Source organism: Coptis chinensis, chromosome 6 (genome assembly GCF_015680905.1).
Source record: "Coptis chinensis isolate HL-2020 chromosome 6, ASM1568090v1, whole genome shotgun sequence".
In the NCBI taxonomy this organism is placed as follows: Eukaryota; Viridiplantae; Streptophyta; class Magnoliopsida; order Ranunculales; family Ranunculaceae; genus Coptis; species Coptis chinensis.
Window position 1 is genome coordinate 84210429 of NC_141461.1, and position 72089 is coordinate 84282517.

Consider the following 72089-nt stretch of genomic DNA (forward strand, 5'->3'; position numbering starts at 1 on the left):
AGAAGAGTTTGGTCTGAGGGCATTCGATCTGTCTCTGATGAAGGCCGAAGAACTTCCAGATGCTCTCAAAGAGAAGGGAGAACTACCTAGGATGGACCTATCCAAAAGGGGAGAAATCCTTTCTTGAAGAGAGGCAGCAGGGGTTGCTAGAAGAGTCCCCATATGTGGGGTTGCTAAGGCAATACTCGAAGTTACAGCGGGAGTAGAAGAGGTCTGTACCAACAAAGTTGCACTAGTAGAAGCATCAGAAGAAATAACTCGTGAGTCGGGCCACGCCGCATTGCTGCGATTCGTGCGCTACATTACTAAACTCTTGGGACCCAAACAGCCCGGTGCAGAGATTATGTACCAAGACATTATAAGCTCTTGGGACCCTAACGACAGCTGCAGGATTCTGTACAGCAACATTACTAGATCTTGGAACCCAAACAGGAGCTGGAGAACTTGGACATTTGGCAGTATAATGGCCAAAGCAGCAACATTTAGTGCATGAAGGGGGTTTCCAAGGATATTCCACATCAACATATACATGTCTATCTCGAATTTTAAGTTTAATAGAGCTTGGGAAATCAAATTCCAATGGAATGGTGACACATATCTTAGCAAAGTCCAGTCTTTGCTTCATAAAAGTAGCACCATCCATACAGAGAGGCCTTCCAATAAGACTTGCAAGGAATGATAATCTATTTTTAGTACAAAGCTCTTTGGGAACTTTGGATAGCATTGCCCAAATTAGAACAGTTGTGGCTTTGTTTCTATGGTTTTCAGCCTCCGGAGACCAAAGTCTTATATCAAAGATCTTACCTGCAATAAAGATAGGGCTTTCTTCAAGGACCATCTGCTTGTCTTCCAGCGTAGACATCCTTATAAAAAATACATCCCTATCAGTTGTGATATCCATAGTGCCTTTGATTTTCCATGTTTTTTCCAGGATGCTCTTGACATAAGGGAAGCTCAACCTTTTATCGAGAAAGTAGCTGATAAGAACATCTTGCCATTCAGAGATACCTTCTTCAATCAGATCTAGAGGAACTATCGCAGCCCCATCGTCAAAATTGGGAGAGCAACTACTTAAAACTGTATTGGTCAAAGGAGAAGAGGCTGTTGAAAACTGAAATAGAGAGCTCCATAAGAAAGGTTGGGGAGGAGAGGGCTGTAGAGGAGGAGGTGATGATATTTAAGCCATAACTAGAGGTAGTTAAGATCGATTGGGCTGTTCGGTTTCCTGAAAAGGAAGGAAAGGGAGGGAAAAATAGAGATAAGATTGTTGTTCCTAGATTTAAATGCTAAAAAGGGTAATACTAAGGTGCACTCGATCATGGAGATAGAGTAAGATTAAGTTACTACAATTCTCCTACTCAAGGTCCCCCCAACACCAGCTCATATTTACATAACAAAGACTTTGTTTAAGTCAGAAATTAGTAAACCCTTGGTTGTAATTAAGTCGAGGGACTTGGTTGTAATAATCCTATTACATGCTAGTAATAATGATTATAGAGATGTAAGTTGTTGCTAGGGATGATAAAGTTTGAGGCTTTAGGTTGGATCATTGTGTGAAAACCTAAAGATGATCTCTTTTCAATGAATAATTTTATTCTTGCTTAAAACTAATTATTAGGTGGATTGATTACTCTTATCTATAACTTTCTCTTCAATCAAAACTCTATTTCTATTAGTTTAGTTAATTTAGATTTATTTGAATCTGTAGTATAATCGTAGAATAGAAATCTCTCAACATAATATTACTCTCACCATTGTTTCTTTGTGATTTAAATTAGTTGAATTTCTTTTATGTCTTGGTTGTTTAGGAGTAGAATGAATCCGTACTCTTTATATTACTTCATTATTATTTAAGAGTAGGAATATTAATCTAAGCACTTGCCTAGTTGATTGATTATTTGTATTTACGCATAGATAGTTAGTTTACATAAACTTGTAAATTATCAATGACAGGTCAAAAAAATCCAGTTCTTGACAGTAATGTTGAGTTCGGGTAAAAAAATCCAGTTCTTGGCAGCAATGTCGAGTTCGGGTAAAAAAATTCAGTTCTTGACAGCAATGTTGAGTTCAGGTAAAAAATCCAGTTCTTGGCAGCAATATCGAGTTCGGGTAAAAAAAATCCAATTTTTGGCAGCAATGTCGAGTTCGGGTAAAAAAAATCCAGTTCTTGGCAGCAATGTCGAAGTTCGGGTAAAAAAATCTAGTTCTTGGTAGCAGTGTCGAGTTCGAGTAAAAAAATCTAGTTCTTGACAACAACATTGAGTTCGGGTAAAACAATATTTGTATTGGCAGAAGTGTCAATATGAGGTCAAGATCGTGATGGAAATCCTGATATGGCGGAAATAATGATATCAGGTCAAAAGCATTCTGACATATGTTCGATACCAATAAGCTCAAAGAAAATCCTGGCATCGATGGTGACATATTTTTGATACCAGGTCAAAGAACAAAGGGGAAAACACTAAAGGTATGTAGCACAAGGGACACTATCTTGGAAGGGAATAGTGTCGAAATTGTATTTTATTTCCAAAATTATTATAAGTTGCCATTTAATAATATTTGTAAATAGAATATCATTGGATTTTTAGTTTTTGGTTATTGCAATGAAGAAAAGTAATATGATAATATTTCATGTAAAAATAGAGCTGTTTTATTATTCAACTTTTCAAAAAGTAAACAGAACATTAGGAAAATAAAATAACATAATGAGATAATTAATCTTCATCCTCATTGTAGGGGATTTTTTGAGTATCCCCTGATCTTTCTCTGTGCCTTGTGATCTAGAATTTGTTACTTGGTAGAGAAGGGATGAAATGATTTTGAGTTCAGGGTTGAACCGCCTGGTGGCTGCCTATGTATCTCCTTGTTTATTTAAGAGAATCAAACCCTATTTTGCGTAGTTCCTAAGAGCGAATTCCTATGATTTATATAGGAAGAGCTTTGAGAGTCCTAGGGTTAAGGTTGTCGTCACCGTTTGTGAGTTCCCTTCCATCTTTGGACACTATCTTCCTATTAGGAATCCTCTCATTATGGAAGTTTGAATCTAGACCATATCTTATTAGATGTAGGTTTCCTTGTTGATCATAATGTCTCATCATAGATGGGAAGATTATATTCAAAAGGTAACTCTTAAAGATATGTCATCACGATTCCTTCCTTATCATCAAAGATTGCCCTCTTCAGTTTCCTTCTGTTCAGGAACTGTCCATTTCAGTTCCTAACGACTTGGAGAACTATTATGCTTAGAGGCGGTCAGTCACATGTCTGGCACATGCCTACTAAACACGAGATTACTTATTCACAAAACTGATCCAATGGTCCTCGTCTCATTCTGGACATCTATAGTCCTGGGTTATTTCCCATATACGTGTCATCCATCCAATGACAGGAAATCCCCCTTACAGATACCCCCTCTCGTGCAATCTAGCACGTGGGCGCTTGAAGCGACACTACTTTTGGTGCGAGAATCATTTTGCTAAACAGTTGTTATAACTGATTACATACTTAAGTAATTAAGGCTCTAAAAAGATGGCTCGAATAGACACACCATTTCCCAAAAAAGGTAATGATGGCAATTCCATCTCGAAAAGGTGCAATGCTTGGGCTAATCGTAACCGTCCATCTTATCTGTATAAAAAGGATCTGGTGAGAGAACCCTCATTATCTATTCCGCTACCTTTTCCCTGTATACTGAACCCTTTCATATCTCGTTTAGGGTTTAGCCAAAACTTCAGAGATCTTTCCTCCCTAGAACTGATCCGAGAGAAATTCCACATCCCTGATAATATTGGCCTGGAGTGGAGAAGATTGTCTGATGAGTTGGCCTACAAGGAAGTAGCGCTCATCACAATCAGCCAACTCAGGGCTAGACTCACCCTTCCTCTCCACCCATTGTTAAGATAATGTCTGATTCACTTTAATCTTGGTATTGGTCAAGTAGCACCCCTGTTCTATAGAACCGTCATGTACTCTGCCATACTGGCCAAGAAACATGGGTTCGTTCTGAATCGTTGGGTGTTTGGATATTTCTATGAGTTCTTCCACATTCGAGACCGATCTTGCTACTACCTCATGACCAGAGACAAGAACTCTTCAATTGTCTTTTTCGAGGGGAAGTAGAGTGACGAGGGTTGGGCTGATCACCACCTTCGTGTGTTGGGTGATGCGTGGGACGTTCGTCCTTCTAATGCTGATGGTGAGCCTGTGGGAATTCCTATTCCCAGAAAACACACTCATGCTCCAACCAGTAAGTCTTTTTTTCTCACCAATTTTGTAATCATTTTAAGATTCTTTCGACTGAGTTTCTTTGCTATTATTCCTTAGATGACTCTTCCCCCTGGAATCAACTAACTGCAATTGATGCTGCTACGGTGGACTTCATCAAGAAGATCCCCAAGGAACAAATGATGCCTTAAGTGATAGTTCCTGATCCCACCCATCTTTTTGAATATTTCAACATGCCTGCTGAAGAATTGCTACAACTTGCCCCCGACTTTTCCCCTTTTGGGATAAACGCTGTAAATTTTGGGCACACATTACTCCCTCCTCCTGTGGATCAGGATGATGAACTTCTTCCTCCTCCAATTCAGGATGAATCCTCTTTGAATATTAGAAGAAGAGGAAACCGTAAGGAGAAGAGTTCTGTGGCAACCTTCAATGATGCTGTGACATCGGGCATAGTTCAGGAGCCTGCTGTCAGTGATGATTGTGTGATCACTGGCGGGAGAGGCCTTGAACTGCCTCATGAACTACTGGCAGCTAGTAACTTTAAAAATGAAGTGCGTGCTCCAACCGTTAAGGACTAAAGAGAGCTGACCCTGCTCTTGCTTCTAATATTGCCCCATCTGGTAAGAAAATGAAATTTTGCCCTCTCACTGTGAATGAAGAAACACTTTTCAAGGTTCCTGCGAGTATTCCCCATTCTGGTAAGTCTTCTGAGAAAGTAGTTGTGTCCCTACCAGTTCCAGATCCTCCTATAGGTTCTAAACAAGCTGGTGACAATGTACCTCTGAATGTTGACCCTTCCCTCCCTGATAACCGTAAGGGGAAGGGCATTGTCGAGACAACTGCTGTAATTGTTACTCTCCCTTCTCCTCGATTTGGTGAAAGGAGGAGGGTGAGTGATGACATTCCCTTCTCTCCACAATCTCCAGATTCCCTTAAAAGGGAGATGATCGTGGAAATAAGGCATTGGGGCCGAACTGATGAACTTCTTGTTACCAACAAACACTTTGTTAATTATGTTGATATCGTGCTTGGAGTTCTGGAAGCTACACGACTTCCTGTTGACAAAGATGAAGCCAATATGGCTTGGAGTATGGATTTGTCCTTTTACCGATCTACCGTTTATCTTGCCAAGGTAAGATTTTCTTCTTTGTTCAATGTTATGTTTCTCTCATTATATTACTTACACATGCTATACCCTTTTCCAGTTAGTGAATAACTTTTTGGCCATGAAAGAACCCATCTTTGCGGCCTCAGCCGATATAGCCACTGATGACATAGCTATTAGTGAGCTGATCTGGGTGAAACAGGCTGTTGAGAAAAGAGCTGAGGAGCTGCAGATCTAGGTGAACCAGCTTTTGGCAAAAGAGAATAAATCTAATATTGGCTTCAAGAACATGAGAGATACTATCTCCAACCTCTACAACTCTTTAGACAAAGCCCAAAAAGGAGATGCTGATGCTGCCTCCTAGAAAGTGAAATTCTTGGAACTACGCTCCCACTTCACCACCGTATAAGCAAAGCATGACCAAGTTTAAGGAGAACTTCGCCGTAGGAATACCGAGATAAGAACTCTTGGCCAAGCCATTACCCATGCAAATAAAGCCATGTCAGGTTATGAGAGGGCTCTCAAAGAGAATCGTCTACTTTCTGATAAGAATGTTGGTGATCTCTTGGCGGAGACCTCTAAGTTCTACTCCAAAGTGGTGGAGGAAGTGAAGAAGAGGTCAGCTAAAAATGTTATTCGTTTTGTTTTGAGAGTACTTGATATTTCTGAAGAGTCCTTCAATACAACCAAACAAGTTAAGTTTGAGGAGGCTATTAAGGCTACTGGGTATGTTTCTCAGTTGGATGATTAGGGGCGGGTGACCAACCCTTTCATCTTATTTTCTGATTTGAACACCAATGATGACATGCCTCCCATTTATCTTCCTTTTTTTGTCAGTGCCACTTTCAGGTGAGTGTTCTGTACAGCCTTCAACCATTCTAGCTAGTCCTACCACACTGTCAGTTCTTGAGAGTGGTCCAAGAGTTCTTGATGATGGTGCAGTAGCAAGTACTGATGCTAAACCGAAGTTTGATTCTACCCCTGGTCATCAGGCTAAGTAAAGACTTAGCTATTCAGTTCATGATTTAGAAAACAATTATTTTGAAATAATTATTCTATGGGTCTGTAATATTGAGCTATGTAGCTCACATACTATTTACTTACTGAGCTCTGCAGCTCTTCTATTTTATGCATGCACTTAAAGCATTTTATGTTATATAACATATAATGACATGTACTACTATGCATATTCTACCCCTGATGTCCCCAAAGTTCATTTGAAACAATAATAGGTGATCATAGTAGGCTAAATAGGTTAAAATGAGGCATAACCAGAATTTGATCAGGATATCATGGGAGCCGTTCAAGTTAACTGTAATTGAAAGTTCGATCGTAATAGAGACATAGTGCCTAGAGGAGCCATGTGTCTTTACGAAAGTAACTTGGTGCCTTGAGCATAACACTATGTTTAGTAACGATAGGTCCTATTTATTTAAAAAATAAATAGGTTATCGCCAGAACAATAGTGGGGGAGTCTTCCTTAGTGTCATCATGCTGATATGATTCTAGGCCAATGATTGCGTGCTAGGATCTGGTTCCAACCCAGATCTTCCCAACAACCCCCATGTTTGATGTTATGATAGCTCCCAGAACTGGCATACAGTTCGGGCTCCCAAGAACACTATCTCTTGTTCCAAGTTAAACTAGCATACAGTTTACTAAATAGTTAGTATGGTTAGATTCCCTAAAGGCTTAACCATCGAGGATAATCACAGTCTGAAAGAACTGGCGTACAGTTTAGGCTACATGGGGATGAAAAAGGAACTGGCATGCAGTTAAACTTCCCCAAACTCAGTATCACTAGTTCTAAAGCAAATTGGTATACAATATTCTTAAACAGATAGTGAGAAGATAATTCTCTAAAGGCTTAGTCCATTGTGGATAATCAATAAAGAATTGATGCCAAGAATAAATTCTATTGCAAGGTGAGGAACTTTATGATGACTGGAAAGAAGAAACAATACATAAAGGAGCATGAAATAACAATTTACTGGTAGTACTTGCGAAGGTGTTGGGCATTCCATGGTTTGACAAGAACGCCCTCTTTAACAGTATGTAGGTAGTAAAAACTAGTTCGACCAACCTTGTCCGAATTCTGAGTGGGAGCTACCAGTTCAGGAGGTATGACATCTTTAGTTTTGTAGGTCAGTGAAAATGGGGACTCACCAATCAATTGTCTGGGCGTAGTTCGGTATGCCCATAGAACCTTAGGTAGTTCCTCGACCTGTAAACCCCTTGCTTCATCTAATTTGCGCTTCATGTTATCCAAAATAACCTTATTGGAAGCTTCAGCTTGGCCATTGTCTTGTAGATATCTTGGAGTTGAGAACAGGTGGGTAATGTGAAACTCTTCACAAAGTTTAGCGACCAATCCGCCAACGAACTGTGGCCCATTATCTGATATGATAACTTTGGGTATGCCAAACTTGTAAACAATATTATTTCAAATGAACTTTCTGACGTCATGTTCCCGAATGAAGACAAGGGGAACTGCTTCTATCTACTTGGTGAAGTAATCTGTCATGACTAGTAAGAATCTGACATTGTCGGGAGAGGGTGGCAAGGGTCCCATAATGTCAGTTTCCTACTGTGCAAATGGCCATGGGATAACCAACGGGTGTAGCTCTGTTGTTGGAGCATAGATAAGTAGAGAATGTCGTTGACACTTTTCACATTTGCGGGCAAAAACTTGTGCATTCTTTTATATATAAGGCCAAAAGTACCATTTCTTTATGATCTTGAGGGCGAGTGTTGTGCCCCCAGTATGGTTGCCATAAATTCCTTCGTGAACCTCTCGCATGACCTGTTCAGCAAGATCTGGGGGGAGACATCGGAGATGAGGTCCCAAAAAGGACTTCTTGTAGAGATCATCTTCAATGAGGGTGAATCTTGGTACCTTTGCAAGCAGACGCCTTGCTGTGTTCTTATCCTCTGGGAGTGTTCCATCTTTGAGGTAAGACTTGTATAGATCCATCCAGTTGGGTGTAGTGGTTAGAATAACACAAACTGTCGTAACATTAAGTGTTTGGATGCTAGGTTTGCCTTGGAACTTTATAGGGATAGAACGAGACTCACTGTTGCCCAGCATTGAGGGTAACATATGCCAAAGCATCTACGTGTCGATTTGCTGATCGAGGCAGCTGATAAAACTGAATATTCTCAAACTTGTTGTAAAGACCCCTTACCAGTTCCAGGTATTTGGCCATTTATTCATCCCCATCCTCGTATCCTCCATCAACTTGAAACACAACCAACTTTGAGTCACTAAAAACTGTGAGGTATGTTAGGCCCAGGTTAAGAGCCATTGTGAGGCCAGCAAGTGTCACCTCATATTTTGCCTCATTGTTAGAGGCATTCCAACCTAACTCGATCGATTTCTCCAGCCGCATGTTGTCAGGAGTGACTAACACAGTTCCAACTCTTACACCTTTGTCATTAGAAGATCCAACCACAAACAATCGTCATTCGAAGCTCAGCTCCCAAGGGTCTAGTCGGGTGTTTTGGGATTCAGGTAGGATGTCATCATCTGAACTGGGGTTGTTGAGTCGCACTTGGTGTAGGTCATTGGGGAATCTCCCAAGAATTCTGCTAGTGCCTGGCCCTTCTCTGAGATTCTTAGGACGTAAATAATATCATATTTTGACAGTTGTACGGACCATTTAGCTAACCTTCCTGATCTGTTTGGCCTTTCTAGAACTGATCGTAACTGGTACTTTGTGATTACTCTGATAGTGTGGGACTGGAAGTATGGTCGTAATTTCTCTGCTTCGAAAACAAGGGCTAAAGCAACTCTTTCGAGTTTAGGGTACTTTGTTCTTACTGGTAGGAGCGTTCGGCTCAAGAAATAGACAGGTTTTTCAACCTTCTTTTCATCCACACATATCAGTATATAACTGATATTGTAGTCAGATGGACAGAGATAAAGACCCAAAACTTCTCCCTCAACTGGTTCGGAAAGGATTGGTGGTGCCCCCAGGTATGTTTTGAGTTGATCGAATGCTTTTTGGCATTCATCCGTCCATGCAAATGAGGTATTCTTTTGCAGTAACTGAAACAGAGGTTTGCACTTATCTGAACTCTTGGAGATGAACCTGTTTAGAGCTGTTAACCTACCTATAACTTTTTGAACCTCTTTCATGTTTTTAGGTGAAGGTATTTCTATGAGTGCCCGGATCTAATCTGGGTTTGCCTTGATTCCGCTCTTAGTAACTAGATACCCTAAAAACTTCCCTGATGAGACAGCGAAAGCATATTTTGAAGGGTTGAGCTTCATACGATACTCTCGGAGAATGTCAAATGCACGTTTCAGGTAGGAGAGATGATATCCTCGTCTTAGTCTTTTGATCAAGAGATCGTCTTACATACACCTCCACAATGTTGCCTATCAATCCTTCAAACATTTTGTTTACCAAATGTTGGTACATGGCTTCCGTATTTTTCAGTCCGAATGGCATGACATGATAACAGTACAGGCCATCCTCGGTTGTGAAACTAGCATGCTTGTGGTCTTCCTAATGCAATGGGACCTGGTTGTAGCCAGACGACCCATCCGTGAAAGATAACAGTTCATGTCCAGCCGTTGTATCTCCCAATTTGTCAATACGTGGCAGAAGGTAACTGTCTTTTGGACACGCACAGTTCAGATTTGTGAAGTCGATACAAATTCTCCATGACCCATTCTTCTTACATATTAGATCAATATTAGAAATCTAGGTGGGGAAATTGATTTCCCTGACAAAATTAGTTGCTTTTAGCTTTTCAACTTTGGCTTTTACCGCTTTGGATCTGTCAACACCTATTTTTCTCGGTTTCTGCTTGATTACTACTGCATCACTGCGGACATTGAGCCGGTGGCATGCCACATAGGGGTCAATTCTTGACATTTCTTCGAATGACCAAGCAAATACGTCTTTGTGTTCTCAGAGGAAGTGTATTAGAGCCTGACACTCTTCAGAACTCGATAAGGTGCCGATAAAAGTGGTTTTTAGCGAGTTGCCTCCCATAATTCTCACTTCCTCTAATTGCTCCAGTGAGGGGGGATCCTCTTTCTCTCTTAGGACCTGGTCCAGGAGAGGGGGATCCAACTGTAATTGTTATTTGGTGGGTTGCCCCACCTCTATTGGTTCAAAAAGGAGTGGGGACTGCTTTGTCTCCATAGCGTAGCATGTTTTGGTAGCCACTTGATGTCCTCTGATTGTCTCAATTTTCCCTTTATGTGGGAACTTTAGACATTAGTGATAGGTGCTGGGAACAGCGTAGAGTCTGTGCAGCTAGTTCCTGCCCAAGATCATGTGATAAGGTGTGTTAGCTTTTACCACAACAAAATTTATGATGAGAGTTACCGGACCCGTAGCTATAAATAGCTGGATATCCTCAACTGTTAGAGTTTTGTCCCTGCTGAATCCATACAGGTTGCAGTTGGTAGTGACCATCTCCGAATCAGGAATCTGTAGTTTTTTTATTACGTCATAGTATAACATATTTACTGAACTTCCTGGGTCAACCAATATGCGATGCAAATCATAATCTCCAAAAGGGAGTGTAAGAACCATTGCATCCTCATGTAGACTCTAGATGCTGAGATAGTCTGCCTCTGTGAAAAGAATGAGTGGATCTTTATGGGGTGATGTGTCGACTTGAGCACTCATGGTCAGTTCATTGTTCATGATCCTCATTTGCTTGGCGACACACATTTGGTATCGCGCCCCTTTTTCTGTAACCTGGCCTCTATTTGCTTGCCTTTTCTTAATTCATGTTTATCTGGAGCCGGCCATTGAGTGGTCTTCAGGTTGTACAGCGTTCGCCTGTTCATGTGCTACGAACTGCTTCAAATACCCCCTTTCAATCAGATCCTGTATTTCATTTTTTAGGGTCATGCAGGCTCTGGTACTGTGACCCTTACTTTTATGGAACTTGCAGTAGGTCCTCTGGTCTCTAGTACCCAAGGAGCCTGGCTTGAGCGGAGCTAGCCATTTGAGGTAACTCTGGTTCTTGATCGAGTCCAGGACCTCATCTGGCATTTTGTTCAAAGGGGCGAAGTTTCTATCCATCGAGGGTAGAGCTTCTTTATCTCCTTCCATGCGTGGCTTCTTTTGTGGTTTTCCATCTGCACTACTGCCTACATTTTGGTACTGCCCTCTGGGCATTTGTCCCTTTGATGGGGATTCAACCCTTTGGCGACCATGACGACGATCTCTTTTTGGCTTTTGAGGGGAAAAGTTCATGTTCCCCTCTCGAAGGGCCACATGAGCTATCCAATTTGTCTTCTTTGCTTCCTGACGTCAGTTCAGGACATCCTCCTCCCACCCCGCATGAGTTTCAACCATGTCTAGGAGTTCCTCCAAATCACGAGGTGGTCTCCTAGAGAAAGATATAAATAAGGCGTTGTTTTCATCCAACCTTTGTTTTAAAGCTATTATAGCCGTCTGTTCGTCACAAGACTCTATCTGGATGGAAATTTCCATGAAATGTTGCATGTAGGACCTAAATGCCTCTCCATCCTTTTTCTTGATATTGAACAGTGCATTGATCCATTTTGGTTGGTGCTTGTTGTACGAGTACCTGTTTATGAAGGTCCTGAACATTTCTTCTGAGGACCTGATCTGCTGCTCAGGCAACCTGTGGTACTACTGGAATGTAGATCCAACAGGGAAGCTTTGAACTCTTGCACATGACATGGTTATAACTTTCATATTGTCCCATAGTGGCATAATATCTGAACACATGATCCATTAGATCTGACTTGCCACTGAAGACACTAAACTTTGGTTGTCTGTAACCGTGGGGATATAGCTTTCTCATTACTCGTGATGCAAAAAAAGATCTGCCTGCCCCCATTATGGCGGATTAAACAAGGGAGTCTTGCATTTTTCTTCTCTTGCCTGTCATCCGATGCATCTGATGGATCCGGTCGTTCTTCTCAGTTTCCCATGCACTTTCTTTGGTAGAAAGTTTCTTGTTCTAGGTTCTTTTTCGGTGTCGGGGGTCGACATCATGATCATGGTCAATTGACTGTGGGTATGATGTTGTATCATGATATCTACACTTCTTCAGTCTAAAGATACATAATCTTTATTTCCGTTCGGAGTAGACTCTAGTCCTTACTCACGTCTTCTTGCGTCTAATTCGAGAAATGATTCGAACCAACCTAAATACTAGGACAACCTACAACTTGTATTTGCTCTTAGGGAACTAGTGAGTAAGTTTTGTTTTAGATTACTAAGTGTAATTATGTTATTTAAATCCTAACGAACGTTTAAAAATGCAAAATACAAAAGACGGTAAAACTACAATGTTTCCTAAGTTATTCAAGGAGAAAGAAGTGTGGAGAATCATGTTGCTAATGCAAGGTCATATTATCCTATCTTAGTATCAGATTACCACCATCTCTAAGCTATTTTGGGTTCATTATTAAACCTGAACTGGCTTGAGCATCGATCCCTAGCGAAATGGACTCATCTCTAAGTCCAATTCCCTAGCTTAAGAAGTTGAACTAGGGTTTCATCTCTAAAATCCCATCTCAACCCCTGGATTTATAAAACTGAATCCTGTCAAATTTGGAAACAAGAAGCTAAATTTGACCAACACGCGCGGCTAGCCCAGGCATAGAATGGGAGGCACACGCGAGTCTTACTTCACTTCCAGGCCTCAAGTTTGGCCGGACACTACCATTTTGGGGTAGTGTGTTAGATGCGTCCTTAAGTCTAGGCAATGAATCCTACTACTAAGAAATTTATATGAACCCTCACATGAGCGTCATTAACCCTCCACCTTGGAGGGTTTTAGCTCATGATTCTAGGATTTGATTAAAACTACAAGGTGGATAAGTAAAATTGAGAGAGAGAGAGAGAGAGAGAGAGAGAGAGAGAGAGAGAGAGAGAGAGAGAGAGAGAGAGAGAGAGAGAGAGAGAGAGAGAGAGAGAAGATGCAACAACCTGCTTTTTAACTAAGGAAGAAAGAAATTTTATTTCAAGACTAAGAAAATATTCTCCACCATTAACATGTTACAAGCTTTTTCTTAAAACCCAAAAACATAAAAACAAAATATCAAGTCTAGTAATTGAAACGGAACCATATTCAAGGGAGTTAATGTAGTGCATCCCCCCTTGTTTTGTTTCTTTCTCCATTTTAGAGAAATCTCATTTTCTCCTACGTGAAACACAAAATCACATTACCCACACAATCCAAAAACTTGACACCTTGCTTTCTTTTGATTATTAGCACCTAATCTCATTAATTACATGCAAGGTGTCACTTTTGCACCAATTATTTGCACCAATTATTTTGTATTGCATGATAACTTATCAAATCTTGTGGGCTCGCATGGTGGGTCCATATGCTGTGTCCAGTGGCAGTCCAGTCTTTTGGCATTTTTGCAACTTCCTGCCAATACGTAGAGTTCGTCGCACTGATTGTCTCACTTGTCGCAATCAGAGTCCTGATTCAAGAGATATGAGCTTCGGCAGTTGGATGTTTCTGTGTGCGTAATCCCGTTTCTGACTGGATTTTGTACTGTTTGAGTCTTTGGGCTTTAGTCTGGATTTGTTGGGCTTCACATGGGCTTGATCGGAAGGCATATGTATACTCCCTGTTCCGTGCTTATATGCTGGCTTTATCATCATTTGTACGTTAGTTTCTCAAACCTGCAAAAGCACGAAAATGCGATTATTTCATGATTATTAAGCACAAAATTAATCGAAATGTTATGTCTCTACGGGGTTTTATAGTACAGTATTGGGTGCTTATCATATCCGAATCCCCATCTGAGTTACTGTATTCCGACTTTGATGGTTCACGTCAAACTGGCTCCCCACGCCTTAGGTTCCTAGCACGATCGCCTTCTGAAAGGTCGTCATCATCGAGATCGATGAGTGGCTCCCTCCCTATGTTAGATTGATACAAATGCCTTAGTAGCTGTAACTCTCGCTTAAGGTTGCTTCTTTTCTGTTCCAGAGCCTGTACTGCCTGACTCGCCTGAACAGACTATGGGTTGGTGATAACAACATTCTTACCATTTTGACGTTCCTCTTGAGCATTATTCCTAGCGATTGCACCAGGAGCAACTGGTCTGTTGGTGCTGGTCACTGGTCTTTGGAGGGAATTATTCGCATCATGGTGACCGACATTCTCCCCCCCCCCCCCCCTTCAGGCATCTCATGCTCTTCTTCTCTGACAGCGACGTTGCGTGTGGTAGTGCCACCCTTTATTTTCTTTGCTCCTGCCATCACAATGGTAAGAGTTTTTAAACTAAATTAATCGTTTGAACGAATGTTTACTTGCTTTCGTCCCCACAGATGAACCGCCTGGCAGCTGCCTACGTATCTCCTTGTTTATTTAGGAGAATCAAACCCTATTTTGTATAATTCCTAAGAGCGAATTCCTATGGTTTATATAGGAAGAGATTTGAGAGTCCTAGGTTGGACTCTACCTTCCTATTAGGAATCCTCTCCTTATGGAAGTCTGAATCTAGACCATATCTTATTAGAGGTAGGTCTCTTTGTTGATCATAGTGTCACATCGTAGATGGGAAGATTATATCTAAAAGGTAACTCTTAAAGATATGCCATCACGATTCCTTCCTTATCATCAAACATCGCCCTTTTCAATTTCCTTCTGTTCAGGAACTGTCCATTCCAGTTCCTAACGACTTGGAGAATTGTTATGCGTAGAGGCGATCAGTCACGTGCTTGACACATACCTACTAAACACGAGATCACTTATTCGCAGAACTGATCTGATGGTCCTCGTTTCATTCTAGACATCTATAGTCCTGGATTATTTTCCATATACATGTCATCCATCCAATGATGGGAAATCCCCTTTACACTAATCATCTTCATCTTCATCTTCATCATCTTCATCTTCATCATCTGCATCTTCATCTTCATCTTCATCATAATTTTCATCCTTACCTGCCTCGTCAATATTTTTTCATAACAATATGGGTCTCGAAGCCATTCATCTTCATATTCATCTTCGTCTTTGTCTTATTCTTCTTCTTCTTTTTCTTCTTCTTCTTGCACTTCTTCATCATTTGAATACTCAGTGGTAGGACAGTCTAACCAATGAGGCCAGTCTGGGAGAACCATGAAAACAATAAGAATAGTAAGGAAGATTGAGATGAGAGACATTTTTTTTTAAGAATTGGGTGGTTTCAGTAAGAGGATTACAAAGATGGTTTAGAATCAGGTAGATGAAGGTCTTTTTATAGTAGTAAAAAATTATAAAAACGAGAAAAATTAATGGTGATTAATTAGCAAGAAAACGAGGAAATTTAATGGTAATTAGCAAGAAAACAAGGGAATTTAATGGTGATTACTAAGAAAATGAGAAAAATTAATGAAAAGTTAATTCTTGGTTATCTATGCGCGGGACAGTTTTAGGTTTAAATGATAATTCAATAAAGTTAAAATGCATGTCGGGTTTTGAGCTAGTTGGTTGAATATATTTATTATTGCTAGAAATAAATATTTACATTGAGTAAATGTTACAAGGTTCATTACCAAAGTTATATTCAACCAAGGTGGCGAGTTTGAATCCTGGTAGCGGTACCAAGTCAAAGAAATAATCCTGGTGATGATCTGTAGATGCTCATCTCGATACCAGGTGAAAAATTAAGATTTAAAGACAAGGGTATCTATAGAGATATGTCGATCTCGAAGATATGATATCAATCAATACTGCTTTTAATTAGAGTGGTATCGGGAGTCGAATTTTCTTTTCAAATGGCAGCTTGTGGGTTGACTACTTGGGTAAACAGTGGGAGCATTCAATTCTCTTTAAACAGTGGGATCACTTTACAAACGATTTGAAAATTAGAAAATATGAAACCGCTTTAAAAGTGATGTTAAATGTAGAAAAAAGCAAGTCACTGAATAAGTGATGTCCTGTGGTTCCAGTTTTTTTATTTTTTCACCAAAATTAGCTTATTACCTCTTACTTGTGTTCGGTCTTGGATGAAAAACTTGAAAACCCAGTTTATTGGTCAAGATTATCTTCAGGTTCAAAGTAACAATATTGATAGCATAATGGCATTTGGATTTGGAGATCTAACAATATTCATTACCGAAAAACAACTTGTAACTTTACTTGTATGTTGGATAGTTATCTTACATAGTTACATGTTCAAGTAGTATGTTAGTACATATTGTAGATATCAATAGACTCACTTTATATTTTGGAATAGCATGCACAGGATTTGTTATTTAATATGTCAAATGTCGGGTATGTCTTTCTGCCAATATATAGGTATATGGCCAGAGTCAAGGAGCTTCAACGACGAAGGATTAGGGCATGTGCCAAAGTCATGGAAAGGAATTTGTCAAGCTGGAGATTCTTTCAACTCCACACATTGTAATAGGTAATTTCTTTTTCGCAAAGAAACCCCTAATTACTTCATTACAATGAAAAATAATCTGTTTACTTAAAAAATTGGTATGAAGAAAAAATTGGTTATCATGTATTATCTCTGGAGCATATAAGTAGTCCTATATCTAGAGTTTAAACCATGCCTGATAAAATATGTACATAATTGAGTTGATTACCATGTCACCGTCACTATGAATTTTTTTTAACAGGAAAATTGTTGGAGCACGATACTATCTCAAAGCCTACGAATACTTTCACGACAAACTGAATAATAGTTTTGACTTCCAATCACCTCGTGACAGCAATGGCCATGGAACCCACACCTCGTCTATTGCTGCAGGCCGAAAGGTTGAAAATGTATCAGATGTTGGTCGATTTGCAAATGGCACAGCATCAGGTGGAGCTCCACTTGCTCGTCTTGCTGTGTACAAAGTATGTTGGCCACTATTAGATCGTATTAAGAATAGGAGAACTGGTACCGATTGTGTCCAAGCTGACATACTTGCAGCAATCGATGATGCTATCGGTGATGGGGTTGATGTTTTAAGTATATCACTTGGATTAGACGACCCTGTTAATCACACAAGGGATGGAATTGCAATAGGGGCTCTACATGCAATCAAAAAGAATATTATAGTTTCATGTTCTGGTGGAAATAGTGGGCATGCTGGTGGTTCTGCGGAAAATGTTGCTCCATGGGTCATCAGTGTTGCTGCTAGTACGATTGACAGAATCATTAGTTCACCTGTTGTGTTGGGGAATGGCATTAAGATCGAGGTACTATCTGTGATCATATTAATATCTTTCAAATAGAGATACTTTTGGTCCAATTTATACTTGATTTGTCCGAGTTAACTTGAGTTCGGGGTTAAACGGTACTTTCAGCAAATAAGCAGACTTGGGTCTTTTATTTTAGGCTGTAAAAATTATTAAAGTCGAATGAATTTATCAATTTTGTTTGTATTAATTTTAGGGCCAATCAGGATCTCCCTACAAACTGGAGAAGAAAATGTACCCTCTAGTTTATGCTGGTGATGTGGTTGAACCCCATCTATCCAAGAATTCTAGTGCCGGGTAATGATTCATCTTGCTTGATTTTCAATTGGCATTTAACTCGTAAGTCATAAGTCAAACTGATAACAAATTTTCTTTTAGGCTATGCGTTCCGGGTTTCTTGTCGCCGGAGAAAACGAAAGGCAAGATTGTAGTTTGCATGACAAACTTACATGATGCGATTAGGCCTTTTAACAAGTCACAGGAGGTGAAAAGAGCTGGTGGTGTTGGTATGATAATAGCAAACAGTCTTGATCTTGGAGAAACTAATTTTTATACTAACAGTTATGACCTTCCATCAACGTCAGTTGGAGCTAATGGTGCAACCACAATTCTTAATTACATTAAATCTTCCAACAATTCAGTAGCCCAAATTGAGCCAGCCATGACAGTTTTAGGTATTAAACCAGCACCTTCCATGCCAAACTTTTCCTCAGTTGGTCCAAATCCCATCGACGAAGATCGAGTTAAGGAGTAGTGATGTTCAAAAGCCAAGACCGAGGGACAGACAGTTGATCCAAGATCGAGTTAAGGAGCTACGAGAGCTTGTCCCAAATGGTGGAAAGGTGTATACTTGTTTTATAGTAGTATATCCTCTGTTCTCTGCTGTGGTTTTACCGACTTTTCTGCCTTTTGCTTTCAAGTAATTCACATTTTTTCTTCTGTGATGAAACAGTGTAGCATTGATTCTTTGTTGGATCAAACCATAAAGCACATGCTGTTTCTAAGAAGTGTTACTAACCGAGCTGAGAAGTTAAAGCAGTGTGTATATACAGATGTAAGTTGTTGTCTGTCTAAAGAAGCATTCTTCTTTTTTTCCCACCTAGGTGTTATCGTGTCAATTATCCATTTATATTTGGTTTCAAGCAAGGAACAGAGTTAGGATACAGAGAAGTCTTCCTCGTCAGCATAGCTCTGGCGACACTTACTCTCGCAGCTGTGCTGTCAAACTTGGACATGGAGATGGACCCCAGATTACTAGCCAGGTTCGGTTCAACAGATGACATTAAATTTTAAGTGTGTAATTCATTTCTTTAATATATTTTTAAAGACATAACTGATCTGTCTATTTTTCTGTTCAGGTCTAGGCCATTAGGAGTCTCGAGTTCTATATCTGCTATTATGGTTGGGGAGATTTCAAACATAGGCAAAATACTTGCAAGGATTCCGGTGTCTATTTTAAAGACGAAATGCAGGGTTACAATAGTTTGAAATACTTTACAACTATTGTAGTTAGCATTAACTATGGTTTTCCTCTCAGAGAACGACTTTTACGATGAGGCAAAATACACTCACTTGGAAAGTAATGGCATTCACCTCCTCAGCTATTGCAGCAAAATACACTCGTGAGTACTTTCACCTCGGGACATAGTTATTGATCAGGCCCTCCTACAACGGCATTCTAAGAATCGATGGTTAAGAGACAAGCTCCTTGTCTCCCGGAAAAATGTATAATATGGTGCCATGGTAGGTTTTACAAATATGATTGCAATGCTTGTTTCTTTGATGTGTGGACTACATTTTAATGCTTGAAACAACATTATGAAATTACGGGTTTTGAATGTCCCTACCGAGGTTTGCTTGGATGTAGATCGTCTTTGAACTTCCAGCTTATCTTCCCTTCATCCACAAGCCTTAATTACAATTGTTGCCAATTTTGAGATCATTCGTCGTGGCATTTGGAATTTCTTCAGTGTGACAAATTTAGAAATTCTCATCAACTCAACTTCATTTCATCACTTGCAATATATATTCTGATTTTGTATTCAATTCTATGTCTTCATTTGTACTTTATGAGAAGCTCAAAATTTTAACTGACCAGGCTGGAGAATGAGCACTTGAACAATGTCGGGAAGTATCGCGCATTCAAGTTTGTACCACTTCCATTTAACTACGATGAGAACGAAGACAAAGATGAGTGAGCTTCTACCCAAACAACTACTTTTATTGAACAGTCTAGTGATACTACTGACATGCCACAAAAAGCCACTGCAGACCACTAACAGCCCACACACAAGCCACATAGGCCAAGTTCTTACCCTTTTTTGCATTTAGAAATTAAAAGGATGTTTATGCATTAAGTATGAAAGCGCTTGTATCTTTCCAGCTAAGTGAATTTAATATTTTGCTGGTATTTATCAAGTATTTGTTCAATCGTATTGCAGGCTAACCCGGATTATAAAGGTATGTCATCATTGTAGGCTTGGGGAGGTGCCTCTCTCTCTCTCCCTCTCCCAATAGGCTTCTTTTATTTTTGTGGTTCCTTTTATGACTTTATTTAATTTGCTTCCAGGTCCTGCTTGGTATTGATTTACACACATGCAATCCTGGTGCATTTGGCTAGTTCGCCAATGGAATTGGAAACACTGATGCCGGTTTTGTTATGGGTGCTGGAAAACTCCTTAAGGTATGTTCGTGATTTCTTTGTAGCTTATTGATATTCCAATCCCATCCAGTCAAGCTATGTATGAAAGCATAAAAACTGTTTAAACCTAAGTAAGATGGACATTTCATATTCTTGAAACCCCCCCCCTAAAAAAAAAATCTTCCCCGCTCCGCTCATGCCCCCACTGCAATGCAGTATACTAGTGTATATAGTGTCCTTTTGATTCGAGGATTAGTTATTTGACTTAACTGGCATTGGTCGAGATGGTTAAGTAGCTGGTTCTACGAATCAATATATATTTGAGTAGTTAGGTTTACGACCGAGGTCTGAGATATGAAAGTATATTATTTGATTTTCAGGTTATGACGGGATTTATGTCTAAGAAATGTTGAAAATACAAAGGAGATTTTGCCGAAATTTTTATGTCTTTCGTCAAGGTGTCTGACAAGGTTATAGGGTCTTGGGGCGTTACATAAACTTTCAATACTAAGCTTCTATTGCTACTAGTCTATTACCATACTCTCTTTTCTGAATTTTGTAGTTTGAGTATAAGGAGCTACTACTTAAGAATAAGATATAATGATATAAGTATATATCTATACATATTTGTTTTCTACTGCCTGACTCATTTTTATTTATTTCTATTGGTGTATATGATGAAAATGACTTTTCTGATGATACCATCCCAAAGTCATCCCCTGATGCTTGCAACTATTGAAAGTGGGAGTTCTGTACAAATGACGTGAGAGCTTGAGTTTAGGGACAAGTCCCATTGATTTGGAAAACAATGTATATTTCATTCGTGACAAGTCTTATTTATGAAAAGACGTTTTTGTGATATTATTTTAATAAAAGATTATATGATTAGATGTACTTGTGAGATTTTTTGTTTATGTTATGGACGATTGTAGAATACCCAATAAGTGGGGACATCTTTATGCAGGTTAGTAGTCTCCCAAAAAGAGTGATTTTGGGGGAAATTATTTTTTTTACATATGAAATAGTTTTGTAACGGTGGAAAACCATAACTAAGCTTTGTAATAAGTAACACTTACAAAGCAACAAAACCGTTACCAAAATATTACAAATTCTATAAATCAATTACATAAATAAACGCGTTACTAACTTTCTAAAACCGTTCTTGTTGTTGGAAAAGAGTAACACACAAAAGCGTTACTAATACTATAAAACCGTTACTGTTGTTAAAAACAAGTAACGGTCAAAAAGCGTTACGAACTCTATAAAAGCGTTACTAATGTTAGAAAATAGTAACACAATTAAGCAAATAAAATCGTTAGCAAATATTTTTAGTTACGGAAAAAACCGTTACAATAAATAATTATGTAACGGTTTTAAACTGTTACAAATATTAATAACGCATTAGAAACGCCAAAACTGTGACGCAAAAAAACCGTTACAAATATTTTTAGTAACGGTTTCTGACCGTTAGGAATGTCCTGTTTTGGTATAGTGAAAATATTACTAAGTATCAATTGATACTGCTTTTAATTGGAGTGGTATCGAAAGTCGAATTTTCTTTTCAAAATATTACTAAGTATCAATTGATACTGCTATTAATTAGAGTGATATCGAAAGTCGAATTTTCTTTTCAAAATATTACTAAGTATCAATTGATACTGCTTTTAATTAGAGTGGTATCGAAAGTCGAATTTTCTTTTCAAAATATTACTAAGTATCAATTGATACTGCTTTTAATTGGAGTGGTATCGAAAGTCGAAATTTCTTTTCAAAATATTACTAAGTATCAATTGATGCTGCTTTTAGTTGGAGTGGCATTGAAAGTCGAATTTTCTTTTCAAAATATTACTAAGTATCAATTGATACTGCTTTTAATTAGAGTGGTATTGAAAGTCGAATTTTCTTTTCAAAATATTAATAAGTATCAATTGATACTGCTTTTAGTTGGAGTGGTATCGAAAGTCAAATTTTCTTTTCAAAATATTACTAAGTATCAATTGATACTGGTTTTAATTAGAGTGGTATCGAGAGTCGAATTTTATTTGCAAAGGATAAAGGCTACTAACATATATATTGTAAATATAACAAACCAAAATGAGCAAAAGAGATCTATTTCATATGTAAATAGATAACTCATTGTATCAATATTACAAATGGAGCCAAATTTCAGCTCAGGGTGGAGTCTTCGGGTTGACTGAGAACGTTGCATCTAGCTTTGAGATCTAAATCGACACCAACAAGCATATCAATTCCCTCTAAAGCAGAGGGACCAAGATGAAATGCCTCAATGCAAGATCGAAAGGTGGGATAGCTACAGTCTCGCTGGGATTAGTTTTATCCACGTCATCTTCATTGCTGGTTTTCTCAGTCTCGATAGCCTCAGCTGCAATGGCATCAGATACAATTTCTTTCTCAACATCGAGGGCAGCAGCCTCAGACAAAATATCGTTCTCATCATTAGATTCGAGGTTATACTGAGTAATAACAGCCGTAGGAAGGTATTGTTTGAAGCTCTCCATAGTGGAAACACAATATTTGATATTGTCCTCAGCATCAATCAACTCAAGATCGGCTTTTCTCATTTCGGCCACCAGTTCAGCTTTTTCTTTCTCAAAATTTGTTCTTTCGTCTTTGAGTTTCGCTTCCATATCGGCATAAGAGCTCTTTAATTTCTCAGTCAAGGAGATATTCTCGTTAATAAAGGTCTTCATATTGGCATTCGCAGTTTGACAAGTGTTTTCGAAAGCATGGAGTTTGGTGGTGGTGAGATCGTGGTTTTTCTTCTTTTCTTCAAGAGTTTTTTCAAGTTGCTCTTTTTTTTTTCAATTTTTCAATATTGTCCCTAAGAAGGCGAAAGGAAGCCATATCGTGTTCAAACTGACTGACTGCAGCAACTTTAGTCTGAAATCAAGAATTCAACAAATAAATACATTATAAATAATAGGCAAATCAACATAAGAGTAAGGCCAAAGGTATGTACTTACTTTTTTTAGGGAAGAACACAAAATGTGAAATCGTTTAGTAGTGGGAATTTTAGCCATTGCTGATTAATCTTCGAGGAATAATTGTGTTCATAACAAGAGCTTCTCCTAGGCCAGGTGTCGGAGGATCAGAAAATAGAGAAGTAGATTTCAGAACTCTTTTCTAGTTATGAAGGATAAAATCATCCACAAAAACTTCAGATGAAGAAGAAGAACCAGGAACAGTGGATGGAGTAGTAGCTTGAATTGTGGCTGGAATAGCTAAAGATTTCGAGGGCACAGAGACAAGTGCAATAGTGGTGGTAGTTTTTGCAGTCTTTGATACCTGCGTAGTTGGAGGTGCTTCAGTGGTATAGGGTTCTTTCCTTTTCTTTTGATGAAGGCTAGTATCAACATGTTTTTCTTTGGAAGAGGTGGGAGCCTGGGAGGAATTACCACCTGTTGCTTTTTTCGAGTTCAGAAATTTGTTCATGGATTTGTCTTGACCACGAGGAATGCGAGATGCCATATCTGTGTACAATAAGCAGTGCTGATCAAACACATCTTGCAAAAGTGGATAATTATAGAAGTCTGAAACTTCTTATTTGATTTTGGGAAAAAGGTCTTCAGTCATATTAAAACCATTAATCATATAATCAAAATAACATCGAGGAGTGTTCTCAAGCAATTCAGCAGAATCAAAAGTTTTTCTAAATCCTTTTTCATAAGAACAAGGCTGTAATGAACATGGAGCAGTGTTGGAAGGTATAACAAGTTGGGGAGGTGAAGATCTTGACCTCTAAGCACATTACTCTTTAAAGTATATAAAGGAGGAACATAATTGTCGACATCTTGAAGGTCAACATTCGAGGTTGGATTTCCATATCGATCAGCACCAGTTCTAGTAGTTATTTCTTCATCAGTTCCTCTCAGAAGATCCATTACTCTAGAAGATTCTCCATGACTTTTCGAAGTCGCAGGTCTTAGTACTTGAACAAGGGCACAAGGACAGGCCAGTCAGATAAAAGGTCTGAGATGGAGTGTCGAAATTTTGTTTCAAGAGAGGGGGTCATAGATAACATATCTCTAAGATTAAAAACATGGTGTACCAAGGAGGGAATAGCGATAGAAGCAGATGACTCCCATGTACCAAGTCACTATCTCTATTCACTTTTATGATGCCTTGTCGGTTACTTCGCTTCTTGAGAAAAAAATAACCAATAGGCTCATTGAAACCGACTTTGTTTTTTTTCAGTACGTTCGACAAAGGTATAGTGGTTCTGAAAGTCGATAAGTCGGGTTTTTTAGGATCTCCGCATATCAGGTTCAAGATGAGCATTATAATAATTACAAATATACATCAATCTTCAAAAATTGGTCGTGCTTTGGCCAGGATAGATGGTCACATAGTTCAGTACTTCTCGATCGAGGTCAGTCAAAGGGAGCCGTAAACCAGTAGCTAGTTGCCCAACAGTGATGATGATTGACTGGGCATCACCACTTTGGCATCTGGTCCCTTTCCTACATCCAGCATAATGTCGAAGAGTGACAGTAACTGGTATCTGGTATACAGCTCTAACTATTTCTAAGTTGGGTCTTTTTGGAAAGTGAGGATTAAACCTACCACTCCATATGTTGTTATCTTCCATAATTTCACGCTCTGACTCTGAGGTCACAGTCTCGAAAGGATGGCATGCTAAGCCATCAACAAGATACGTTGGGCGCCAGGTTGGTTCATCAGTATCAGTCATTTGCGATGTCGAGGCTGAGGAAGAAGAGTTGGTTCGAGTTGCAGACTCGATACCTTCATTCGACATGTCGGTATCACTAGAAACAATAAATTTTTTATTAGAATTATATTCTCCATCGATACTACTATTGTTATACTCAGCATAATTATATAATATTTTATTTTTTATACACGTATTGAGTTTTTGTGGTGACAATTACGGGTTTCGAGGTGAGGATGTTTGTCTCAAAAGCATACGTTCTTGATGTCGAAGCCAGAATCGTTTCGAGATTGTTCACCTAAAATTAACACAAGTTTTTCTCCTAGCCATACTGAAATAGATCAAAAATTATAATTTAATAATCTAGTTAGTATAGGGGTTGTACAGATAAAACGTTCAAATTTAAACCTCAACCCTAGCTCACTTAATTTAAGAAGAAGAACAGATGCGATATTAAAGATAAATAGATAAAAAGAAAAGTGTTTATAATAGCAAAAAGCATATTAAAGTTTTATTTTAATAAGACAGCGAGTAATTCCAAGATGAAGCTTTTCAAGTGTTATTAATGGTGGTGGGGTTTTAATGTCTCAAGCTTTTGTGCAAATAAGTGAAGAGAGAGAAAGTGAAAGCGAGTTTTTATAATTTGATATTTCGATGTGGTTTTTATCGAGTTTTTATAATTCGATATAATTCAAAAAGGTCAACCCGATATTCCAACCCAAATATCATAAATAATTTGAGATATCGACATGATTGTCGATATCTTGCGTTTAAGTTCATTGTTACAGGAAGAAGCGGGAAGGAGGAAGAAGAAGAGGAATGAACAAGCGTCAGGACATGATTGGACACAACTACAGCTAAAGGACTATATAAAGCGATGATCAGGAGAAAGAAAGGAGATTGGAGATTCATTAGAAAGTACTTGTAAAACCATAGCAAAATAGTGAGAGAGAGAGAGAGATTTGTAACCACCATTAATGATGAATACTAAAGCTTGAGTTTCATCTCTTTCTTATTATCAACTCAATTCAAACTTATTCAATTCATTGCTGATCTTAAAAGAAAATTCTTGATTACTACATTCATGATATAGGAAATAGAATTTTTTGGAATTAATCAGGAAACATTACGTGTATAATTTGGAATAGTATGAATTGAGAACATTAGAGTATTAGACAGTTCTAAATTGTTTTAATTAACCCAGAAATTTTGTGTATTATTAGGGCGTGCATGCTTTGTACAAAAACAGAACGTAGAGCAAACTTTTGCGTATGAAGAGGGCATTGACTCATGATCAATCGGTGCCTCGAGCCTAGAGGCGCTTATTGTCACCTAGGCTCACCCCCAGCGTCAAGCCAGCGCCTAGGACTGTAACTGCATATTGCCTTGGTATTAGTCGCATTGCAAATCATGACCACTGGTGAATAGAACTTCATCAAACCTTTGCAATTTCATAGTAGTAGCAAATTATGGCTTAAGCTTCAGATGATTTGTAGGGGCTTAAGAAGAGTAAGGAGACTTGGTCAGCGGTGAGCTATTTGGGAAGCAACATAACAGGGGAAGTCAAGGAGTAGGGGAACGTTGCCACAGATACCTAGACCACAAACGTGGCAGATGTACAGGAGGAAGGGAGACCGAGTGATGAGAGGACAGGTGGACGGCTGGGACGAGAGCTGAAAGGGGTATAAAGAGAAAGAGATGGGGAAGGAAAGAAAGAGATCCATTAGAGAGAGGAGGCAGGCTGAAGAGAGAGAAATATAGAAAGTAGAGAGAGGAGAAAGTGTGACACTACATTTGGCGCCGTCTATGGGGAACAGATCAAAGGAACTCAAAGATGGCAACAGGGGTGAAGAGAGGGGTGGCTAGACCAAAAATGGCAATAGTGCAGGAGCCGATGGCGGAGGTGGTGAGTGATGAAGAGGGAGATCGAGCAAAGGAGACAGCAACAAGGGTCAGCAACAGAAGAGACATGACTTATGCAAGAAGAGATTGTGAGGTTGAAAGAGGAAAATGACGTACTGAGAAGAGAAAAAGAAAGAGCGGAGGAAGAAGCAGGGGAGGAAGTAAGTGAGGAGTCTGACAATGAAGAGGGCGTGCCGGACCTTGTCGAAAACCCGGTGACCAACTTGATGATGGAGCAAGTTCAAGAGATGATAAACAATAACTGGGAGGTGAATCTTCAGCAGGCGAAAGGTTAAGGAGGAGCAGCTAGGCAGGTGGTGGCTGGTTTGAATCGTAATCCGTTAGCGGATGCCATATGGGCCTTAGACTTTCCGAAGCATTTCAATCAACCTTGGTTCGAGAGATACGATAGGAAAAGGGACCCTGTGGATCACATTCACTATTTTTGACAGCAGATGCCTCTTTGGCAAGAGGCACAGTACGATGGGTTGCGGTGAATGATGTTCCCTGCTAGTCTTAAAAGGGGGCGTCGGACTGATACTACAGATTGACGTCTAGAAGCACCAATAATTTTCATGATTTGGAACAGGCATTCATAGATCATTTCATACATCAGAAAAGGCAAGTGGTGGACATCGCAGCTTTATTCAATGTTAGGCAAAGATCCACGGAGTCGGTTAGGGACTATTTGTGTAGATTCAAAGCGGAGACGTTGAAGGTGGAGAACATGGATGAGAGGACCGTGGTAATAGCATTTGAAAGAGGTCTGCGACAGGGAACAGGAGTGCATCAGTCTGTGGCTAAGAATGAGATCGCGACCTTGCACAAGTTGTATCCTCGGGTGGAGAAGTACATAAGGTATGAAGACACCATGCAGAAAGATTCTAGAAGGTCAGGGAAGGCAGTGTTATCTTTAGAGAAAGGTGGGGACCACCGGAGAATGGAGACGACCGAGAAAGGGAGTGGTGGGCATCGCGGATACTCCTCAAGGCCTGAGAGAAGATGGGAGGGGATCAGGAGGGAGAATCGAGAGAGAAAGCCATACTGCAAGATGGAGCAGACGCCACTGAATAGGCCGCTGAGTGAGATCTTGCTTTTGATTAAGAATCTTCAGGGATATGAAGGACTGGAGAGCATATCGGTAGAAGTGCCAAACAAGCCATATTGTGCATATCACTAGGTACGACATCATGAGATTAATGACTGTTACGCGTTAAAATGGTTAATTCAGAGGCTGGTAGAGAAAGGTATGGTGAGAGAGTTTGTAAGGGGCGCCTAGATTGAGGAGCAAGTGCCACCCCAGGGTAGAATACTGGGAACCATTAATGTGATTTTTAGCGGGGTGGCTCTGAGTCACAATGCTCATAGAGAGAATATAAGGAGAACCGCGAGTATCCAGTAAATCAATGAGGTAGCAGGCAACCCGCAACCAAAGTCATGGTCGGCAGAGGGAGGAGATAGGATCGTATTCAGTAGTACGGATCTCAGATCTGTCAATTCCCCCCACGAAGATGCATTGGTCATTACGGTAGCGATGGGCAATTACATGGTTAAGAGGGTGTTAATTACTTGCGATAGTACTGTGGACTTATTGTTTAGAGGAGCTTTGGAGGAAATGAGAATTGATCCGAGGCAGCTGACACTGCTGCGAACCAACTTATATGGGTTCAATGGGAGTATGACGGAGCCCATGGGGGAACTCTTATTACCCGTTACAACGGGTCCGATAATGGTCTTCACCAGATTTATGGTAGTGGATTCTAACTTCTAATACAATGCGATTCTAGGGAGGCACTGGATCCACGAGATGAAGGCGGTACCATCCATGTACTACCAGGTGATTCGATTTCCCATTACAACCGAGATGTATAAAGTCCGTGGTGATCAAGTGACGACTAATAATAGTCATCAGGGTACAGTGAAGAGGTTGGTCCGAGAGGCAGAAGGAGAAGCCTCAAACCCTAGGAAAAGGCAAGCATAGCAATTATAGTGTGCCTCTATGGAGGGGGAGGCGGAGTCGTCGGTGGGACCAAAGACCCTCGATGAGATCGAAATAGTAAATTTAAGGATGGGAGAGGAAGAAAAGTTTACGTCAGTAGGGTCCAGTTTGTCTGATGAGTGGAAAAGTAAGCTGGTACAGTTTTGTCCGAAAATAAGGATATCTTTGCTTAGGTAATTGAGGATATCACTGGATTAGACCCAGGCTTCGCATGTCACCGTTTGCACATGAGGGAAGATGCTAAGCCTGTGAAACAAAAGATGTGAAGCATTAGGCCGAAGTATGCCGAGGGAATTCGCGAGGAGGTCGCAAGGTTGAAAGGAACGGGAATAGTACGAGAAATGGAATTCACGCACTGGTTGTCTAACGTCGTTGCAGTACCAAAAAAGAATGGCAAGGTCCACATGTGTGTCGATTTTATAGATGTTAACTCAAAGTGTCCTAAAGACAGTTATCCCATGCCGCGAGTAGATGAATTGGTGGATAGAACAGTGGGATTCAAAATATTTTCATTCGTGGATGCATCTATGGGATACAATCAAGTAGAGATGTACGGACTAGATCAAGAAAAGACATGATGGAAAAGAGCATGTCGGAGGAGGAGCACTTGGAGGGTCTAAGGGAGACGTTCAACATACTGTGGACACATAATCTGAAGCTCAATCTAGAGAAGTGCACGTTTGGAGTGACCACGGGAAAATTTCTGGACTACATTGTTACTCACCGGGGAATAGAGGCTAACTCGGAACAGATAAGGTCCTTGGTGGAAATGCCTTCTCCGCAAAATGTGAAGGAAGTACAGCGACTATCGGGAAGGGTCACAGCTTTAAATAGATTTATTTCGAAGTCGTCAGACAAGTGCAGGCTGCTGTATCGATTGCTAAGAAGTACACCAGATTTCTAATGGACATCAAAATGTGAGGAGGTGTTTCAAGAGTTGAAAAGTTATTTGGGCAAGGCTCCCTTGTTATCACGGCCAGAACAGGGGGAGAAATTATACTTGTATCTGGAGATCACGGAGTATGTGGTTAGCTCAGTCCGAGTCCGAGTCGTCGACAAGAGGGAAAAACCGGTATATTTCCAGAGCAAAACCTTACTGGATGCCGAGACCCGATATAGTAGAGTTAAGAAGTTTGCTTTGGCATTGATATTCTCGGCCCTTAAGTTGAAACCCTACTTTGAAGCGCGCTCAGTGGTTGATAAGAGCCCAAAACTGTAGTTTTAACCCCTTAACAATCATACTTTTAGACCAATTATATGAGTAATAATTAAGAGTTAATACTGATTACGTGTTTTTATGCGTTTCAGGCTTCAAAGTCAATTATGTGCAGAAATGTGCCACCTTGATGAGATAAATGAGCAATGGTTGGTTGCTAAGGAGTTCTGTGATTAAAGGCCAATATTCAAGAAGACAAAGCCTTTGTAAAGCCTACTCAGACCTTGAAAAGTCAAAGTCCACGCGGGCAGAAACAATGCACAAAGTCAGTAGAATTTCCGTAGACCGTATCTTTGGATTCAGACCTTGGAATTGGGCCTACCTTATGTCAAAACGACCGGCTCGGGAAGAGCTTTCCAATGGTCCAAGATTTGGCCCAATCAGAGGAGCAAAAGTGGACTAAAAGTCTGTTAAAGCCGAATCCAGCTGAAGAGCCCTTTTTGGACTGAAGAAATTGGGTTTTGGGCCCGATTTTCCGGCCCAAAAACATGGCTCCAAGCCCATGCACGATTTTTGGATCTGATTTCCTCCTTATCAACAAAGAAGATTGAACTCTTAAGATATCTGGGAGGTTAGGATAGAAAGTAGCCATTAGAATAGCTTCTAGATCTAGTTTTAATGGTTTTTAATTAAGTTTAGTTTCATTTCATTCATTATTTTAGATTAAACCTTTAAAATATTATTATTCATTTGATTGGATTAATAAAATAGTTTATTATTATTCAATTCGTTTTTCTGTCATTACATTTATAGATCTAGTTTAAATTCTTGTTGATATCATTTTTTAATTATTAATTAGATTTCAATTATTGTTTGTTAAATTAGTAAACTTGGAATCTTGATATTATGTTTAGTTTAGATTCATATGGAAATGATTGCGGAATGATTCTCGGCTAAACCTCCATTATAGGGGGTTGAGAAGCCTTGATGAAAGCTTGATTCCGATTATCGCAGAGTCGTCGTAATTTCTATTCCACTCTAGAAACGATTAATTCACCATGAGAATGGGTTTAATCGTTCACATGCTAGTTATGAATTGGTAGAAGTGCCATGTGTAATTAGGGATTAGGAAGAACCAATTGTTCTGCGTAGTAGTTCAATTCGGATTACGACGATTAGTCATTAGTAAGTTAAGTTGAGTTAAGGTGGAATCAATCCCCCCTAATTCCTTATCATAGAATCAACGCAGCATTCCGTAGTTAATTAGTCGTATCTTGTGGGTAGTTGCATCGTAGTTTATAATTCGTAAATATCTCATTAGACTTTAGTTAATATTGATTAGACTTAGAAAACATTACACGTGAATGAACTAGGAGTGGAACGAATCATCTACTCCACTATATCTCAATAGGATTGAGAGTAGAAATCTTTGATAAATCTAGTAACAAACCAGTTTTAGTTTTACTTTCGTTAGAGTTTCATCGCTTTATTCATTAGTAAAACTATTCATTTTTACGATTATCAGTGGTGGTGGTAACAAATTTGCCCCTGAAACAAGCGCTAAAGGCAGAAAAGTCTGGAAGAATGCTAAAATGGGCAGTGATGTTAAGTTCTTATGAGATACAATATCATATCAGGATTGCAGAGAAGGCACAGACGGTGGCAAAATTCCCAGCAGAGGATCCCACTTGGGGGGAAGAGATGGTTATGGAGCCTGAAAGGGATATGGTGCAGAACCTCCTGGATCCATGGGATAAGAAAAATAGGTGGAGAGTGTTCGCAAACGGATCGACAATGGATGCATGCAGTGGAATAGGGGTCGTATTGGTTACACCTGATAACAACATAATAGAATAGACCATGAAGCTGGGATTTGCGGCATCTTATAATGAGTCGGAGTATGAGGCAGTGATAGCGAGGTTGAGAATGGTTGAGGATTTGGGGGTAAATGAGCTGACAGTATATTCAGACTCAAACTTAGTGGTGTGTCAAGCAAATGGGGGGTTCACAGCGAGATGTCTGCAAATGGCGAGGTATTTGGAGGTGTTGCACAAAAGGTCTGCTAAGTTTGTGAAGATCAAGTTCGTACATTTGGGTCGCGGTGAAAATAGACATTCTGACGCCCTAGCATACGTAGTCGTGGCAATACCTAGGTCAGAGGAAAGAGCGATAAAAGTAGGAAGGTTGGAGAAACCAAGCATTAAGGAGGCGACAGAGGTATTCTAGACTGCAGAAGAAGAGGGGGGTTGGATGGATCCTATCAAATGCTTTTTGTCTGGGAAAGAGGTGGCTGATAAGAAAGAGAGAAGAAGGATGGAACAGACATCTCAGAGATACATTCTGATAGGGGGAGAGTTGTATCGAAAGAACTTCAGTCAGCCGTTGCTAAAATGTCTCGGGCAGAGGTTGGCACTAAAGGTGCTGGCAGAGATGCATGGGGGAGATTATGGGAGTCATTCAGTTGGAAGAACAACGGCCCATCGGCTTTTAACCCAGGGTTACTTCTGGCCCCATATGAAAAGAGACGTGGTGGAGTTTGCCAAGAAATGTGGAAAGTGTTAGAGATTCTCTCAACTAATCTTTGCACCCGCTGAACCGCTGTAAAACGTATCTAGTCCATGGCCGTTCACCATATGGGCAATGGATATAGTAGGGACGTTGCCCATGGCCAGCGGCAAGAGGAGGTTCATGCTAGCAGCCATCGATTATTTCACTAAGTGGATAGAGGTTGTGCCCTTACAGTAGGTGAAGGAGAAGCAGGTGATTAAGTTCTTATGGGAAAATATCATATGTAGATTTGGCCTGCCGTATGCCATCATCGCGGATAATGAAACTCAATTCACAGGGTCAAAGGTGCAGGAATTCTTGCAAGAGCACAATGTGAAACAAGGGTTCACGGCCCCATACAATCCCGAGGGCAATGGACAAGCTGAATCTTCTAATAAAACCATAATGAACAACCTCAAGAGAAAGTTGGAAGATAAAAAGGGGGTGTGGGCGGATGAATTGAATCATGATCTCTGGGCTTACCGAACCATATCTCGAACGACCACTATAGAAACTCCTTTCTCCCTAGCTTACGGAGTCGAGGTTGTGATCCCATCGTAGATGGTGGCATCTACAATGCGAACCAAGGCTGTGCAGGAGGGTTTGAACTAGGGCATACTGTCAAGGGATTTGAATTTGGCGGAAGAAATAAGGGACTCCGACCGTATCAGGTTGGAGGAGTACCACAGACGCTTGCAGAAATAGTATAACAAGAGAGTCAAGCCGCAGCAATTCTAAATAGGAGACTATGTGCTCCGCCGAGTGACCCCTAGTACCAAGAGGGAGAACGACGGAAAGCTGGGTCCAGATTGGGAGGGGCCTTACACAGTGGTGGACGTAGGAGGGGTTGGCACCTACAAGCTACAAACAGTGGATGGAAAGTTAATAGAGAAACTGTGGAATGTGAGAATGTTGAAAAAAAATTACACTTGAATGTAATGTAGATCCAGAGCAAGAGACTGGAGCTGTTTGTAAATATATAATACAATGACACTTTTGATAAGAGAATGTCACCTATAATGAAAGGTCTCCAAATCAAACTAGAGACAGCGGGGGGGATGAGCCCTTCGTGGACAAGAGGTCCGAATCAAACTGGGGGCAAGATGAGTTGTTCCTAACAGGATTCACGATCCTGTAGAGCCAGTGGAGTAGGATGAGCCTTTCACGGACGAGAGGTCCAATTCACACGTAGGGGTAAAGGGAGTTGTCCCCAGCAGGCTGCACAACCGTGCCCAGAGAGAGACAGCGGAGGGGAGAATCCCTTCGCAGTCATGAGGTGCCTATCAAAGCTGGGGCAAAAGGAGCCGCCCCAACAGGCTTCGTGGCCTAAAAGAGCCCGTGGAGTGGGACGAGCCCTTCGCAGACAAGAGGGCCAAATCACACGTAGGGGCAAAGGGAGTTGTCCCCAGCAACTTGCACGACCAATCAAAGAGAGTTGGGACGTGTAGAGGGGCCTCAGGAACTCAAGGCCAAAAGGGACACCTTAGATCAGGAAAATTGATGGTGTAAGAAAAATAGGATACAACACTATACGAGTACAATGAGAGTGTGTATACCAAGTTGTTAATCAGGGGTATTAACCTTCGCCAGAGTTTTTCCGAACTTACACGATCAGATGGGGTTGAGGGGGATGATTAGAGATATCATAAATCACTATCCTAAGGAAATTCGTAATTTCAAGTGCTAGCAGACTTCAAAGGAAGAAGGAACAAAAGAGTAAATACAAACACATTAAGTCAAATATCCATAAGACAAAATCTGAGACAAAGAGTTTTCACACATAAGTACAATACCAGTGAATTACAAGGCTTGGAGCCACCAAAATACAAAGGCTTGGACCCAAGAAGGGGGGATGAGTCCTAGACTATCTCAGCAGTAGGTTCAACGACATCTACCGCGGTGGGTTCATTTACAGCATCCTGGTCCGTTAACCCCTCACCCGCGGTAGGTTCATCGACTGCATCCTAGTCCGTTGACCTCTCATCCGCGACATCTTTCGCCACGACATCATTGGTTCTAGGAACAAGGGTGGCTGGTTTCTCGGGAAGGAGGCGCCCTTCTTGGAGAAGTTGCGCATGTTCTTCTTGGATCTTCTTTGTCAGCCAGGAGCTTGAAGCGTTCTTGAAGCTTGCCCATATTAGCCTGGTGCTACTGCAGAAGGGCCACAGAAGCATCCTCATGCAGCTGAATGAGGGCATCTAGGTTCTCTTGATGCTGCTAGAGTAGTGCTTCCCGCTGACGACTCAGACGGTCGTTGATTCCATCCATGTACTACTAATGAGAGGCCTCTGTGGATTTTAGTTCATCCTGAGTCATGAGTTTGTCCAGGTGGGCAGCTTCCAGCTCTTTTTTGAGTCGAACACAGGTAGCCCGTAGTCTGGTAGGGCCACTGAGCTCCTTCTCAAAGGACTCCACTTTGGCCTTGGCACCAAAAAGGTCGCGGATCATATAAGATATGTCTAGGCTCACCTGAGATAAAAAAGGATGAAGGATCAGGAACGGGATGTAGTAAAGTAAAGAGGTGAGGGAAAGAATCATACCTTCTCCCAATTGCTGTATAAAGAAGTCCGGTGCTGCTCAAACGATCCCCCTTCCACATAAGATAGATCTTTGGGTAGATGGGCGCCATAAAATAGGGAAGAGGCCACGACCGGATTCTCTAGAGCTGAGTCCGTGGTGTTTACCTTGCGATTGCACACCTTGAAGGTGGGGCAGAATTCCTCGGGGGTTGCAATCGCAGACCCTGAACCAGCAGGTATGACCAGATCTTTACCTTCCCGATAGGAGCGGGGGAAAAGATCGTAGAATTGACAGCCAGTGTCATGGAAGTTGGTTCCTCGGACATAGAAGTCCACTGCCTTTTGGTTGGAGGCCCATCAGCAGGAGCATGCACCTCAGTAGGAGGCACCTCCGTCACTTCGTCATCCTCGTTAGTATCGCTGTCAAATAGCTCCACTTTATTGACATCCATGTTGTCGATAGGAGAGGGGGGAGGAGATGTATTGATCTTCCCAGTTGGAGATAGAGCGGTAAGAGGGGATGTCTTCGGGTGCCAAGGAGGTATGAGGTTCGTGGAGTTCAAGGGAGTGAGACGAGGTTCGGGGATGAATATGGCGGGAGGATTGGGTGTGAGATATTTTCTTGGGTGGGGGTGAGGCTCAGGGTTTCCTTTTCTTAGGTGGTGGAGGACAGTAAAAAGGGGTTGAATATTAGCTAATGGAGTGGAGTGTCGATATTCGAAGCAGTAGAGTGCCTTAAGTGGGGTGGAGACCCAGATGGTCAGCTTGGGCAAGGCCTAAACTGTGGAGACTTTCAAAAAAAGGACAGGATAGTCCGGAGTATATGCTAGACTTGGAATTGGGCTGCCAACCTGTAGGGGAAAATAGCCAAGGGTCAGTTGATAACAGGGAGTATAGATCAGAAAAGAAGGAAAGTACCAGAAGACTCACCACGGGTTTGGAATGCGAGATGATTAAGAGTTAAATCGGAAGGAAGGTCCAAGGATAGAAAATTCCCATATATGTATAGCGGATAGTGATGCCACACCTTGTCTGAGGAGGTGATACGGAGGACAAAGGATTGCTTCTTGGGGCGTACGCAAAAAGACTGGTACCATACACTGACATCTTTGGTACTTGTCTTTATATAGTAGTGAGAGATGATATCGCAGCTGGAAATCTTGGGTTCTCCTATTCTATTGTATGAGTTAGCGACATACATAATTTTCCAGAAGTTTTATATGCCTTGACAAGGATGGATGTTGAAATGGTTGCACACCTCGACGTCTAATAGGGTGAGTGGAAGCCACAGACCGACAACTATTTGACCTACGGTGACAACAAGACACCCCAGCCTGCGAGGAACCAGATGAGGGTAGTAGGTGACTGAGGGCACATGTTCTAGTAGTATATCGACCGAAAACCCATATGCAGCCTTAATTGCATCCAAATTAGGTCTATGGCACTGAGAAGGAGGTGGTAATAAGGATCTGGGTCGCCCAGAGGTGGAGGGGGTCACAGCCGGGGCTAGTGGAGGTGGGGATGCTATCTTATGAGACTGGGAAGATGAGGAGTCACTGGATTCAGTGTCCGACATTGGAAAGAGGAGATGAACAGACTCAAGGGAATGGAAAAACTCAAGAATCGTACCAACAAAAGAAAGTGGAAGAAAGAAAATGTACTAATACCAATGAGAGAAGGAGATCGATGATGATCCAGAGGGGAGTGTCCAAGGAAGAAGGAAGTTGCCGGAGAAAGCACTGGAGGGCACGCGGTCGGAGAGTGAACGTAGAAGGAAGAAATAGCCTGGTGAAGAGAAATCAGATCACTACTAAAAAAAAGACTTGTAATGACGGCTAAAAACTGTCATGAAACAAGTTTCATGACGTTTGTTTGTTAAAAACACAACTGTCATTATAGAGCCCGTCATAAAAGTTTACAAAAACCGTCATTAAACCTATGACGGTTTTGCCAAAACCGTTATGTACTTAATATATTTTATGTCAAAAGATAGAGCTAAAACCGTCATAATAGGAGAAAAAATCTTGACTGCTACATGGAAACCGTCATTAAGTTTGGTACAACCGTCATAATTTTTGTAAAACTGTCAAGAAACATGTTTAGTTTGTGTTGGTTTTGGCTAAGCCGTCATAAAAGATACATTTTCTCTGGAAAAAAAAAAATATTTTATAATATTTATTTTATACCCTGAAAATTGCATAAATAATTTACCATTTATACAATCCAACTCCACTACGAGCAACTTAACATTATCAATGTAACAAACTAGCCAATTCATGATCCATTCACAAAACATAATCCATTACATTCAATCATCTCCAAAATTTACATACATTTAATAAAAAAAATATCCACATAATATGTATTAACAAGATCAGTTTGCATGGTTCGACTTTCATTCATCTGTCAAACTTGTTAACCTGCAAAAAATCAAAGTCGAAAAAAGAAAAACAATAATAAGAATAGTATCATGAAATATTAACATGAAAAAATGAAGGGATAAGATGTTCTTGATCTTTTCTGTGTGCTTTAGTCTATACAAACTTTGAATGTACAACTTAGATTATTTATGGTAGCATATATATAACCCAAAGTTCTTAAGAGTTGTCATTGGCAAAACCATATTTTAACAAGTAATTGCTAGGTTATAGTTCAAACTATCATGCATCAAGCATTTCAAAACAAAGTTACAATTCATCGATCATCAAAGTTAAGTTCAATATAATTAGATACCAAAGATAGAGCAAAGAGTGCACCTCTTTTATAATTTCTTTTCGCTTTCTTGTTAGATCCAATTTGAGCCTGCCAACTGCCATTATCACCTCGGAATTCCCACCTTGGAATTCCTTTGACTAGCTTACAAAACCTGGAAGAGAGAAACTATTTTATAGTCCCACAGTATAATCTATTATAATGAATTAGATTAAGTTTAATCTGCAATAAGGTTAGCGAAATTAGACACAGAACATACCTTGAGCAATTAGAAGCCTTCTTGAGTACAAGAACATCAAATGGATACAATTAAGCACGTACCCCTAAATCTAGAGCATCCATTTTAATTTGATGACAGCAGCTATTGCTAAAGTCAGGGTTGGGGTTTTTAGGCTATACATAGCTGGCCCTTCCCTGTACTGGACGTTGTTGAGATAGGCGCTTGTTTATCCTGTCAGACTAGCCGGAGATTCGATCTTGGTTGGCCTTTCACCCCTAGCCACAAGTCATCCCCGTATTTTGCCACATACGTGGGTTCGGTCCTCCAAGGCCTGTTAGAGCTCTCTTCAACCTGCTCATGGCTAGATCGATCGGTTTCGGGTCAGGAGAAGACGATCAAAGGCAAAGGCAGGTTTCAGTCTTTCCTCTAAGCAAAGGCAAGTTGCCTAAAAGCTCTTAGAACCGCTCCCGGTAACCACGTTTTGAGTTCCCTGCTTTGGAATAGGTTTCTTTTCTGGTTGCCTTACTCATTTAGGGCTTAGTCTTACTTTTTTCATTATGAAATTGCGTAGAGTCATGTGCGAATCTCCAGCTAGTTCGTTGAGTTCTAGTCTTTAAGATATGGGACTTAGGCGGGGAACCTCAGTTAAACAAACTAGTAATCTAATCAGTCATATAATCTTAGGCTTCGCTACCTGACTTATCAGCCAGCAAGTAAACTACCTTAACCCCCTGAAATCTAAGTAAGGAGTTGGCAGCGTTTCGAGCCTCCTATTCCTAACAAGAAGCTACGAGTGAGAAGTGAAACAAAAGACTTACTTATATATGAGAAAAGAGGCATCAGTCCTGTAGTAGCTGATCCCGGGCGTAATCTTGTGCTTCCCCGTTATTTCTCCATACAAACACCGGCCCCGGCCACGAGTAGTGACAGCTTTTGTCTTCGTGGTTTCAGCCCCCTATAAAAATGGGTATTGCGCTTGTTGGCGGTTCAAAATTGAGTTCTTCACTAAAGTTGGTGATCCTTCTAAACTCCCAGTTCATCTGTTCTTCTTTACTTTTGCTTTTCCCCTTTTTTGTTCGCTTCTTTCTTAAGGGAATGGTCGCGTAGTCAAGCAGTGAGAAGTGCGCTCTTGCTGTGTCTTTGTCTATGCTTTCGCCCTAGGACCAATTCCTCACTATTGATATTTGTCGAAACGTGTTTTATGGCCGTTATTCGTGCCCCTTCCCTTCTTCTCTGTTGAGTGATTCCACTCCACTCGATCGACGACTTAACTCGCTTTAAGCTCTGTTTACTACCATCTCAGCCCGCATCCCCCGCTGCACCGATAGTTTATTACGTAGAAAGAAATAGATGGGTAAATCCGTGAAGTTTACTAGCGCCCGTAAACGAGTTAGCTCGTTCGGCTACTCGCCTCTTTAGCCCCAGAAGCATGGAAGAGTAACCGAATTCTAGCCTGCAGCGCATGTTATTAACAGATTGCCTCGGGGAAGCTCGCCTACTATTCCAACCCCCAAGAACCAGTGAAGGCGACATCTCATGGTGGCAAAGAAAAAGAGGAAGCGCTCTTGTTGCGACCTCGCGTAGCCAAAGCCAATTCACTTCTATTTGTTGCACGAAATATCCAGCTACTATCATTTCCTTTTTCTTGAGAAAGCTCTGCCGAGTAAGGGAATGCTCATGTAGTCGACACTGATTCTTCTTTCGTGGAGTCGAAGATACGGCTTATGGGTAACTAATGGCGGAATCAATTGCTCCACCGGAGGGGTCGCCACTATGAAGCCAATATTTATTGCAGGAGTGGCGCAGCGATGGAATCGCTTCCTCTGCCTTTGGTGCTGATTCAACAAGATCAACAGACCATAGTTTGGTGCGGTTTCCATCCCCAATTAAGTGGAGAATGTGCTGAGCTGCAATATCTCTGGATTTCATTTCGTGCTAAAGGTGGTTAATCCGACGAGTCAATTCTCAATGCGATGCTTCTATCCGTTTGACGGCCCCTTTCTTCTTCGTATCGGGACTGCGCACTCACTTAAGGTTCCGATTCCTATCTATTACTTTCACTTTATTCTTACACATGTCGGATACTTTTGCAAACCAGTCTTTCTAGCTTCCACTGAATCGGATGGGGGGATGGGGGTTCTAGACCCAGAAACAGGCATTGATTAAGTCCTTTTCCAGGGAGAGTCCAATCATAGGCATTCTTTCTGTCTTGGATAGATAAGGCATCGTGATACCCACTTAGTTACATCATCAATCTCAGATATTGACTGCGATTTTGCTAACATCCTTCGATGACAGGCCGACCGAAGGAAGACGAGATCGACAAGCAACTCGATAAGCTCGTGATCGATGTCGGTTGAAGAATCTGTTGATCTACCGGCATCGAAGGAGGAGGCGAAGTCGGGAAGTGAGGTTGAAGAGATATTTTCAAACAAATTAAGGGAAGAAGCAAGGTAAGAAGTATGGCTTGGCAACCCTTGTTGGACCCAACACCTAAGCAAATGAGGAACAAAACTGGTATAGATAATGAGGAAAAAACCAATGAGCTGAATTATGAATCAGGGGAAGGGAGCCACTACTTATATTTATGCAATATTGGAAAATACCACTACCTACACATCCAATAAGCTACAAGCTCATAGAATAATTAAAGAGATGTTAAAAAATGCTTAATAAAGTATTCCCAAATACAAAGGAAAACGGAAAGTATTGGTTCATTTAATAGTACCTTCTTCGTCAGGACTATTTCCAAGTTTTGGTTCTCCTAGTGCATACTGAACCATAGGATAAACAACTGCATCTTCAAAAGACAGATAAAAAACTCAACATTTTATTGAGTTCATATAACAATTGTTGGACTTAATTTCAGCATAAATAAAAGCAGGCCAGTTCTGCACAACATTGGCAAAGCAAAAAATTGGCATATATACTTTAAAACTATCACAAACCAACCTAAAAAACAAAGTAACTCAAAAAAATATTTTGATGGTTATGCACCCAAAGACATCGAACTTTACCGAGGCACCGAAAGCAATAAATGAGCCAACATTAGATAATGTATAGGGATTGGATTCTAACCCATTAAAATCTACAACAAACCCAATTCAGAAAACGGAAACAAGCTATTAACATTCAACATGTCAACTAACATGCACAAAGAGAACCAATACCAAGTCAAATAACCGTTACTAAACAACCTAACAAACCATTAGATATTAGCATGGATGCCTAGTGCAGATGGAGAACATTCTTAAGCTATGATGCAAATGGGTTAGAGTGGCTACTGATATTCTACAGCACCAACTGGGTTAGAGAAACTCCAATAGCATTTTAATAGCAATATATGAGACAATAGCCTTTATGTAATGCTTACTGTTGGCTGCTGGCTTGCTGTTACATATATTACCCACGACAATGTGAATTAAATTGTGAAACAGACTCAGGCCAAGATCAAACTAAAACCCCTATAAAAAATCACACGAAAGACTAAGGCACAAGATCCCACCTTTCCCATCTATCTTCCATATTATATCGGTTATGGGGTTTTACAAACTTCCACTTTTCCAAATTCGCAAACACCAGATGTTCACTGGTTCTATTTATACCCTTTTCTTCTCAAGCTTTGCAGCCAAACATAATAACAATATCATCAAATTTAAGGCCAGTAATGCTAATATAAATGGGGAAATTAGAAAATCTAAATTGTTTAATGAAGAAGACATCAAAAATATATAGAACTCATTGAAGTCAAAAAAGCAAGAATTTAAGAAAACAAATCAATATAACAACCTCAAGGTAGATAATAAGAGTATTAAAAAATCCGAACCTTTGTCTTATATAGGCTGCCCAACAAACTCAATTCAGAACCCCCAATTAAGCGAGTGAATACAAAATACCTTGTTATTTCTGCTCGAGAGATTAGAACAAATTTTGTAGTTTTTCTCAACTTCATTAATGGAAACGGACTGCACAAAAGCATCCACTTTTCAAACTTTTCGATCAATTTCAGAATTCGACATTTCTCCACCAAACGCACTCGTCCCGCCCATTCTCGAATTAAAAAGCTTCAGATTCACGAATTGAAGAAAAATGGTTATGGTTTAGTCGTTCATAGAAAATTAATTAGGGAATCCTTCCTTGACAAACTTTGCTAGGTCTTCAGAGAAATCAATGGGAGTTTGAGAGAGGAATATGGTCGAGTGTAAGAAGATGAAGATGGACTGAAAAGGAGATGATTGAAACAATAAAGCTTTTCAGGAAGAAGGAAGCCTGGAAAGGGAATTAACCCGATAAGCTGAGAGGTGTTTTTGAAATTTCACCTCAAGATTTATTCGATATTTTGAATAAGATAAAAATGATCTACTCTTTTGCCCTTTAGCCCAGTGCTAGGTCTGATTAATGTTGACAGTTCACTTTTTGTACTCGCGATAGTTTTTCTTTCGTCCTTGACGGTTGAATATGGTCCGAGAATTTGCACCAAAAAAAATTGGAAAGGTTTAATATACTGCTAATTTGACCATAAAATCATAATATTTTCTTGACACATGTGTCACACACGACATAATGTTACAACAGCCGTCATAAAATCATAATATTTTCTTGACGCCTGTGTCATACACGACATAAGGTTGCAACAGCCGTCATAAAATTATTATATTTTCTTGACGCTTGTCTCATACACGACATAATGTTGCAACAGCCGTCATAAAATTATTATATTTTCTTGACGCTTGTCTCATACACGACATAATGTTGCAACAACCGTCATAAATTTATTATATTTTCTTGACGCTTGTGTCATACACGACATAATATTGCAACAGCCGTCATAAATTTATTATATTTTCTTGACGTTTGTGTCATACACGATATAATGTTACAATAGCCGTCATAAAAATATTACTAAAACACCTATCTTGACGGTTTGTAACAAACCCGTCAAGATAGATAAAAAACAAGCGTCATAATATGTCATTTTTTTAGTAGTGGATAGATAATGAAAAAGTAAAATGGAAGAGGAAGAAGAAGGAGCGGGATTTAAATAAGGGAAGGGTTAAAGAGTCAATTCGATAGGGTGAGAAAATTGAAGAGTCGTCAGATGGTCCAGCAGGAAGACGACACAAGGATGCACGGAAACCGAAAGGTTGCTGAAGATGCACGATAAGAGCCCAAAACTGTAGTTTTAACCCCTTAATATCATTATATTTAGACAAATTATATGTATAATAAATATGAATTAGTACTGTTTACGTGCGTTTATGTATTTCAGGCAGTGGAGTCAAATATGTAAAGAAACATGTCACTTTTGCGAGATAAAGGAGCAAAAGTTGGTTGCTAAGAAGTTCTATGATTAAAAGCCAAGAATATTCAAAGAGAAAAAGCCTTTTTAAAGCCCGATCAAAGCTGAAAAATCAAAGTCAACGCGGGAAGAAATAGAGTAGAAAAGTCAACAGAATTTATGCAGGATGTATCTTTGGACTCAGACCTCGGAATTGGGCCTATTATATGTTAAAATGACCGACTCGGAAAGAACTTTCTAACGGTCTAGGCCTTCACCCAATCGGAGGAGCAGAAGTTGATGAAAAGGCTGTTACAGTAATTTCCAGTAGAGAAATCCTTTTTGGACTTATATAATTAGGCTTTGGGCTTGATTCAAAGGCCCAAAACATGGCTCCAAAGCCCATGCACGAAAATGTAGACCTAGCCTCTCTTATATAAAGAGGACTAAGGCATATAATTAGATATACTTAGACTTAGATAGATATAATTAATTAGAGATAGATAGTTAAGATTTAGACTTCATTATTAGTTTAAACCTTAGTTAATTATTGTTATTCAATATTCAATAGATTAATAAAAGTTCATTATTGTTCTTCATTATGTCTTCTTCTTATTTATCTGTTTATGATAGTCTAATGACCTCTAGCTAAACTTCCATTAGAGGGGTTTGATGAAGCTTGATGAAGACTTTATATTTTAGTTAGAATTATTGCTTGTTAAGAGTTTCACTTTAGAAGGATAGTTGATTCGCCATGGGAATGGGTTGGACTTTCTCACATGCTAATTATTAGTTGGCAGAGATTGCCATGAGAATTAGGGATCAAGACTTAATCTTATTTGAATAGGACTGCAATAATCGACACTAGCTTATTAGGAATACATCAAGTGGATTCAAATCTCCCTAATCCCTTCTCCGTATTCACATTTCAATATTTATTTATCATAGTATAAGTTAAACATCTATTTAAGTTCAATTGCTATAGTAGTATAATTCAATTCATTACTCTCAACTGTCTTGTTAGTATCGATTAAGCTAGTGGAAACTTACGTTTAAAGGACTAGGAGTGGAATGAATTCTCTACTCCATTTATTGCATGATTCAAGAGAGTAGATAACTTTGATAATCTAGAAAGCAATTACTATAGCATTTACTTATGTTTAAGTTTAATTAGTTAAGTAGGAGTAAATAGTAGTTTTTACTATTATCAAATGGCACCGCTGCCATCTTAGTTCTGTTTAAATTCGTTTCCTTTAGAATTTTCATCCCTATCAAAATCCCATTAAAACCCACCCACCCTTGTTTGGTTCTGACTGTGTTGTTTGGCTCAAAAAATATTTTTTTTTAGAAATCTACACAGAGCATGTCCACGCTCGTAGAAGGCTATCTTGAGAGTGTGCGCGCCCTAAAAACACTAGACAATGGTTCAGGCAAGAGCGCACACGCGCCCTTCTACGCCTAGTTCCAAGCACTTGCGCCCACTTCTGAATTTGCCCGATTTTCACAGGTTTGTTTTCAACTCATTTCATTTAAGTTATTCAATGTTTCTAACTTCATGAATACACTGTGATCACGTATACAAGACGCTATTCAAATGCGTAGCAAGGAGGCACTCAGGTACTCCTTCTTCCACTCCTCGCTTTTCCTATTAGAGGATTTTTTCTAGCATATCAGGGTTGTTTGACTATTTGTTCGTAGTTGCTTTATATTGGCCTTAGCCTTGTATGAGACTAAGGTCTGGTACTAGTAAACCATCTTCGATTATTTATTGCAAACGTCGTCGCACACACCTATCTAGAATACCACACACTACACCTGCACCAATGGCTGACGAAACAAAGACTCCTCTCTCTGATTTTTATAAGGCCCTTAACGATAGACCTCGTGCATCGTTCTTGCATACCCAGTGGGGGATTTTTGAATCCTCCCTATAATATATTTAATTTGTTACCAATTTTTCATGGGTTAGACCATGAGAAGCCTTATCAGCATATGCGTAGGATAGAACAAGTTCTTACCACATTTCATCATCCTACTGTTGGTTCAGAGAAAATTAAATTGAGGGTGTTTCCTTTCACCCTCGCCGATAAGGTGGCATCTTGGTTAACTGCCCAAACGCCTAACTCTGTGGACTCATGGGCCAAACTTGTTCAATTATTCATGGAACAATTTTACCCACCGCTAAAGACAGATAAAATGCTTCAAAAGATTCATTTCTTCTGCCAGAATCCTCATGAATCCTTTTTAGAGGCCTAGAATAGGTTCACTGATATTCTCATTGAGTGTCCACATCATAACCTTGCGACAGACACGCTTGTTCGTGCCTTTTTCAAATGGCTTTTACATCACCATAAAGAGGTTTTTGACATAATGACTGGGGGTAGTTTCCTTAGTAAAGGTGCCTCTGAGGCTTATAGGTTTTTGGAAAATCAATCTAAACATCAAAATAACTGGGGGGGGGGGGGTAATGACATCCCCCACTCTAGTAATTGTTCTGCAACAGTTAAGGCTGCCAGTATGTTTGAGGTTAAATCTTATCCTGAGCTTAAAACTTTAATCGAATCTCTCACTAAAAAGGTAGAAGCCATTTCTGTTCAACAACAACCCGGTCATGAACGTCAACAATCTTCCATGTAATTTCTGTTACAGCCTTGAGCATCCCGACTCATATTGTCCTCTAGCCTATGAACAACCATCCGCTCAACCGGACAATGTTTATTCCATTAATAGCGAACCTAACGCGCCTTGGAAACAACATCCCAATTTTGGTTGAAAAAATAATCATCACGTTACACCTCCAGGGTTTAATAATCAAAATGTTAGTCCAATGCCAAATTACAACCAAGCTTCACCGAGACAAGGACACGGACAAGGTAATTATAATAATTATAATACTAATTATAATGCTAATAAAGGTATCGTTCCGGTAACTAATAACTATCGCAACCCGCCCGTTAATAATCAACGTGAGATAGTTCCAGTCACACCAGCTGTGACCACTACTCCTACACAACCGGATCGTCTCGACGCCTTCATACATATTAGCCAACAGCTTTTCCAATCCATGACTCAATCTAACCAACAGGTTTTACAATCCCATAATCATTTAACCCAACAATTATCCCAAGAGAAAGCCCCACCCAAAGGTGTGTTTTCAGGTCAAGCCATACCAAATCCTAAAATACCAAACACAGCCTTTGAAGTAAACGATAATCCTAGTACTGATAACATCAATGTAGGTGAGCTAAATGTCATCACCACTCTCCGTTCTGGCAAAGTGGTAGATAACGCCGTAATGATGCCTGTTATTACCCCACCAGTGGTCCCTACACCTAATATTTTACTAGATACCAAAGTAGTAACTGACGATCCTACTCCTGTAGAGGTACCGGTTAAACCTCAACCCAAGAGGAAAACAGCCAAGGTTAAAACTCCTATTGATCCATATGCTAAATATAAAGAAAACTCACCGTTTCCCCAGAGACTAGCCATGTTACACAATGATACTAACTTTGATGAGATTAGAGAAGTTTTTAAAAATCTAACGATTAACCTACCTTTTCTTAATGCTATTAAAAAGTTACCACAACATGCTAAGTTTCTAAAAAAGTTGTGTACTACTAGGCGGAAGACCAATATACCAAAAGACGCATTTTTAACTGAACAGTTCCCAACTCTATCTGAACATAATGGAATTGTTAAGTATAAGGACCCTGGTCGTCTTACTGTACAATGCACTTTGGGGGATACCCATACGACGACTGCGCTATTAGACCTGGGAATGAGTGTTAACTTACCCCCTTATTATTTATATAAACAAATAGGTCTGCAGGAGATGCAATCTACTAAAATGACATTGCAATTAGTTGATCGGTCTATTAAGTATCCTAAGGGTGTTGTTGAAAATGTGCTGGTTAAGGTTCAAGATTTTTACTACCCAGCCAACTTCATTATCCTAGACACAGAAGTCGCTAACGACTCTGTTCCTATCATTTTAGGGCGTCCTTTCTTGGCAACTGTCAACGCTATCATAAACTACCTAGATGGTTCGATGCCCATGTCCTTTCGACATCTTTCTGTTGAGGTAAATGTTTTCAAGATAATGAAATAATTACCCAATTCGTCTATAGATGGGGAAGTCAACATGATCAAGAGCTTATCTCAAGATTATTTCAATAATACATTTCCAGAAAATCAAATGCACCAATTCCTTTCCTTTGGTAGTTCCGACTTCGACGATGATTCCTACTTAGAGGAAGTCAGCGCCCTTTCCGAGACTACCCCTATTTTAGATCCTTCTGACGCTCTACCTTCCAAGTTTGGGGACCTCTTACCTAAACAAGTCTTCACTACTCAAGACGAGGATCCTCTGGAATCCTTTTTGCCAATTCCTCCCACCCCTGTGCTCAAACCTCTTCTGCTGAGTTGAAATATATCTAGCTTGATCCGGATGGTAATTATTTGGTGATCATATCTTCTCAGTTATCTACTGATAAAGAGGTACGTTTGATTAGGGTGATTAGGGAATATCGTTCTGCGATCGGTTGGTCCCTGGATGACATTAAAAGGATTCACCCTGATGTATGCACGCATCGCATATATTTAGAGGATAATCCGAAGACTTCACATGAACCTCAGCGTCGCTTAAACCCTGCCATGAAAGAGGTGGTCAGGGAGGAAGTTTTACGGTTACTCGATGCGGGGATCATATATCCCATCTCAGATAGTGAATGGGTAAGTCCTATTCATGTAGTCCCTAAGAAATCGGGGGTAAGCATTATTCGTAATGCTGCAGGTGAATATGTTTCCATGCGTGTTCCTATGAAATGAAGGATTTGTATTGATTACAGACGCTTAAATGCCATGACACGAAAGGATCACTTTCCTTTATCCTTTATACATCAGATGCTCGAACGTCTAGCTGGTCATGCTTTTTATTGTTTTTTAGATGGCTATTCTAGCTATTTTTAGATCATTATTGATCATGATGACCAAGACAAGACTATCTTCACATGTCCTTTTGGAACATATGCGTATAAACGGATGTCTTTTGGTCTCTGTAATGCTCCTGGTACCTTCCAACGGTGTATGCTTCATATTTTTAGTGACATGGTGGAGCATTTTATGGAAGTTTTCATGAATGATTTTTCTATCTATGGAGACTTTTTTAGTGAGTGTCTATCTAACCTTTCTCAGGTGTTGACACGATGTGAGAAGAAAAATCTGGTTTTAAATTAGGAGAAGTGTCATTTTATGGTAAAGAAAGGGATAGTGCTAGGTTATATTATATCTAGTGACGGCATAGAAGTAGATAAGGCTAAATTGGATAAGATAGCGTCTTTACCTATACCACGGACTGTCCATGACATTAGAGCCTTCTTAGGCCATGCAGGTTTTTATAGGCGTTTTATCAATGATTTTTCGAAACTAGCTAGGCCTTTAACTAATCTGCTTTGAAAGGATGCCATCTTTGATTTCAATTTTGATTGCAAGTAGGCTTTCGCAACTTTAAAAGCCGTTTTAACATCTGCACCAATTATACAGCCTCCTGATTGGTCTAAACCTTTTGAGCTTATGTGCGACGCTAGCGACTATGGTGTTGGTGCTGTGTTAGGACAAAAACTAGATGATAAGTCAACTGTAATTTATTATGCTAGTAAAGCTTTAAATGATGCTCAATGCAATTACACTACTACTGAAAAGGAATTTTTAGCTGTGGTTTATGCTTTAGATAAATTCCGCCCTTATTTGGTTGGTTCTAAGACCTTAGTCTACACCGACCATGCAGCTCTTAGGTACCTTCTTGCCAAGAAGGATGCTAAATAGAGATTGATCCGATGGATTCTTCTCCTGCAAGAGTTTACCCTAGAAATTAAGGATAAACGAGGGGTAGAAAATGTGGTAGCAGATCACTTATCTAGACTTACCAATGACAGTGATAGTGATTCAAAGTCTATACCGGATTCTTTTCCTGATGAGCATCTTTATGCTATTTTTTCTGCACCATGATATGCCGACATTGTGAACTATTTAGCTTCCGCTATTATTCCTGATATTTGGTCAAGAAATGAACGTAAGAAGTTTTTTGCCAGAGTTAAGCTATAATACTGGGATGAGCCCTACCTTTTTAAGTATTGTGCGGATTAGATTATTCGTCGTTGTATTCCCCAGTGGGAATATTATGAAGTTTTATCTTTCTGCCATGACAAAGAGTGTGGTGGCCATTTTAGTGGTATGAAAACAGCTACTAAAGTTCTTCAATGTGGTTTTTATTGGCCTACCCTATTTAAAGATGCCCAAGTTCATTGCAAAACATATGTTCGCGTTGCCAATAATTTGGGCATATTACTAAACGTAATATGATGCCATTAAATCCCATTTTGGTGGTAGAAATTTTTTATGTTTGGGGAATTAATTTCATAGGTCCTTTTCCTGTTTCCCACGGTTTTGTTTATATTCTTGTTGTCGTGGACTACGTTTCCAAATTGATAGAGGCCATGGCTTGCCGTAACAATGACCATAAGACAGTTGTGTATTTTGTTAAGGAATACATTTTCTATCGGTTTAGCAATCCTAAAGCCATCATCAGTGATGGTGGAATGCATTTTTGAAACAGAGTTGTTGTTTCTTTAGTTAAAAAGTATGGAGTTACCCACAAGGTGGCAACTCCTTATCATCCACAAGCTAGTGGCCAGGTGGAAGTCTCTAATAGGGAAATAAAGAAAATATTAGAAACAACAATAAATCCTGATAGGAAAGATTGGTCTAAGCGTCTTACTGATGCCTTATGGGCATATCGGACTGCTTTTAAAACTCCTATAGGTATGTCTCCCTTTAAACTTGTGTTTGGAAAACTTTGTCACTTGCCCGCTGAATTAGAGCATCGTGCTATATGGGCTATAAAAAGCCGTAACTTCAATTATGATGAGGCAGGTGTCAGACGCAGCAATTAAATGAGCTTGAAGAAATCTGTAGCGATTCTTACAATCTCGCGAAAGATTATAAAGCTAACATGAAACGTGTTCATGATAAACAAATTTTGAATAAAGAGTTTGTGGTTGGTCAAAAGGTCTTGCTTTACAACTCCCGTTTGCATATTTTCCCTAGAAAATTAAAAACCCGTTGGTCTGGTCCTTTTATGGTCACTGAAGTCACCCCTTACGGGGCAATAACCTTGTTAAATCCCAAGGACAACAGTACCTTTAAAGTTAATGGCCAACGATTAAAACATTTTCACTAGTTAGTGTCCCTAGATGTGGAGGATGTCCTTTTATAGGACCCTGTCTATGACGACTGACCTTTGTTGTTGGTGTACTTCCTTTCATTTCTATATTTTGGTTAGTGCACCATTCAGGTAACCGGGCCCTCCCTTTGGAGTGTATGGCTGTAAGTACCGGATCCTAAGTCCACGTTTAACATAATTTACGTTTTTCATTCTTCCATGTTTTCTCGGTTTTTGAGTCATATTTCTCTATGGTGTGAATTATGTCTTGATTGCTTTATTGTTTTCCCTTATTTTAAAACTTATTCATAAAAAAATTAGAAAATGTTAAAACCATAAAAATATGTAATCTAGCAAGTCTCGGGAATCTGACTTTAAAAGACCCACGTGTTAAACAAATTTTCTAAACCATGTTTTCAAAATTTGTTTGGGGGTGGGGTGTTGGTCTTTCCATTCTTGTTCGCTCCACTTCCTATTCTTGTTATTTATGCCATTTAGTCATATTTTGATTCGGGTTGACACTATTTATGAATTTAGATTCCTTTCGCTCACATAACTTATGTCATGCACGTACTTTGAGGTATTTTCCATTCTCTTACATGTCAACCACGGTTAGATTTGAGTTTTTTTTTTATAGATCATAGGATTGTACTCTCTTTGATGATCGTTTTCATAGCTCATTCGCAAAAATCGGACTGCTAACGAATCGGAAATTTTAGTTTTAATTTCACGCGGCATAGGACGGAATGGGTATTGATAAGAGCCCAAAACTATAGTTTTAACCCCTTAACAATCATACTTTTAGACCAATTATGCGAGTAATAAATAAGAGTTAATGCTGATTACGTGTTTTTATGTATTTCAGGCAGTAAAGTCAATTATGTGCAGAACTGTGCCACTTTGGCAAGATAAAGGAGCAAGGGTTGGTTGCTAAGAAGTTCTATGATTAAAGGCCGAGATTCAAGGAGAAAAAGCCTTTGTAAATCCTGGTCAAAAGTTGAAAAGTCAAAGTCCACGCGGGCAGAAACAGTGCACAAAGTTAGTAGAACTTCCGTAGACCGTATCTTTGGACTCAGACCTTGGAATTTGGCCTACCTTATGTCAAAACGATCGGCTCGGAAAGCGCTTTCCAATGGTCCAAGCTTTGGCCCAATAAGAGGAGGAGAAGTGGACTAAAAGTCTTTTGAAGTTAAATCCAACTGAAAAGCCCTTTTTGGACTGAAGAAATTGGATTTTGGGCCCGATTTTCCAGCCCAAAACATGGCTCCAAGCCCATGCACGATTTTGGATCTGATTTCCTCCATATCAACAAAGAAGACTTAACTCTTAAGATATCTAGTAGCTTAGGATAGAAAGTAGCCATTAGAATAGCTTCTAGATCGAGTTTTAATTGTTTTTAATTAAGTTAGTTTCATTTCATTCCTTGTTTTTAGATTAAACCTTTAAAATATTGTTATTGCTTGATTAGATAAATAAAGTAGTTTATTATTGATCAAATTCGATTTTGTCATTTAAATTTGTTAGATCTAATTTCATTTATTGTTTGTTAGTGGTTTCGTAGTTATTGATTTCGGGTTGGATTATTGTTTAGTTAAAAATCATAAAGTTAGAATCTTTATATTATGTCGTATTCAATTTCATATGAAAATGATAGCGTAATGATTCACGGCTAAACCTCCATTAGAGGGGGTTGAGAAGCCTAAATGAAAGCTTGATTTTCGATTAGCGTATAGTAGTCGTAATTTCCTTTCCACTCTAGAAACGATTAATTCACCATGAGAATGGGTTTGATCGTTCACATGCTAGTTATGAATTGGTAGAAATGCCATGTATAATTAGGGATTAGGATGAACCAATTGTTCTGCGAAGCAGTTCAATTCAGATTACGATGATTCGTCGTTAGTAAATTAAGTTGAATTAAGGTGGAATCAATCCCCCCTAATTCCTTATTATAGAATCAACGTAGTATTTCCGTAGTTTGAATTAATTATAGTTAGTATCTTGTTAATTGAATTCACCTCGTAGTATAGAATTCCCCTCGTAAATCTCTCATTAGACTTTGGACCGATTAGTTGACACGAACCCATCGCATGCTAAAGAACTAGGAGTGGAACGAATCATCTACTCCCCTATATCTCTATAGGATTGAGAGTAAAAATATCTTTGATAAATTTGGTAACAAAGTAGTTTATAGTTTTACTTTCGTTGAGAGTTTTATCGATTTATTCATTAGCAAAACTATTCATTTTACCATTATCAAATGGCGTCGCTGCCATCTTAGTTCCTTTTCGCATTGTTTTCATAGAATAATTTGTTTTCCAAAAGTCCCATTAAACCCACCCACCCTTGTTGGATTCTAACTGTGGTTGTCAGTTTCAGTATTGAAAAGTTCCTCGAAAAATTACACGGAGCGCACTTAAGCTGCAAACAGAGCGACCTGCTTCAAACGCTGGAACCCGGAGCGACCCGCCCAAACCGAAAGCGACCTGCGCCAAAACATCAGAATTGAAGTTACATCAAGCGCTCGCTCATCTTCATACCGAAAGCCCTCTCCTCCGCTGAAATTTCCAGATTTACTCAGGTTTGTTTCAAACTTTCCATTTCTTCAAGTTTTTCAGTGTTCTAACTTGTTATATACACTGAACACGCGTAAGCAAGACGCTATTTATAAGCGAAGCAAGGAGGCATTCAGGTACTCTTTTCCTTCCATTCCTCGCATCTTCTGTTAGAGGTTTATACTAGCATATCAGGATTGTTTGGAGTGTTGTTGTGTTTCGTTAAGATTGGTCTTAGCCTTGTATGAGATTACGGTCAGGTCGAAGAAAAATGCCTAACGTAAGTAAACGGCAACGTTAACGTCAACAAACACGCCTCTCTAGTATACCACTCACTACACCTCTAGCTAGCATACCACACATAACACCTGAAATAATGCCCGAAGAAGGAGAGACTCCTCTCTCTGACTTTTATAAAGCCTTGAGCGATAGCCCTAAATCTTGCATCGTTCTTGCAGACCCAGTGGGGGATTTCCGAATCCCCCCAAATATATTTAATTTGTTGCCCGTTTTTCATGGTCTAGACCATGAAAAACCTTATCAGCACATGCGTAGGATTGAACAAGTTCTTACAACATTCCACCATCCTACGGTGGGTGCTGAACAAATTAAACTCAGGGTATTTCCCTTCACTTTAGCTGATAAGGCGGCGTCTTGGTTAACTGCCCAAAGCCTAATTAATGGACTCGTGGGTTAAACTTGTTCAACTATTTATGGAACATTTTTACCCACCCCTGAAGACAGATGAAATGCTTTCCAAGATTCATTTTTTTCGACAGAATCCTCCTGAATCATTTTCAGAGGCTTGGAACCGTTTCACTGATCTTCTTATAGAGTGTCCACACCATAACCTAGCAAAAGACACGTTGGTTCGTGCCTTTTTCAAAGGACTTCTACATCACCATAAAGAAGTCCTTGACATTATGAATGGGGGTAGTTTCCTAAATAAAAGAGCCTCGGAAGCTTATAAATTTTTAGAAGATCAAACTAAGCGTAATAATAACTGGGGGGTAGTGATGATATCCCCCGCTCCGCTAGTTCTTCTAATACAGTTAAGGCAACCGGTATATTTGAGATGAAACACGATCCTGAGCTTAAAACTCTAATTAAATCTCTCACTGAAAAGGTTGAGGCTATTTCTGTACAACAAAAGCCTATCCCCGTCATGAATGTAAATTCCAACCAATGTAATTTATGTTGGAGTCCTGAGCATCCCGACTCCTAATGTCCTCTAGCCTATGAACATGCTTGTTCCATTAATAGAGAACCTAACGCCCCTTGGAGGCAAAATCCCAACTTCGGTTGGAGAAATAATCAACAAGCCACACCTCCAGGGTATAATAATCAAAATGTTAGGCCAGCGCCTTATTACAACCAAGCTCCACAGAGACAAGGACAAGGTCATTATAATAATTATAACAATAATAATTATAATGCTAATAGAGGCATCGTTCCGGTAAATAATAACAATCACAACCCACCTGTTAATAATCAACGTGCGATAGTTCCAGTCACACCACCTGTGACTACTACACCCACACAACCGGATCGTCTTGACACCTTCATACAAGTGAGCCAACAACTTTTCCAAACCATGGCTCAATCTAACGAACAACTTTTACAATCCATTACTAATTTAAGCCAACAATTAACCCAAGATAAAACCCAACCTAAAGGTGTGTTTCCAGGTCAAGCGATACCTAATCCTAAAACAACAAACACAGCCTTTGAAGTAAACGGTAATACTAGTAATGAAAATGAAAACGTTGGTGAGCTAAATGCCATCACCACTCTCCGTTCAGGTAGAGTGGTTGATAACAAAGTAACTATGCATGTAGTTACCCCACCAGTAGTCCCTACACAAGATATTTTACTAAATACCGAAGTAGTAACTGAAGATCCTACCTCGGTAGAGGTACTGGTTAAACCACAACCAAAGAAACATAAAGCCAAGGTGAACCATCCTGTTGATCCATATGCAAAATATAGAGTGAAACCACCGTTTCCCAAGAGATTAGCTATGTTGACCAAGGATACAAATTATGAGGAGATTAAAGATGTTTTTAAAAATCTGACGATAAACCTTCATTTTCTCGAAGCTATTAAAAAACTACCACACCATGCTAAGTTTCTTAAGGAGTTGTGTACTACTAGGCGTAAGACCAATATACCAAGAGACGCCTTTTTAACTGAACAATTCCCAACTCTATCTGAACATAACAGAATTGTTAAGTACAAGGACCCTGGTCGTCCTACTGTACAATGCACCTTAGGAGATTCTCACACAACGACCGCTTTATTAGACCTGGGGGCGAGTGTTAACTTACTCCCATATTATCTATACAAACAAATAGGTCTACAAGAGATGCAACCCACTGAAATGACGTTGCAATTAGCTGATCGGTTTATTAAGTATCCTAAGGGTGTGGTTGAAAACATGCTGGTTAAAGTCCAAAATTTTTACTACCCAGCCGACTTCGTTTTCCTCGACACAGAAGTCACTAACGACTCTGTACCTATCATTTTAGGGCGTCCCTTCTTGGCTACTTCCAACACGCTCATAAACTGCCGCGATGGTTCGATGTCCATGTCTTTTGGCCATCTTTCTGTTGAAGTAAATGTTTTTAAACCAACGGAGTAGTTTCCAGATACGACTGTCGATGGAGAGATTAGCATGATCAAGAGCTTAGCTCAAGATTATTTCAAAAACATGTTCCCTAAGGATCCGATGCACAAAATTCTTTCCTTCAGAAATTCCAACTTTAACAATGACTCCCTGGTAGTAAACGAAATCGAAGAAGATTTCCTTCAACTCTTTTGCACCTCTTCTTTACCACTTCGCGAGTCCCCTAGTGTCAACAACCATTCATCCCTTGACGCTATGACGGAAGATGGATTTTTTAATCTCTACCCCAATGATCCTTTTGACCCACCTATTGAGGAATGTCTTGCATATATCAAGATTTCTGATGATATGGACTTGAGAGCTCTAGCCGAGAACCATTCACCTTCCATCATCAATATTCCCTACCCTCCACCTTTTCAAAGGAACCTAGAGTTTGCACTGGACCCTTTTGTTTCTCCTGTGCTTCATGAATTTCTAAATTCTCCTAAAACGGAAATAATGCCCACCACTTGACACTTTCATTTTCAGAATTGAGACAGTTCCTACCTACACCACGAATGAGTCTTGTGCTAAACCCACATTTTCATTTTTTCAACTCTTTCCTTCTAAAACTTATTCATATCCACCATATCTTCCACAACAATTCAATTTTTCATACTCATTCACTAGGACACCCCCTCGTCCAAAGATGAAGAAGAAGGTGCATGCTCGAGTACGTTATAGGTCTATTCGACTTCGCTTTCATTTCACTAAGTTGCCTCGTAGGAAACCTTGGTGCTTGATTGTGTTTGGGTATGTTTTCTATGATATTTATTTATGGAACGATCCACAACTATTTCGGTTGTTGATATATGATAAACTGCATGTTCATACATATGTTTTAGATAAGTCTCGAGTATCTGACTATAAACGACTCATTTTATTGTTTGGGGTACTTCCTTTAACTTCCATATAGTGGTAAGTGCACCATTCAGGTAACCGGGCCCTCCCTATGGAGTGTGTGGCTATAAGTACCGGATCCTAAGTCCACGTTTAACATAATTCACGGTGTCCGCTCGCACATGTTTTCTCAGCTTTTGAGTCATGTTTCTCCATGGTGTGAATTATGTCTTTATTGCTTATTCTTTTTCCTTATATTAATCTGTTTGTATAAAATGAAAATTTTAAAAATATTAAATCATAAACATAATAATCTAGGAAGTCTCGGAAATCTGACGTTAAAAGACCCACTGTAAAACAAATTTTCTAAAACTATTGTAACAAATTTGTTTGGGGGTGGGGTGTTCGTGGTTCCATCCTGGAATATTTAATTTTCCATTTATGTTGCTTAGGCCATTTAATTGTATTCCGAATTAGGTTAACATAATCTATGAATTTAGTTTTCATTAGTTCGCATAACTTATGTCATACACGCACTTCGAGGCATTTTCTATTTTCTTATATGTCACCCATGGTCAAAATAGAGTGTTTTATGGATCATTAGATTGGAAATTCTCTCCTGATCATTTTCATATCTCATTCGCAAAAATCGGACCGGTAACGAAGCGGCAATGTTAGGTTGAACTTGCGCTAAAAATCGAAAAATCAAATTTGGGCTTGGGCCCAACTCGCGCGCACCTGCGCCTTACCTTCAAACCATCAGTTCGCATTTTTCATCTTCACCACCGCCATTAACAAACAAACACAGCTTAAACCCTAAAATAAAAAAAAAAAAAATAAAGCTAAATACACCTACGCCCATAGTTCAAATCAAGTTAAAATCTTCTCCAAACCCTTCCCACACCAATTTAAATCAAGTTCAATCACCAAAAACCACCCAAAAACCAATACATTGGAGCTGCCGCGCCACCACACCACCACCACCATCGTTTTTCTAGTGAGGTTGTTTCTCATTGCTTCCTACACCTTCTATCAAACCTCAATTCAGATCAAAACTCCTATGGCTCAACGTAGTCGAATTCTGCCAGAGCACGCGTTTACTGCCGACCACTTCGCGCCATTTTACAGTGACGAGATGGTTACTAGAGACTGGAGTAGTTTGTGGTACTCGACTGACGATTTTTACCACGAAGATTTATTCCGACAGTTTTACAACACGAGAGAATTGAATGGGAGGAGAATATTTGTTCAGGTGAATGGGAGGAGGAGAGAGGTATCTACTGAGTTGTTGGCCGAGATTTTGGGCATTCCGCCGAGACGCCATCTCGATGCCACATTACAGGATTCCCAATTTACTGGGGTCGAGCCATTGATGAACGCGACTATTTTCGAAGGGAACTACAATGCGAGCTCGCATTGTGTTCGCCAGTTGTCCCTCAGAACCAACCAGCTGGCTGTAACTCAGTGGATTGGTAGGAATGTCATAGGGAAGGAGAAAGTCAGCGACATCGGTCTGAACTTCCTCCACGTTCTATGGATACAAAAGGAGCATAAGTATGAGTTATGTATTTTGGAGTTTTTGTGTAACGTGATTAGGGGAGTTGGAAAGAGTATTGCACCTCTCCCTGTTTTGATAACAAATATCATGATGACTTTCAACGCGACTCTGACATCTGATAGGATTTGCCTGAACTGACACCGAAATCCTCATATTTATACGGAGTGTATCCAACGAGTTTGGAGGTTGCCTGAGGATAGGGTAGTCGATGAGAATGACTCGAAGAATGAGAACGACTCGGAGAATGAGGATGACATGGCATGTTTTGATGTCGATGCCTTGGAGAGGTGTACGTCAGATGCAGAACGCATGGCTGTGATCCATCGTGGCATGCGTTCCCTCAATACTATTTGCGAAGACCTCCGGGCTCGACAGGCTACTATGCATCATAACTTCGAGAGTCGTACCCTGAGCGAGGATGAGCGGTGGGAACAGATGAGGGCTGAGCTGGAATCTCAGCGCCAATTCCGCTTTGATATGCTTGCATGCTTCCCACCCCACAGGAGTTCTCCTTCTGAGGATACAGCTGTGAGGCACGAGCATCGTCGCCAGAAGACGCAGGGTAATGACCCATCGAGAGCTCAGGAGCCATCTCCTGAGCGTGTGCCATCCGCTACAAGCAGCGACGGGTTTAGGAATTGTATTGGTTGATGATATTTTATTTGTAGTTTTTATTGTTGTTAGTTATTTTTAATGTAAGTTTTAATTCCGTAAATTTGAATTTTGTAGTGAAAAGGCGTTTGAATGACAAAATTAATATATTGTGATCTTTTCAAATTGTGCGTTGTGTTTTATTGTCAATCCCACCTTCCCAAATTGGTTGGGGGTGGTATTATTTATTCTACCATGATTTGTATATGATCATAAAGTTTAGAAGTTGTTTTGGAGTAGGGGTAAAAATATTGCCGATATGGGCATATCTAGGAATAGATATTGGATAGGATGAAATCTCGATAAGTTAGGTAGTTCTATCCTAAATTCAACCTACGATACTAGGGTTGTTTTTAGAATCAAGAATATGAGTTGTTTCCGTTTTCGGGTTTGGAAATTTTATTATTTCTGGAAATTGCCGTAAAAGCTTTTTTGGCAACTTCCCGATCCGTTTTAGCAACTTAAAACCTATAAAAACTTCATTCATTCTATACTCACAACCCACACTACACCTAACTTCCATCACTCACCTTTCACTCCCACGTTTCCCATTGTTCTTCTCAAATTTCACATATCAGCACCTCGGAGCGCACTTGCGCCCTAGCCTCTGTCAGAAATTTTACACTGAGCGCACCTGTGCCCAAGTTGAGTGTGACTCACGCCCAAACACTGTAACTCGAAAATCATCAGAGCACACCTGCGCCCTGACCTCCGTAAACACAAAAAATTCCAGTTTTCTGCGGGTTGTTCCCGGATCATTTGCAGCTGTTCCAGAGCATAGTTTTGAGATGATATCTCCAACGATAATACCGGAACAATCTTTCGAAGATTTGTTCCAAAGCACCACTTATGGTGCTTGGTTTCGCGAGGTGATCACACACGTAGGCTGGGAACCGCTAATGGTAAGACCTGATGAACTTTATTCTCCAACACTTGCATATTATTTCTATGATAATTGCATGTTCTTTGAGAGACTGGATAGAGAACAAGTGTTCTCCATCAACATTGACAATGAACCAATGGAAATTACCAAGTTTTTGCTAGCATTTGTTCTTGGACTTGCTATGCCCACTGAAATACAAGACCCATGGTGCTATTGGGTAGATAATATGTATGTCTACACTTATGAGTTTTTGCATGAGTCGTATGGGGCAGGCATTTTCCGTATCGAGGACCAAGGGGAATATAACGTCGCCTTTGGTAGCATGTCCATGAACATAGGAACTGTTATGTTTTGGATCATGCTAAACATTTTAGGGGAATGGCATTTTTCTTCTGTGAATGATGCCACTTGCAGCGTCTTCCTTGCTTTAGCCACGGGACGTATGTTCTATGACCTTCCCAGAACCTTGATGTCTTGTTTAGCATGAGCCCATAGCATGAGGCATAAGTACCTTCTTATGCCTGTTCTAATTTCCCGTATTATGCTATGTTTCTTCCCTATTTTTTGTACACGTTTCACAGATTGGATTACGGTCGACACTGTGCGACCCACTAATAGTATTATTCGATCTTTCCGTGCAATGACTTGGCAAGGGTGGAGGATACAACCTCATCAGGTTGCACCCTACACCCCGTCAGACCAAGTGGCACTTAATAGGTTAGCAATAATAGATGATAAATGGCGGGAAGCCTGGCAAGTTATCATGGTATGGCAGGACGCGAAGGAACCTCACATCTTTATAGAAGAAGAGGATGAGGAGGATGAAGAATAAAATCGGGAGATAAGATCAGTTTTCTTACAGAGTTGCATCAGTTTTCTTTTCTATATTAGTATGTTATAACCTGGTTTTACAGATGTTCAAGAATTTCACGCGTTTCCATGGTATTTTTCCTACCCTATCTATTTACATACTTTGAGGACAAAGCATATTTCTTGTTTGGGGGTGGGCATAGAAACACGTGTAATTAAGGCATCTGTTAGGATATAGATATGTATAATATGCACTTGTCTTCTAGTAAAATTTCAAAATTTCAAAAATATAAATAAAAAAGTTTATGCTATACATTTAGGAATATTGGTATTGTTTTCTTTCTCTATGCTCTTAATAATCTAGAAGTCACACGTAGCTTTTGCATTAGAATAGTTTTTAGAAACTTAGGTTAATATGTAGGTAATAATCTTTGCATCTATCTATAAATATATTACATGAGTATCTATGATTGTTTGGCAGTAAGTTTCTAAAATCTAGGCTAGAGTACTTATTCTACAAACCCTGTGAGAATATAGCCTAAAGCCTTATATGAGTGAAACATTTGAGAAATGACACAAGGGAGAAGTAAAATCCGGATAGAGAAATCACACGTCCACTTGCTTGATCACTAAACCATATCCTAAGCGAGAATTTAGGCCCTCTTTGGATCGATATAGCCAGAAATTCAAACCTATAAATTATTTTCCGCTAGTCGCCCCTCTGAGCCTTTCTTTAGCCTTTCATAAACCACAAATCCTTTACCCTGTTACAAAACAAAACAAAATAAAAAAATTAACCTACCCAATTTAGAATAAGTCTGAGAATATAATGAGTGAAGGAAGAAGAAGAGAAAAACTTGTGTAAACAAAAATTAGTAGCTGCTTCAGAAAAGAAAAAGAAAAGAAGTTTCCATCCAAAGAAAAGAAAAAAATAAAAATAAAAATAAAAATAGAAATAAAATAAAAACTCCAAAAATAGAATAAAAGGGAGTCAAAAGCCAAAGAAAAAGAAAAATATGGCTAAGGAGGGAACAAAGTGTTGAAGCAAAAATAAATAACAAGGTTTTCTCTAGTTACATAATATGAAGACTCTATTATCTCAAACTTGTCCTTTTTGAATATCCATTTCCTTCCTTCTTTAACCATCTCCTAAGCCCCGCAACACCTAATAAAGACCTCTAGCTCAATTAGGAATAGGTTAGTGTGATAGTAAGTGGAAGGTGTGTTTGATCGACTCCGACTTCCTTGTATGTCATTGAGATTGTAAGGTAAAGTGTGCCCACTGCACATTGGAGTAGCAAAACTTGAGCGGGAAAATCAGAGTGTTTGTATCTTGACTTATATGTGAGAACCTACTTAAGGACGTTATTCCGAGTTTTCAGAAACGAACCTGTTACTGCATTTCATAGTATTACTCATTGTATATATGTTTATTCATAGATGATTGATTATTATGCATATATTAGTTTAAGTTTCGACTTGATTAATCTGTATTCATTGCTAGTGAGATGTATAGATAATTGAGGCATAGATAAGGAAACAATTGTTTTATTTCTTAGTCGTTGTAGTATAGATGAAGTTTGTGAGTACTTTCACTGGAAAACTCTCACGAGGCTATAACTCATCCACTAGGGAATTCCTAGTGGTTTAAGGCCTTGTTGCATATGGTCAATGCAATTGCACTCAGCGAAACGAGAGTAGTTAGAACTCCATTTTTGGTCACTTATTCTAATTTTTCATATTTGCTTGAGGACAAGCAAAATGCTGTTTGGGGGTAGTTTGATAAGAGCCCAAAACTGTAGTTTTAACCCCTTAACAATCATACTTTTAGACCAATTATGCGAGTAATAAATAAGAGTTAATGCTGATTACGTGTTTTTATGTATTTTAGGCAGTAAAGTCAATTATGTGCAGAATTGTGCCACTTTGGCGAGATAAAGGAGCAAGGGTTGATTGCTAAGAAGTTCTATGATTAAAGGTCGAGATTCAAGGAGAAAAAGCCTTTGTAAATCCCGGTCAAAAGCTGAAAAGTCAAAGTCCACGAGGGCAGAAACAGTGCACAAAGTCAGTAGAACTTCCGAAGACCGTATCTTTGGACTCAGACCTTGGAATTGGGCCTACCTTATGTCAAAACGACCGGATTGGAAAGAGCTTTCCAATGATCCAAGCTTTGGCCCAATCAGAGGAGCAAAAGTGGACTAAAAGTCTTTTGATGTCGAATCCAGCTGAAGGGCCCTTTTTGGACTGAAGAAATTGGGTTTTGGGCCCGATTTTCCAGCCCAAAACATGGCTCCAAGCCCATGCACGATTTTGGATCTGATTTGTTCCATATCAACAAAGAAGACTTAACTCTTAAGATATCTAGTAGCTTTGGATAGAAAGTAGCCATTAGAATAGCTTCTAGATCGAGTTTTAATTATTTTTAATTAAGTTAGTTTCATTTCATTCCTTGTTTTTATATTAAACCTTTAAAATATTGTTATTGCTTGATTAGATAAATAAAGTAGTTTATTATTGATCAAATTCGATTTTGTCATTTAAATTTGTTAGATCTAATTTCATTTATTGTTTGTTAGCGGTTTCGTAGTTATTGATTTTGGGTTGGATTATTGTTTAGTTAAAAATCATAAAGTTAGAATCTTTATATTATGTCGTATTCAATTTCATATGAAAATGATAGCGTAATGATTCACGGCTAAACCTCCATTAGAGGGGGTTGAGAAGCCTAAATGAAAGCTTGATTTTCGATTAGCGTAAAGTAGTCGTAATTTCCTTTCCACTCTAGAAACGATTAGTTCACCATGAGAATGAGTTTGATCGTTCATATGTTAGTTATGAATTGGTAGAAATGCCATGTATAATTAGGGATTAGGATGAACCAATTGTTCTGCAAAGCAGTTCAATTCGTATTACGACGATTCGTCGTTAGTAAATTAAGTTGAATTAAGGTGGAATCAATCCCCCATAATTCCTTATTATAGGATCAACGTAGTATTTCCGTAGTTTGAATTAATTATAGTTAGTATCTTGTTAATTGAATTCACCTCGTAGTATAGAATTCCCCTCGTAAATCTCTCATTAGACTTTGGACCGATTAGTTGACACGAACCCATCACATGCTAAAGAACTAGGAGTGGAACGAATCATCTACTCCCCTATATCTCAATAGGATTGAGAGTAAAAATATATTTGATAAATCTAGTAACAAAGTAGTTTATAATTTTACTTTCGTTTAGAGTTTCATCGATTTATTCATTAGTAAAACTATTCATTTTATGATTATCAGGTATTTCAAAATTTGTTCTGGGCTTGGGCCCAAAAGGTTAAACCCTACGCATTTAAATCCCTTCGCGTTCTTCATCTTCTCCCCGCCTCCAAGAACAAATCAAACCATAAAAAAAAAAAATAATAAAAAAAAAACGACGCACCCACTCCAATTTGTTTCAAATAGAGTTCAATTAGAATTTCTCCCCACCTTGCAATCCACCCAAATTCGAATTCCAAACCCTAATGGCTTCCCAAAACCGAAAAATTCTTCTGGAACAAGCTTTCACTTCAGACCAATTTTCACCCTTTTATGATACTGATATGATTAGTAGGAGGTGGATAGGGTTGTGGTATTCGGTGAATGATTTTTATCACACCGATTTGGTGTTGAATTTCTATAAGAAGAGGGTAGGAAGATTTTTGTGAAGGTGAATGGTACGAGGAGAGAAATGTGTACAACTATGTTGGATAGGATTCTGGGCATTGCGGCAAGACACAACCTCGTAATCACAATGCAGGAATCACAATTGGGTGGAATCGAGGCATTAATGAACGAGACTGTATTGGAAGGACAATACAATGTGAAATCGCATTGTGTTCGACAGTCATCTCTGAGAACCAACTAGCTGGTTGTAGCTCAGTGGCATGGTAAGAAAATCATTGGTACCTCGAAAGTCAGTGACATCGGTTCGTCTTGTCTGCACGTTCTTTGGGTCCTTCAAGAGAAGAGGTATGAGTTTTGCATCCTCGACTTTTTTATTGCTAAGCTTAGAAGTGTTGGACAAAATACTGCTCCCTTCCCTATTTTGATTACTAAGATCATGTTGTATTTTGGAGCTGTTCCAAAAACTCAGCGGATTATGTTGAAGTTGCATGCAAATGCAAATATCTATAAGGAATGTATTCAGAAGACATGGCGATTGCCTGAGGATAGGGGTGTTAAGACTAAGTTGAGTGAGGAGGATGAGGAAGACACGACATGTTTTGAGGCCGATGCCTTGGAAAAGGCTACTTCTGATATAGAATGCATGGCATTGCTTCATCGTGGCTTGCGTTCTCTTAATACGATTTGTGAGGATCAGCGGACTAGGCAGGTTAACATCCATCAGAATTTTGAGAAGCTCAGTGCGAGTAGCCAAGAGCTCCAAGCTAACATGGAGACCCTAGTCCAGTGAGATAAGGAGCGTGAGGAATCTATGAATGCATTTATAGAGGGACAGAGGAAGTTCCAAGTCGAAGTTCTTCGATGCTTGCCACCTGATGGGGGTTCTTTTTCGGATACCTCTATGAGGCATGAGCGTCGTCGGTGATACGGTTATATACTAAAAGCATTATGATAAACGGTAAAAAGATAATTTTACCTACGTAATGAACGATAAAACTCAAAACGCAAGTAAACTAAAACTTATTACGAGTCTCTATTTATCAAGTTTTTCTACTCTCAATTCTATCGAAATAGAGTGGAGTAATAAATTCGTTCCACTCCTAGTTCTCTAGCATGGAATGTTTTCATAGTTAACTAATCGGTCTTAAGTCTAATGAGAGGTTTACGAGGGGAATTCTATACTACGAGGTGGATTAAATTAACAAGTTACTACTAACGAAATGATAGAATGCTAAGGGGGGTTGAATCTAGATAAAGAAATTAAAGGGAATTGAATCCACCTTAACTCGACTTAATCCTACTAACAAAGACTCGTCGTGATCCAAATTGAATGCTTAGCATATCAAAATGGTAATTCTAATCCCTAATTATACATGATATTTCTACCAATTCATAACTAGCATGTGAGCGATTAAACCCATTCTCATGGTGAATTAATCGTTTCTAGAGTGGAATGATTATCACGACAATTTCTAAGTTTAACAAAGATCAAGCGTCATCAAGGCTTCTTCAACCCCTCTAATGGAGGTTTAGCCTTGATTCATACTACTATCATTTCCCATTGATTTAAAACTAGATATCATATAAAAATTCTATTCTTTTGCAATTTATCTAACAATGATTGAAATCTCAGGTAATAACTAGGAAATGAATAACAAGTAATAAAGGAATTTAGATCTAAACAATTATAAATGACAAAAATCAAAATTGACAAACTAACTATTTTATTTATCAAACTAATTAAGAACAATGATTCTAAGAGTTTTATCAAAAACAAGAATTGAATTTAAACTAAACTTAATTTAATTACTGAAAACTAGATCTAGAATTATCTATAGTTTTAGGTCTAACTAGCTACCATTAACAAATAGCTAAGCTTTGGTTTTTATATGTTCAGATCCAAAAATCGTGCATGGGCTTGGATCCAAGTTTTGGGCCAGAGAATCAGGCCCAAAACCCAATATTTTCAGTCCAAAAAGGCCTCTTCAGCTGCAGTTGGCTTCAACAGACTTTTCGTCTACTTTTGCTCCTCCGATTGGGTTAAGTCTTAGACCATTGGAAAGCTCTTTCTGAGCCGGTCGTTTTGACATAAGGTAGGCCCAATTCCGAGGTCTGAGTCCAAAGATACGGCCTTCGGAAGTTCTGCTGACTTTGAGTGTTGTTTCTGCCCGCGTCGACTTTTCAGCTTTTGACCGGGCTTTAGAAAGGCTTTGTCTTCTTGAATCTAGGCCTTTAATCACAAAACTCCTTAGCAACCGACCTTTGCTCCTTTATCTCGCTAAAGTGGCACCTTTCTGCACATAATGGACTTTGAAACCTGAAATGCATAAAAACACGTAATCAGTATTAACTCTTAATTATTACTCACATAATTGGTCTAAAAGTATGACTGTTACAGGGTTAAAACTACAGTTTTGGGCTCTTATCAAACCACCCCCAAACAGCATTTTGCTTGCCCTTAAGCAAAGATGAGAAATTAGAATAATTGACCAAAAATGGAGTTCTATCTACTCTCGTTTCAGTGACTGCGATTGCATTGACCATATGCAATAAGACCTTAAACCACTAGAAATTCCCTAGTGGACGAGTTATAGCCTCGTGAGAGTTTTCCAGTGAAGGTACTCACAAACTTCAACTATACTACAACGACTCAGAAATAAAACTATTGTTTCCTCATTCATGTCTCAACTATCTATACATCTCACTAGCAAATGATTAAGAATAACCAAGTCAAAAACCTAAACTAATATATGCATAATAATCAATTATCTATGATACAAATATATATACTATGAGTAATACTATGAAATGCCTAGCGTGGTTAGTTTATGAAATCTCGAATAGCGTCCTTAAGTAGGTCCTCACATAAATGTCAAGATTTAAAACCACTCTGATTTTTCCACTCAAGTTTTAATTTACTCCATTAATGCGGGGGCACACTTTACCTTAAATCTCAATGACAACAAGGAAGCCGAGTCGATCAAACACATCTGCCACTTACTATCACACTAACCTATTCCGAATTGAGCTAGAGGTATTTATTAGGTGTTGCGGGGATTAGGAGATGGTTTAAGAAGGAAGGAAATGGATATTCAAAAGGACAAGTCTGAGATAATAGAGTCTTCATATTATGTAACTTAGAGAAAACCTTGTTATTTTCTTTTGCTTCTATACTTTGTTTCCATCCTTAGCCATATTTTTCTTTTTCTTTCCTTTGGCTTTTGACTCTCTTTTATTCTATTGTTGGAGTTTTTATTTATTTCTATTTTTTTTTTCTTTTCCTTGGATGGAAACTTCTTTTCTTTTTCTGAAGCAACTAACTAATTTTTGTTTACACAGATTTTTCTCTTCTTCTTTCTTCACTCATTCTATTCTCAGACTTATTCTAGATTGGGTAAGTTGAATTTTTTATTTTGCTTTGTTTTTGTAATAGGGTAAAGGAATTGTGGTTTATGGAAGGCTAAAGAAGGGCTCAGAGGGGCGACTAGTGGAAAATAATTCATAGGTTTGAATTTCTAGCTCTATCGATCCAAAGAGGGCCTAAATTCTCGCTTAGGATATGACATAGTGATCAAGCAAGTGGTCGTGTGATTTCTCTATCCAGATTTTACTTCTCCCTTGTGTCATTTCTCAAATGTTTCGCTCATATAAGGCTTTAGGCTATATTCTCACAGGATTTGTAGAATAAGTACTCTAGCCTAGATTTCAGAAACTTACTGCTAACATTCATAGATACTCATGTAATATATTTATAGATAGATGCAAAGATTATTACCTACATATTAACCTAAGTTCTAACAATTATTCTGATGCAAAAGTTACGTGAGACTTCTAGATTGTTAAGAGCATAGAGAAAGAAAACAATACCAATATTCCTAAGTGTATAGCATAAACTTATTTATTTATATTTTTGAAATTTTTAACTTGAAAACAAATGCATATTATACATATCTATTTCCTAACAGATGCCTTAATTACACGTGTTTCTATGCCCCCCACCCAAAACAAGAAGCATGCTTTGTCCTCAAAGCATTTAAATAAAGAGGGTAGAAACATACCATGGAAACGCGTGAAATTCTGGAACATCTACAAAACAAGGTTAGAATATACTAATATAGGAAATAAAAATACTGACGCAACTCTATAAGAGTTCCACCCATTATGGGGTTAACATAATTAAATTGCTTGGGACATAAGCAGACACTAACTGAAACTAAAACTTACCTTATCTCCCGCTTAAGCATCCTCCTCCTCATCAAAGAGATGAGGTTCCTTCGCATCCTGCCAGGCCATTATAACTTACCAAGCTTGCCGCCATTTATCATCCACTAATGCTAACCTGTTAAGTGTTATTATGTCTGATGGGATGTACGGGGCGACCAATTGAGGTTGCACCTGCCAACCCGGCCAAGTCATAATTCGCAATGAGCGAACCACCCAATTGGTGGGTCTCATGACTTCAACCCTTTTCCAATATGTGAATTGTGCATAGAATACAGGTAAACAACTACGCATAATGCGGCTTACCAAAACAGGCATAAGAAGATACTTATGCCTCATGCTGTGGGCTCTCTTAAGACTAGCGACAAAAACTCGGGGAATGTCATATCGGCGACGTCCCTCAGCTAAAGCGAGGAAAATGTCACCAGCATGTATCGTTTGCGAAATGAACGCCATTCCCCAAAATATTCATTAGGATGAATAACATGGTGGTGCCTACGTTTAGGGACCCAGGGCTACCAAAGGCGTCAGACGCCCGGTCCATTACTCGAAATACCCTCCCCATAATACTCATGGAAATATGTATAATCATAAAGGTATGCATTATCAGTCATATATGCCCATGTGTGAACAGGATCAGGTATTGGTAATCCTGAAATTAAAGCGACCACATTTTAATTGAATTCTAGTGTCGTGTCATCGACTACGACGGAGAATTCTTGTTCTCCATCCTGATTACAATGAAATCTAACGTGGTCGTAGAAATAAGAAGTAAGCTGTGCTGAATATGAATCGTCATCACTTACCAGTAGATGGCACCATCCTAACTGCAGGATCCTGTGTCGGAACCAATGTCCATATGTCTCGGTTCCCAACACGTCTTCGAAAGACTGTTCAGGTATGACTATAGGAGATGTCATCTCAACTACTCGTTTGAACAGCTCCAAAAATCCTGGAACAACCCTCAGAAAATTGGAAATTTTCGTGTTCACGGAGGGCAGGGCACGGGTGCGCTCCAACTGGGCGCAGGTGCGCTCGTAAGTTTTTTTTTTTTTTTTTTGGTGTTTGGGCACGAGTCGCTCAACTTGAAGCGAGTCGCCTCCGAAAGTAAAATTTCGGGCAATGTCTAGGGCGGGTGCGCTCGTAAATCTTTGGCGTAAGTTTAAGAGGAAGAAGAAGGAAAAGCTTGGAGTGAAAGGTGAGGGATGATGGTGGGGTGTAGTGTGGTTTGTGAGTGTAGAATGAAGGGAGTTTAAATAGGTTTTGAGCTTCCAAAACGAATCGGCAAGTTGCCAAATTGTTTGAAGGTAATTTTCGGAAATAAAAAAATTCCTAACCCGAAAACGGAAACAAACCATATTCTTGATTTTCTAACAACCCTGGTATCTTTTATACTGGATTTAGAATAGTAACTGCTAAACTCTCCTAGGTTTCATGCTAGCACCACACATAATCATAGATATGCCGATATCTTCCAACCATGGGTGACGTATAAGAAGGTGGAAAAACGCCTCGAAGTGCGTGTGTGACGTAAGTTATGCGAACGAAGGAAATCTAAGTTTTAGATTACGTCAACATAAATGAACTACAACTAATGGGCCTAAGCAACACAACTGGAAAGTTCGAGCAATTCGGATGGAAAGACCGACTGCCCACCCCCAAACAAATTTTTAAACACAAAATTTGTTTTAAATGTGGGTCGTTTAAAGTCAGATTCCTAAGACTTGTTGGATTGCTATTTCTATGATTTATAATTTTTTTTTTTTTTTTAAGGAAACACGAAAAACAATAAATACATAATTCACCCCATAGAGGAACATGACTCAAAAACTGAGAAAACATGCAAAAGTGGAAAACGTGAATTATGTTAACTGTGGTCTTAGGATCCAATACTTACAGCCACACACTCCATAGGGAGGGCCCGGTTACCTGAATGGTGCACTTACCACTATATGGAAGTGAAAGGAAGTACACAAAATGACAAAGGTCAGTCCTCATAGACGGGGTCCTATAAAAGGACTTCCTCTACATCAGGGGACAGAAGTTCGTGAAAATGTTTTAACCGTTGACCATTAACTTGAAAGGTACTGTTGTCCTTGGGATTTACCAAGGTGATTGCCCCGTAAGGGGTGACTTCAGTAACCAGAAAAGGACCAGACCAATGGGTTTTTAGATTCCCTGGAAAAATATGTAGACGGGAGTTATAAAGCAAAACCTTTTGACCAACCACAAACTCTTTGCGCAAGATTTGCTTATCATGAACACGTTTCATGTTAGCTTTATAATCCTTCGCGAGATCGTAAGAATCGCTATGGATTTCTTCAAGCTCATTCAATTGCAACTTGCGTTTGACACCCGCCTCATCAATATTAAAGTTAAGGCTTTTTTATAACCCACGAGCACGGTGCTCTAATTCAACGGCAAATGACATGGTTTCCCAAATACAAGTCTAAAGGGAGACATACCTATAGGAGTTTTGAAAGAAAGCCCCTATCGCCCATAAGGGCATCCGATAGGCAACTTGACCAGTCTTTCCTATCAGGGTTTACAGTTGTTTCTAAAATCTTTTTGATTTCCCTATTAGAAACTTATACTTGTCCGCTAGTTTGTGGGTGATAAGGAGTTGCTACTTTGTGTGTAACTCCATACTTTTTCACTAGGGATGCAACAATTCTGTTGCAAAAATGTGTTCCACCATCACTAATGATGGCTTTAGGAATGCCAAACCAACAGAAAATATATTCCTTAATAAAAAATAGAACTGTCTTATGGTCATTGCTACGGCAAGCCAGGGCCTCTATCCATTTAGGCATGTAGTCCACAACAACTAGAATATAAATATAACCATGGGAAATAGGGAAGGGACCCATGAAATCAATGCCCCAAACATCAAAAATTTCTACTATTAAAATTGGATTTAATGGCATCATATTACGCTTCGTGATTCGCCCAAGTTGTTGGCAACGAATACACGTCTTGCAATGCACTTGGGCATCCTTAAAAAGGGTAGGCCAATAAAATCCACATTGAAGAACTTTAGCGGTTGTTTTCATTCCACTAAAATGGCCACCACACTCTTTGTTGTGGCAGAACGATAGAACTTCATTATATTCCCACTGGGGAATGCAACGACGAATAATCTGATCTGCACAATACTTAAAAAGGTAGGGCTCATCCCAGTTGTATAGCTTAACTCTGGCCAAGAACTTCTTACGTTCATTTCTTGACCAATTATAAAGCATAATATCAGCCGCTAAATAATTTACAATGTCAGCATACCATGGTGCTGAAAAAATAGCATACAAATGCTCATCAGGAAAGGAGTCCGGTATGGACTCGGAATCACTATTATCGTCGTTTGTAAGTCTAGATAAGTGGTCGACAACTACGTTTTTGACCCCTCTTTTGTCCTTTATTTCTAATGTGAACTCTTGCAGGAGAAGGATCCATCGGATTAATCTCTGCTTAGCATCTTTCTTTGCAAGAAGGTACTTAAGGGCTGCATGGTCCGTGTAAACTAAAGTTTTATAACCAACCAAATAAGGACGAAACTTATTTAAAGCATAAATGACAGCTAAGAATTCTTTTTCAGTAGTTGAATAATTCCGTTGAGCATCGTTTAAGGTTTTACTAGCATAATAAATAACAGTGGACTTATTATCTAGTTTCTGTCCCAAGATAGCACCAACTGCATAATCACTAGCATCACACATGAGTTCGAAAGGTTTAGACCAATCGGGAGGCTGTATAATTGGTGCAGAGGTTAGGGCGGCTTTTAAAGTTTCAAAAGCCTGCTTACAGTTAAAATTAAAATCAAAGATTACATCCTTCAAAAGCAGATTAGTTAAAGGCCTAGCTATTTTCGAGAAATCTTTAATAAAACGCCTATAAA

General features: G+C 39.4%; 1 protein-coding gene and 2 long non-coding RNA genes across 5 annotated transcripts; 2 read left to right on the forward strand and 1 right to left on the reverse strand.

Moving 5' to 3' along the window:
• The first annotated feature begins 16509 nt into the window (after positions 1 to 16509).
• On the forward strand, positions 16510 to 18477 carry LOC147494961 (subtilisin-like protease SBT5.6). Its single transcript, XM_086569453.1, has 5 exons — positions 16510 to 16691; positions 16909 to 17476; positions 17673 to 17773; positions 17855 to 18318; positions 18429 to 18477. Exons 1-4 carry the CDS (start codon positions 16519 to 16521, stop codon positions 18228 to 18230), a joined length of 1218 nt encoding a protein of 405 aa, XP_086425579.1. The 5' UTR covers positions 16510 to 16518; the 3' UTR covers positions 18231 to 18318; positions 18429 to 18477.
• A 1094-nt stretch (positions 18478 to 19571) lies between these two features.
• Positions 19572 to 21011, forward strand: LOC147494962 (uncharacterized). 2 transcript variants are annotated; one of them, XR_015200327.1, is made up of 4 exons: positions 19572 to 19670; positions 19918 to 19936; positions 20046 to 20159; positions 20498 to 21011. It is a non-coding gene; the product is annotated as an uncharacterized LOC147494962 (long non-coding RNA). The 2 variants fall into 2 exon arrangements; XR_015200326.1 differs by having other exon boundaries at positions 20046 to 21011.
• A 16132-nt stretch (positions 21012 to 37143) lies between these two features.
• On the reverse strand, positions 37144 to 40833 carry LOC147494963 (uncharacterized). 2 transcript variants are annotated; one of them, XR_015199123.1, is made up of 3 exons: positions 40591 to 40833; positions 37687 to 37796; positions 37144 to 37350 (listed from the first exon to the last, which is right to left on the reverse strand). It is a non-coding gene; the product is annotated as an uncharacterized LOC147494963 (long non-coding RNA). The 2 variants fall into 2 exon arrangements; XR_015199124.1 differs by having other exon boundaries at positions 37687 to 37971.
• Positions 40834 to 72089: the final 31256 nt, after the last annotated feature.

Bases quoted from the DNA above. Each gene is read 5' to 3' on its own strand.
- LOC147494961 (XM_086569453.1), top strand. From the start codon at position 16,519: ATGCACAGGATTTGTTATTTAATATGTCAAATGTCGGGTATGTCTTTC. The intron at 16,692-16,908 runs GTAATTTCTTTT...TTTTTTTAACAG, and splicing joins AACTCCACACATTGTAATAG to GAAAATTGTTGGAGCACGAT. The intron at 17,477-17,672 runs GTACTATCTGTG...TATTAATTTTAG, and splicing joins GGAATGGCATTAAGATCGAG to GGCCAATCAGGATCTCCCTA.